At 36.9% G+C, this 63631-nt stretch overlaps 1 protein-coding gene and 1 long non-coding RNA gene across 2 annotated transcripts; one reads left to right on the forward strand and one right to left on the reverse strand.

Moving 5' to 3' along the window:
* Positions 1-19865: 19865 nt before the first annotated feature.
* LOC116735189 (uncharacterized) lies at positions 19866-43766 on the reverse strand. Its single transcript, XR_004342341.1, has 3 exons — positions 43482-43766; positions 41546-41784; positions 19866-21060 (listed from the first exon to the last, which is right to left on the reverse strand). It is a non-coding gene; the product is annotated as an uncharacterized LOC116735189 (long non-coding RNA).
* A 572-nt stretch (positions 43767-44338) lies between these two features.
* On the forward strand, positions 44339-47984 carry LOC116735759 (transcription factor Sox-9-like). Its single transcript, XM_032587837.1, has 3 exons — positions 44339-45078; positions 45397-45644; positions 45892-47984. The coding sequence occupies exons 1-3, from the start codon at positions 44651-44653 to the stop codon at positions 46650-46652; spliced, it is 1437 nt and encodes a 478-aa protein (XP_032443728.1). The 5' UTR covers positions 44339-44650; the 3' UTR covers positions 46653-47984.
* Positions 47985-63631: the final 15647 nt, after the last annotated feature.

Here is a 63631-nt window from a genome sequence, read left to right on the forward strand (position 1 = left end):
TTGGAGGAAACACTCGGAGGGGGCTTATCAGATCCAAACAGTCGCACGTCTTTGTTATTTTACATACAGGCCTCCTCTCAACTTGGCCTCATTTTCAGTAATTGTTTTCTTTCTTGCTTGATAGAATAACACGGTGGGCTACATTTAACACAAGTGGTAAGGGAATCCCTGAGTGTAAACAAGAGGATACAATGCACACTGGGATTTTATCTGAGCCTTTTCTGTTATTTTCTGTTTTCTGAAGGCAGGGCCACTGCAAACATTGGAGTGTACATCCACTGGAGTAAAATTGTTGAAATGGAATACGGGGAGACTACCAATATAGACCTGTGTTACCCCCCCCCAAAAAAATTACTGCTTCCTTACTCCTTCACTACACATCAGCTAAAATCAGAATTAGTCTTAGACCTCTTGTCATGTCGAGATGATTCATTTTTCAATTTTACTTCTTTTCTTCCTCATAATTTAAATACAAAAAAATAATAATAATAAAAATTTAAAACTCCTGTGGTTTTAACAAGCTTCTGAAAATGTGGTGTGAATAAATGTAATACAGCTGGTCAACATGGTGGCAGTGTTGCACTGTCTTTGGACACCTACAGGCCTCTGTGCCAGTCAATACCAACCAGCTGCAATTCAGTAAAGCTTATGCAGTACAAATATGACTCGACAAGCTGTTTTACTCGACTATGATGGGTCATTGTAAATTATAACTGCAAATTGTAATATAGATGCACATTTAAATATTATCATGCCCTATTATCACCAGTGACAGCTGTGATAATGAAACCATTTAGTTCTCTGCAGCAGGAAATGTGTGCAGTCATGCACATCCGACGCAAACTCTTTTCCCTCACACAGCCTCAAGAAAGGCCAACATTACAGTCAAGACTAACATCATCTAAATCCCTTGGTCCCGCTGCACCTCTCGCCTGCAGCGGGAACACTCATAGATGGGCCAAGCTCCACTCTGCCAGTCGTGCCATAAAATAAACACACAGTAAATCCAGCGTGATTAGCATTAATCACAACCACGTAACCGCTAATGCACTGACTGAGGGCCATACACTGAAATCACATGAGCCTAGATGCTCAGCTCTTAAAGCAGGACAGGGTCATTGCATACAGACGGACCTTCCAGGGCTCTGTTATTATAAGGTTTAAGAAATAATTACATGTAAAATTAAACAGAGGTGAAGTGAAGGAGTTTTTCTGGTTGTGAATGACGTGACACAAAATTCACAAGTCTGCATAGGTGTTGGACACGGTACACTTCAATTTATTCCCCTCTCTACTGTATGTGGAGTAAGGGAGTGCTTTGAAAATGTCCAACTTTTTGGAAGAGACAATTATTTAAAAAAAAAGGCTTTTTTCAATCTGGCTGTGCCAGAGACATTTAGCCTGATTTAAAAGACCCCAGAAGGCTTGTAACTTATTGACAGGGATGGATTTTGGCAAAAATTAGCCATGAAAGCCAACTTATTATTCTGACTGAAATGTCAACAGGGCAGCTGTTATGTAAGCTGTGCATGGCTGACCATATTAGGTTCCAGTTTTTTTCAACTTGCCAGTGAATGTGTGAAAAATGATAGTAATATTTGCTTAACTATTACTAAAGTATTAAACTGGACTTTAGGCCTGGAAAAAAACAGCACAATCTCTGACCAGCTGTATGGAGATAGCAAAAGAGGGTTGATGTTTTACATCAAATGTGGGTCACAAAAAAAAATTGCACCTAGTAAATCCAATTTGAGTTCATTGTTCAGTTGTGAGGGGAAAAAAATTATGTCGAAAAATAACCTATTCACACTTGCTCATTTGCTGGTACACCTAAATATTCCAAAGATTTTTTTACATTTATATTCTGCATTTCAAGTTGATCAATGCTTCTTCAGACATCTAAATAGTAAGTAACACTGTTTGAGTTTCTTTTCTGATGCTTCAAGCGCAACACAGTTCCCAAGAAACACACAGCACAGGGTGGAATAACTGTCACTCTGACTTCTATGGTCATGAAGTCCTTTGCGTGACTAATATTAAAATATCTGAGGGAGATCACATAAATGTATGTTTATGATACCAAACATCAGTTTGCCACCATAAATCATTTGAATATCTGTTAAACAGAGTGCACAGCTCGACATGCTGTAAACACAGCCTCCTTTACATAGGTAATTTATACCGTTTAAATACAAATGATCCATCATTGCATGAACAGTGACAGCTATATTTTGTTCAGAGTTTTGGACAAAAGGTTACTTGAATCCCTGGATGTCTGTATTGAATCACTTCTTCCAAAAACTGCTTCAGCTACCTTTGTTGCTTTAACACGAATTTGCCCAAATTAAGTGACTATGCTAAAGAATTATGAGAAGAAATTTTGCCATATTTAATCACTTTCAAACCAAATGCTAACATACATGCTTAGATTCTTTATTTTTAAATTCTGCTGCAAACAGCATTATCACCAAGAAAGGGCTATTTGTATTATATATCAGGATTGAAAACCTGAAATATAATGCTTTGTGGAACTTTATAAAATATCCCAATCAATAAGACTAATCAAACCCTTTTCTGTTCTGCTTTAATTTCACAATTCTCTAAAGTGGGGTGTGTCTTAACTTACCAGTGATGCTACATTTTCAAGACAGAAACTCACTCACTTCCTGAATCCTTCCAATAAGTGAAGACAATGATGAGGAAGAAGGTAACTATTTTTAACTTAAAAAAGATAATGTCCTTTCCATTTATAGTATGTGAATAAGAAATCCTACTGACCCTGTGAGGCTGAAGTATTACCCTGTACACACCGTGCATTAACAAGATGATCAAAATATTTCAAGACAGCAGAGATGTTCAGAAAGTCCAAAAATTAATTTATGTTATGTTACAAAAATACACTAATGTAAAAATAAAGAACAACAGCACTGTAAAAAAAATGTGGTTTATATTTATTTCAATGTCCTTTTTATGTTCCTTTTAAAATGCCAGCTTTTCTAACAACTGCTTAAAACAATTGCATAAAAATAAGATAATTTTCTATTCAGAGAGATCAACAAACATTATTTAAACTCAGTTTGCATTATCACTTAAAATAATCTTATACTGCTAGGGGTACTGAATGCCTTTAAAATGCAAACCAGACAAAGCAGTATTGTTTATGGCACCTGACTAAGAAATGACGATGATGCAACTTCAGAAAATAGGTCTGTCTGACTATTCCTGTTAGCTGACTCATTTGGCCCTAAGTTGTCCTTAGTAATTGCAAGCTCCAACTTAATTATTTTATGTTGGACCTCAGTGTTTTAGTTTGGGCCATTTGCACTAATTCTTAAATTAAGCATGAAACATTCAATATTTCACTCCTGTATGTGCCTTTCCAAGTACAAAAGACTGATGTTAGAACTGAGGGTATCGATGACGGCATAGTTGTGACTCAAAGACAACTCGTAAGGATTAAGGTTCACTGTTTCGCATTCACATACCTTAGGGGGATTTTCCAGGTTGCATGCACTTTCTTACCAATTTTAATTGAGCAAGCTCTGCTCAACATTTGATTAGCAGGAAAAGCAGCCTGATGAGAGGATTGACTTTATTTAAAGGCTGGTGCCAAACAATAAACACTGAACACAAGTAAATGTCTTCCAATTTATCAAGTATGAAAAATAAAATTGTTAATATCCAAATTGAATAGTAAAAAAAGAAGCTATGATTGTTTGCTTTTGTTAAAGTAATATTTTTATAATTTAGTGCGTGACTGGTACTTCCATGCTTGGGTGAAAGACAGAAAATAGTTTTCAAGTTACAAAACTCATGACAGTGAGTTATCACAGTGTCATTTACCAGATTTTTTTCCCATCTATTTTCAGGTGTCTTTTTTCTCTGAATGTGTTAGATACTCCAGCTTTTTAAGGTGTAAGAAAAAGTTAATTTTTCTAAAATCACAAAACTGATGAAAACTAAAAATCTAACTGGACTTTTCATGCTCTACAATGGGATTCCTAGAATATTGCATATGATATGAAACTGCCAAGATAATAAATCAACAAGACTACAAGAAAAACTGCATATCATCTACAAAGAAAGTAAACCATTTGGTGTAAAATAATGTATTTAACAGTTAAGAGTAAGAGTCAACTTTTTTATTGGAAGCTGGCTCTTTGCTCTGTTAGACCTATTAACATGTATTCTGTACAAAAAAGTCAATGCAGTTGGTGGGTAAAATGTAATTTTAAAAGCCTGGCACAGCGATATACGGTGCATAGAAGAGTACATCAACATGTAAGGAGCAGATATTATTTTTCCAATATTTTCTGGTGTACAGTGTGAACACAGGTGCATGATTTGTTTGGCACCTATATTGTATTATGTAAATCTGTGTTGTCAGTGTACTGTGTGTTTTCCCCCTCTTTTTTACACTATGACATTGAGAGATGTAAATCCTGTTAATGTTTAAACCAATGGGCAAAATCATTTACCCATCTGTAAGAAATCTCATTTTTATTAAAGACACAAAATTGCTTGTCTGGTGTTATTTAAAAATATGGCATGCCACAAAATTAAATGTTAAAAAATTATTTGATTAATATTAGATGTTCAGTTGTATCCTTAAAATGAAGAAATTCAAGGTACGGTTAAAAACCATAAACACACACCCAACATCATTATTTAAATTACAGGTGAGCAAATATATTGCAATGGTTAACTTCTAGCTTCACTGTAGGCTGAATATGCTAATATGGTGCTTATTGTTTAACTATCCTCCAACAGAAACAGTTGTCAATCAATAGGCTGGTCTTTGCACCTGTGGTTTTATAACCATGAAGCTATAAAACCGCAGTTATGTTTTTGACTGCAGTTACATCTGTGTTTATGTCCACATCTATCTATCTATCTATCTATCTATCTATCTATCTATCTATCTATCTATCTATCTATCTATCTATCTATCTATCTATCTATCTATCTATCTATCTATCTATCTATCTATCTATCTATCTATCTATCTACAATAAAGTAAGGTAATATATGGAAGTAATACTTGGTTTAGGATTTGAAAGAGAGAACTATCTTTTTTGTTTACAGACATAATAAAATAAATACAAAAAAGTGTTTTTTCTGTGCTATGGTTTGCAGCTTTTGTTTTCACTAGTCTTTCTTGACTGTTGGGTTGGAAAAGCTTTTGATGTTGGACAAGCAGGTGAATGAGCTACTTTATCAAGCAGGTGGACGGTCTGAGAGCATGTCTGTAGACAAGTCCAGCTGTCCAAGAATGTGCTTCTTTGATCTCTGGATTATGGTCTCATCTTCGGGACTGAGCTGATCTGCTTTTCTCTCATTCAGGGGGCCTCCCAGATCTTACTGATATAGAAAACTAACTTGTCTGTCAGGATGATCAAATCAAACTTTCCTGTAAGCATCTTGATGAGGAGTTAAATTATCCAAAAACATGCAGACCTATGTTGTGATTTCTCTAAGTTCAGCAAGCATTCCACTGAAAAGCCACCAACTCTGGTGCAAAATCCTAAACCACAAATATCGCAGCTCTTAGACAATAATTATAGTCCTTTTATGTTTAATGTGTTTCACATTTGCTCTTTTGGAGGACAATGCAAGTGAAATATTTTGTAACTGATTTGAAGACCATCGGTAGGGGCATGTTGATGAGGCGAGAGATGAAAACAAATGTCCTTACTGTCAAAAGCAAACCTTGCTTCGGTTTTGGGTGACATTTAATATTTGGTAAAGTCTGTCGGATATGCAGGACAGAGCACAGCAATGTCAGTGGGAACCGTCTCTGATGTTACCACTGCTGCAGACAGTCTGGTGTTTAGTTACAGTGTGGGTGTGCAGAGGATATACTGCGCCTGTCTTTGTGGCAGAAGTCTGTTTAAGACCTGTTTTTAAGAAGGAAATCAAATTTACTCTGACTTTTTTGTCGGCACAAGTTGAAAGCACTACAGTTTTCTGACTAAAATCCTTTCTGTCCCAAGTCACACCCATGTCAAGGAAATTAGTCGGTGCATTTTATACAAGATATGTCTGAATGGTGACATTATTATACAGACACTATTATTAACAGTGTGTTTGAATGTACAGACACCTGCACACACCTTCTTTGGTTAAATGTTAACCGCATGGAATTGTGGGGGAAAACCTGTTATGGAGTTTTATTTTTTCTCAAATGTCTGACGTTTGATTATAGCCTTTTGTTGGACTAGAGTAAAGATTTTTCTGTCACCTGTTTGGGATATCTAATTATTCTTGCATAAGTTTAGGATTATTTATTTTGCAGTAATGAAGTTAATGTACATTTATATAGAGAGAGAGGATGAGACCCCTTTTTCTATTATTTCTACTGTAAATGACCATGAAGAAATAAAAGTTAAAAGATTATTACATTAAATCAGGTGTGACTGTGTGTGGATGCAGCATCCACGTATTTGCTAAAACACCAGTACAATTAGTGGAATTTTGTTAAGAAATTCCTTTCATCTGATGTCAAATTACTTCTTTGAACATTTTAAAGATGCAACTTTGAAGCTGAAAATGTAACAGTGCTGCACTGCTTCTTGAGTGACATTTCTTTTAGTTCATCCATGAAATGTTCCTCAGAACTCTGGACTGTTTCACTCATTTTTTAAGGAGACAAAGAGTAAGATTTCTCTCTGTCTGACCTTACAACAAATTCTCCTTCCATTTCCTCTTCTCACACCCAATGCACCCTCCTACTCATTTGACCTCTGACAGTTGGGGCCCCTATGCCATTTCCTATTGATTCCTTGGTATTGAACTTGAATCTGGGGGCTCCAATCAAAGCGACATTGTCTTGCGTTGACAGATTGCAGACCAAACAATACTTGTTCACTTTCCCTCACTTCTCTATTCACAGAAAGAAACACTTATCCTCCATCGTCCTGGACTTTTTGAGCATTCAGTTCATTTGGAATGCATGCATTTCCTGTGCATAGAAGATGTCGCTTTAACTCTGACAGATCACCGGATGATAACAATCTTCATACGCCCCTTGGTGTAACCCTACCAGTGTTGCTGGCAGGAAGTCTGAAAGGTCCCTCAAATTGGCTCAGAAAGAATAGAAAATGTCATCTGAATAATTAACGTCTTTATTAAAGTGTAACATCAGAAACATATTAAAAACAACATGTTCATATGTGTTTTTTAAATAATATACTCCTTACTATACTCATTTACTTTATGGTTCTCAGTTTCATAAGATGCTTTACAATAACCAGATTGAAGCTACTAAAGATCTTGTGGTGTAATTGTTCTATTTATAAAAATAGTAAAATATATTTTGATTAGCATCACATAAGCACTTGATAATGTAGGAAACAGGAGAGAATTGTACATTACCATGTGTATGGATGTAACAAAGCGTTTGCGACTTGTTAAAAAAAAGAGAATGAACAAATAGCTTTGAGAATTTCAAATCCGAAATGAGAAAAGGACCAAAGCAACTGAGAAAAACTTTAAGCAGGGAAAGCTTTCTCCAGTATGCTGAATAAAACTAGCCTAATCGTTTGCACATCATGTCATTTTCACTTTTGGCTGTTCTAACAAATTCCATGTAATAAATTATATAAATTTACTAAATTTTACAGACGATTTTAAAGGATGTTTTCCACATTTATTCTAAAAGACACTGATGCTTTGTTCAAAGATAGTACCAGACCTTTAGTCATCATCGTTATTAGTTGGATAACTGGTATTGCCACTTGCATATACTGTTAAGTGCAGCATCTTGTAACTTTTTACGACGCTTTGATTGTGACTGGCCCATGGCTGAGTTTTCAACTTCTGGGGAACTTGATTTGTATAGCTGTAATGCAATGACATTTGAAAATACATACAACTGGTAGATACATAACAATAGGTATGTAGCCTTGCCACATGTGTATGTACGAACATTTACATTATTGGAATGTAATTACCCCGAAAATATGCCATAAAAGTAACATCCTTTTGGTGATACTTAAGAAGTTTATTCCAATAAATCTTTTGTTTTAGAAAAAAATATGAATGATTTGAAATATGGATACATTTTAGCATGAGTATCATGTAAACATGCACTTATGATGTCAGTGACATAAATCCTTTCGAAGCCTGTAAAATGTACCTTGCTCACAAACCTGTATTTCCAGAATGCTTTCCTCATAATGGGAAGTACCAGTCACTCAGATGAAAGATTTTCTCTTTCTCTTGTCTGCCACCACTTATGTCAACATGAATAGACACACCCCTAAAAAACGAATGTTTTAACGGCAGGAAGGAATGCAGCAAGATAATATTTTCTACATTAAGCATTTTGTTACGTGTCTATTTTTGGAACCAGAGAGGATGGAAAATATTGTCACATCACAACGCGTCTTGCACAAGCGCTTCAGGTGTGGACATGTTTTCTTTTGTTACTTTAGGGTTAGTTGTGTTGTTTTGTACCTAAGAAGACATCACGTTATTCTCTGCTGTGATGATGGGCTTTTAAAACCAATAAACTGGTTTAATAGTGTTTTAATTGGAAGAATGTGCAAATGCAGAATGGAGTCTTTAAATGGAGCATTTATACTTCTCTTTTACTCTGACTGGAAAGATAATACCACATTTATTTACAGTTATTTTCAAACATAAGAATTCCACAACTTTAATTTTGTTTCCATTTTTATATAAAAGTTACAAAATATTGACATCCTTACTAATATTTGGATAAATTTCTGTTAGCACATTGTTCTAGTACTAGCAATCTTTAATCTTGAAGCCTTCAGCCAGTCATTGTTTTACATCACAAGATGTTACAGAGCAATTGGTGCCATTCTAAAGAAAAATAGCCCAAAAATGTGTGTGGTTTGTGACTGAACTGTTCATATGTGGCCCAAATTCTGGGAATATCGAAATGAAATCATCATGTCAAAACTCATCAATCATTCAGCGGACCTAACAGGAAAAACATTTCAAACAAGCTGATAAACGGGCCTTCAGTAGCACAGATTGTATCAAAATGTCATAATATTTCAGGCAAAAAATAAAAATTATTACCCTCATGAGTGTTGATTTAAAATGAAGGAAAAGGTCACCCAAGGTATATTGGATTTCCTGTAACTTACATGTATTTACTTTCTACAGTGTGAATAATAAAGGCTCCACAGAGATTCAGCCTCTCACATGTCAACCTTTTGCACACTTCCCTGTCCAAATAGCCAATCAGGATCCATTTAGGCAGCAATGGCCTGGAACTGGATCTGACAGGCCTGGCAGAGACGTTCTGAAACACATATGAGCCATGGAAGTCTTCAGCCGTCCAGGTCTGAAATCCATACTGGGGCTTGCACAGACACTGCTGATTACCACACTGTTGGTGCAGACGTGCTGGACAAGGTTGTCGGCCCTAATTGTCAAATGGATAGAGAGCAAAATCACACCAGGGATTAAAAATTGTTGGAAGTTTTACTCCAGTAGCCATTATTCTGTTTTTTATGATCGGTGAGAACCATCTTACTTACGGTATTTTCTATTTGAAGCATTCAATTTTAATTTACTCTTTGCAAATGTCAACACATTGCTGTTTAAGCTAAACTTCTTATTTACATTTAAAATGGCAAACAGTACAAATAATTGCCATGAAAAACTCACCCTATTTACACAAGATGAAAGAAAAGGCAATGCTGTTTTCCTCATAAAATATTTTTTTTATTTATTTTGTGGTGCCAGCTAGCAGTCCCAGCATTTTCTGTGCCACACTTGAATTCATTTACTTAAAAAAAAAATGGTCTAGGACCCTGCGAGGCCAGTCAGGGCACTATGATTGTTGAGGGCCCAATCAGACACTTTCAGTGCACAAAGCTTCTCCTTTCATTATGGTCTATGTGAGTTAGGAGCCTATTTTGAGTGTTGTAATTTTAAGGTGTATGCTTAGGAACAAAAAATGCATGAGAGAACTGATGTTTGTATTTCAGAATTAGTTTTAACTTTAGAATATCACATTTATCTTTTGGTATATCTAAAATATATTAAATGTAGATAAAACAAATTAATTAATTGATGCTAATAATTCAGTATAATTGTGGATTTTCTGATAAAAAGTTCCTTTTCACAGCATAACCCTAACTAGACATTTATCAAACATATTTAAATGTGAAGCATCCCCCACCCCCCAAAAATGACCAAGTAAACCTGTGGTTACTTTGTGGGTTTTGTTTATGTGATCTTAATGTCTGAGCCAAGTCACTAAGAGTTTGAGAGTCTTGTTACAAATAACAAAATATGACAAATTACCAAAGTTTAATGCATGAAGGTCATATGGACGTTGTGTTCTTTTTCTCTGGCGCCACACTAAGAGCCCTAACTGTAATTATTTCTATGTATCTATGTTTATCTTCAGACAAAAAAGTAAACTTTTGTCAAATTTTAAATTTATATCAAATAACAATTAGGTTAATATTTAAGCCATGGAAATGAAAACAAAAAATTATATATATACAGTACAGACCAAAAGTTTGGACACACCTTCTAATTAAAATGGGTTTTCTTTATTTTCATGACTATTTATAAGGCAATAAATCCCACTTATTAACCTGACAGGGCACACCTATGAAGGGAAAACCATTTCAGGTGACTACCTCTTGAAGCTCATCAAGAAAATGCAGAGTGTGTGCAAAGCAGTAATCACAGCAAAAGGTTGCTACTTTGAAGAAACTAGAATATAAGGGGTATTTTCAGTTGTTTTACACTTTTTTGTTTAGTGCATATTTCCACATGTGTTATTCATAGTTTTGATGCCTTCAGTGTGATTCTACAATGTCCGTAGTCATGAAAATAAAGGAAACTCATTGAATTAAAAGGTGTGTCCAAACTTTTGGTCTGTACTGTATATATATAGTCTCCTTCAACAGACACATTTTTGCTTTAATCAAACTTATTTGTACTGTAGGATTTTAAAAAAGGTCCTCTGTGCAATCATTAGTTTTGTGGAAATGTTCTGTGGAATATCACTGAGGACGTTTTGTAATATAACTGAAAGTCTGAATGTTTGTGGAAACTAATCGTGCACCATTCATCAGCTAACTGCATATAGCCATATTATTTTCTGCAAGATAAAGTGGACTGGATTTTCTTGCTCATATATGGAATAAAGATGTTTAAACAACCTTCTTTTTTGATGCTGCACAGATTCAAAAAAGAAAAACTGTGATTGTTGTGTACAATGGCTGTAGATATCTGTAATTACAGCTACCATAAAATATAATACTTTGATGAGTAAACATGCATAAGTTAGTTTCTAACTCAAATTTATTGTTTCCAGTAAATATTTAAAATGTCTGATGCGAAACAATAATTATTTTGATGGAGTAACATTCTGTTATGGCTGAATTAAAAAAGGCCCACAGGCCATATAAATGCTTACTCTACATTCTCTAATTGTGTACAATACATTGTAATATTGAAGTTTATCTGAAAAGAATGTGACAAAAATGCTCCACAAATTCAACAAAACACACAGAGTTGTATCATTTCTTTAAGTTTGCCAGAGCATTCTTCATTCTTTCTAAATCAAATGATGCATGGGAGAGCAGGTTGATGACGTCATTCACGGTCAATTTCCAGCTGCTGGCAGGACTTTGATTACAGCAGTAAATCTCCTCCTGTTTGTCTATCCTCCTGAGTGAAAGGGCAGGTTAATAGTCAGGGCTGGATAAGTTGCTGGGTATTAGCTGTTTCAATCTTGGCTGGTATATTTCAAACACTGCAAATGCTATTCCACATTGCCAATTTTTTTACAAAATCAAATGAATGAACACTGTCCGTAAGGAGCAGTCACAAGTTTTTGAAATGTTTCCTTACTTCCTTAAAATGTAATACATGTCCCTAAATATTAACTTGAAAATACAGTATAAACTTCCTTTTTAATATACATTTTGTCATTTGGCCCTTCCCAATGAACTTGCGAAAAGTTTTTAATAGACATCAATCACATTTATCTCCATGTTCAGGAAGAAAGAAAATGTAAAGAAATAACTGGAAGGTTGGTCATTAAAATTCTTTTTTTTTTTACGAAAATTTACCTATTCAAAGATTTTTTAATACAGCATATGCAAAATATTTGAAAGAAAATAGAGTTTGGGATGCTGAAATATCTAGACATAATGCTACTTGACACACTATTGGCTGGTCTTTGCAAAGCAGGCAATCCAGATTCATTTTACTTCACAAAATTGACTGTACACCCAAGAACGGAGTTAAGGAACACTGATAAAATTAGCTTCTACGGTGTCATGGCTGTTTTGAATTTGTGTTTTGATGCATATTGAGGTATATATGTTGTCTAAGCTACTAAAATAGGTGGTTAAAAGAGTTTAAAGAGCAAAAAATGTACAATCAACAAAATAAATACAAAAAATAATATGTTTCAATCACAGAAAATATGCTGCAATAACAGACAAAATGCTGCAACCACAGGAAATAGAAGCAAAAGAGAAAATGCCAACAACAACAACAGCAAATGTTGAAATGCCACAAACATGCTTCACAAAACAAAAGTACTCCAGACCACTAGGGGGAGTTTGGAGTTGGTTCTGTGATTGCAGCATTTTTCGTGAGTCAAAAATGAAAAAAAGCTCACTTGTTTATGTGCAATATGTCCGGTGTACCTAAATTTAACATTTCGTCATACATTTAATTCTTTAAGTTGTCTGTCTTGGACAGTTATAGTGGGACACTTGCATTGACTGTTCTATAATCCATACTCTATAATGCCAGGATTAAGGGCATGATAGAGTATAGTAGAGTGTCATGACTTGGACACTCTGTCTAAAGACAAGCACAGTCCAAGTCATGAATACATCAAAATCCACAGTGAACATGATACACTAAACCACATACTAACCCTAAGAGTTAAGATACTTCAAGCATTTGTACCTGATTGATGAGGTACCACAGAGGTCCAAATGACCGTGTGTCAAAACCTGCATGAATTAAGCTGTAGGTGCAGAACTGTCTTATAACACTTTATGTACACAAGGAGAAAGAGCACCACTGCATCCCAAAAGGAGTTTGAGTGTTGTCCAAGCTGTCGCTGCTCTGCGACTCTATGGTCTTAAGTGCTCAGCTGGTAAACAAATCAGGGTTTATTAAATACACACCTGTCACTCTCCACTAGCCAGGCATGGAAAAATTTATTTTGACAAATGCTGGCCCACAAGTCTTAAGTGTCTCTAGCTGACGCCAGCAGATAAATACATCTGAATTAGAAAATGGATTGAATTTAGCAAAGGTATGCTTTTAAAGCATGAATTTTGTGCTAACCTAGCTGCCTATTTAAGATAAATAAACAGTCAGTGAGTGACACATGTACTTGCTTAATCTAATTATGTTGCTTAAGTGTAACGTCTAGCTACTGTACATTAAGATCAAGTGTAGGGGCACAGAACACATTTATTTACAAAAGATTTGATTACTTTTTTCAAAACATATTAAAGTATGATATTACTGAGTGATAGATCTGTTTTGTACATGTTATCCTTTTAGAGCATGTGCTGATGGCATGTAGAAAATGTCAAGTTCAGGTAACTCCTTGCAGAAACTTACCCATTGTGATCAGAAAAGTCAGGTCAAATGACAAAGCTTCTTCCTAATATTTTGGCCAGCTTTGGTGTAAAGTAAATCACATGGTGAGGCACTGAATCCATTTACTGTAAACAACTGTAGGAAACTGAAAACAGATCGATCACCATTGTTGCATCTCGATGTCTGCATGTGCCAATATTTTTTTTGGGGTGCTCCTACAGTAAGGCCCATTCATGCAGGCATCTGCCTGATCCCTGGAATACAGCAAGGAAACAGAAGCACAAGTGAGAGGTCCAAACTGTTAATTAGTAGTATACTGGCAGCAAAAAAGACACATATGTAGATATCTTGTTGACGCAACAAAAAAACTGTTACAGTAAAAATCTGACTGAATCTTCAAAACAATCATCTTGTTCAAACCAAAAAGTTGTGCAATCCTTTATAAAGGGACAAACCAAACCTACCTGTTCTTTATTTCCTGATCAACTGAGCAGAACTCCAGGGAAAAAGGCAAAGTGGAATTAGACCTGTTACACTAGAATTTGTGACTACTTTTTTTGTTGAGGTGTGCCTCTGATAAATATTTTGCTAATGTTGACATGCTTGCATGTCGAAAAGATTGAAACTATACTAATTTAAGTGCAGAGGACTTTTTCAATTGCAAAATTTTAGATGTAAAATCAAACAAGTTCAGTAAATACTTCAACAATTTGCACATTTTGGAAACATAATTCAACATGGGTCCAACAACCGACAGGTTCCAAATCGAGCTTTACTACACACAAATTACATTTAGTTGATTCAGATCTTTCAAACAGCAATGAAAACTGAAGTTAGAGGAAGAAACTTTTCAAAAGAAAACTGTAGGACATTCCTGTCTTGGTGACATTCAAGTGAATTGGCAAAATGTCTCATGGTTGCATTTAGCAGAAACCTGAATGGTTAGACTTTTTACAACAAACATTCTCAGCTTTATCACATAAGGAATACCCTGGTGTTTCCAATAAGTAATTCAAACTGTACTAATTATGTTAATTGTTAAAAATCTAAACACAGTTTAAAAAGGTCAACTCTGTAATTATTTTTTCTTTATTCTAAAATAAAAAACCTCCCTGGTGTACAACAATTTATCTCTGCTTTTGATCTAAATAACATTATAATTATTAGCCACTAAAGACATGCAGGATAGGAAAATGTTTTGAATCCTGTCAGTTATATCTCTTGAACACAAATCAAAATCTAACCCCTAGTAGACTATCTTATTCCCATAAAACCTGTTGATGCATTGATCATTGCATAATCATTTCACACAGACAGAATTGGAAGCATTTTGTAGCACATCTTGGAGTTTTGTCCAATTATTCCTTATTTCTCTAACCTGCATACTATATACCTAAAGTCATAGCTGATGCTTGTGCTATGTTCAAATAAACAACCTCATCATAATTTAGAAATAGTTTGACAGCAAAAAAACAAATATTGCACATATTTCTGTTCCAAGTCTGGGGTGTTTATGCTTGCCTGAGGTTAGGTTCTTCGATAGTCATGATTTTTATGGCCGGATAATATTTTATTGAAATAAGGTTGGAATAATAATAATAATATGTCATTTAATTTATTTAGTGCTTCTTTGGCAGTTTTGCTAAGCTGGAAAACAACTTGGTGTCTGCAACATATGCTGTGGTTTGAGAGTACAAACTGGACTCTGTCATTGTTGATTTTGCAATAAAAAAATAAAAAAACATGTTATTAATTTGTGAGCTCTAAAGTTGTTGCTTTTTTAACTGTTGCCATATGGTGAGTGTCACATGTAATCTTTGCTGCTAGCCCACAGATCATAGCCAGGTAGGTGGATGGAAGTCTGCATAGACACAAAAGATCAAGCAACCCTGCATGACCGCATAATGTATTCACATGGTCGTGTTGGCGTTTAAGACAGCCTTGTTTGCATTTTATGCATGGCTATGTATGTGTCTTTGTTTAGTGACACAGACTTGACTTTCTGAGTGGAACTCAATAATTAATTACGAATTCTTTTATATTTTTTTCTCTCTTTGTTTCCTATAGGTTTTCTTCCTTTTAGTTTTGCCCCGCAATCAACTTTTAACATCTCCTCTTTTTCTTTTCTCTCATGGGCTGAGTCATTAACATAACAACAGAGGCAGGCACAAAAGTCCTGTGGGCATGTGACAGGCTTGTGGGACGAGAGCACATGGACAGGGGGAGACAGAGGGTGAGGAATAGAGGGAGTGGAGGAGTGAGAGAGAGAGGCTGCCCATGCTAATATCTGCAGCTGGGCCTTTGGTTTTGTTCTCTATGCAGCTGGGCTGGATGATGGAAACTGGATTCCAACACACCCCCATCAGCATAAATCTTGCCATGCTTGAGACTGAACACACTACAACAATGCCACTGGGTCAGTCTATGCCAAGTCGGCTGGCTCTGCACATACACACATGCATGCTTACAAATAATTTGTTGTTTTGTGGAGTTGTTTGTAACAACCATGGCACTTTTTTTTTCTGTTGCATATATTCATCGTTTATCATCGCTTTAGACGAACCCAGACTATGCTAATTATTCCTTTCAGTTTCATTGTCATTGTCTATCTAGTACAAGGTCAGGCAAGATTACTTCATGTGCTAGAGTCAAGTCCAAGATGATATTCAACACTTGCTTTTCGATGTAAAATGCAACTTAGTTTTACTCTTGTAATTTCATAGCTGTGAAAATGTGGGTTCATCTAGGGAGGATGTTTGAATATACAGATGTGAGACTGTGACAATCACATGATGTCGTAAAGTCATTGTGGTGCACTACACCCTGATTAAAATTATATGGGTTAAAACAAAACAAAACTCAGACACAGTCACAAACTTGTCCCCCAAACATTTGTGCACAGCTTTCAGCCTATCATTAATAACACCATAAAGAGCTCTTTATGTCCGGGAGGACAATGTCACTTTTGGGAGTCAACTTTGACGAGATGAATGTGAGTGGTGAGTCTGAATGCTTTGCAGCTGGCTGCGAGCTGGGCGCTGGTGACAGCGGGTACCAGGGCACAAATCCCATGGCAGAAAGGGCATCTTTGTTTGGCCCAGGTGCTCCCTGGATGCACTGCCCTCACATCCTGTCCGGGCTCATTCATTATGCATGAATCGTACATTTAAAATCATGAGCTTCCTGTCAAAAGCCAGAAAGGACCTGCACCCAGCCAAGTGGGCTTTATGTGGCTTTGGAGGAAGAATAGAGGCGCGACATTTTCTGGGCGTTGAAAAGGCGGAAAAGCAAGAAGACCATTGTAGCATAGAGAAACATAAAACAACATTATAGCTGTATCTGTTGTAAATACAGGAAAGTCCAATAACACAGTAAAATGTTTGTTTTGTAATTTCATAATTTATAACTTCTTGAGCATAATCAGTTGACAAAATTTTATTTGCTTGGTATATTTTACGTTTTCGCCAGATTTTTGCAGCTTTCATCCGGAGTAGTTGTATTAATAAATAAAAAATCCCTTCCTCTCATGTGCCTTGCTGATCACATGAGAAGAAGATGTGTCCCAGTAATTAGTGCAGGATTATAATAATCTGCAGTGGGAAGCGTGACCTCCCCCCTTGTCTTTGTGTTCAAGCTCAGGATGATTTGTGCACAATTAAGCCATTTTGTTTCACTGCGTGACTGTTAATTAGCATTATCTTCACCAGTGGCGTCAGCTCTTAGACTAGGTTCTCACTGAGATTCTTCTTCTTGCATCAGTTACCGTAGTAACAGCACAGTCTCCCAGGGTCTGGGGTCAAAGTAGAGGTCAACGCCTGATGTGATCAGACTACCAGAGTTCCTGTTGCAAGAACTGAGACTAAGTTAATAAATGCTTTTCTTATATACCACATCATACTCTCTTGTCCTTAATTTTTTATGTCATCATAGGAAGTGTTATGAATACAGATTGAGTTTGATTGCTATGACATCCATATTCAGTCAGTGATTTCTAGTTTAGAGCTTCAAAGCAGAGACAGGGACATGCTTAAATATAGTATACATCTCAATAGCCTGGGACATCTCAACTCACTATGTGGCACAGCCTTATAGCCATATGACCAGCTGCTGGTTCAGGCAGCAACCAACAGCAGGTCACTCTGAAAAGAAAACCTGTGAAATACCACAAAATTGTTGAGACAGAGAAGGAGCTTTACTAACAGCAGCGCAACATTTAATATACAGCTGATGCTATAATTGGAAGGGCTCAGACCAAAGCACATTTGACAGCTGAAATCACCAAATCACCATGAGCAGCAGCAAAGTAAAATAACACTCTTAGTTTTCACAATAAATTAAATGTTGCATTTTCTTTCTCAATGGCACTAATTTGGGGAATCAAATATGTGCAAAGACAATATTTCTTCTCAGACCAGGGTGGGTCCATATTTACAGTCACCTTCCTAATTTACTGTCCTTACAAGCTGTCATAATATATGTGTCATTGAAATCAGGGCATCTCCCTGCTAATGAAATAAAAAAAATGGAAGTAAAGTGAATTCCTTGATGAGGTCAGTCTGAAGGCCATAATCCTGGATTGCTAGCTGCCTGCTGTGGGTCTGTCTGTCCCACATTAAAAGTTCACTGGTCTCCATGCTGCCGTAGGCAATATATCCACTCATAAGACCCAAAAAGAATGGCATCAGTCACAGTTTAATGGATCCAGGATTATTGGTGCCTTCATCTCTCAACTCCCACGGGACTGAAGGGTGGGTGGTTGACACCGCCATGGTCTCCAGAAACTGCCAGCATCTTTTCCTGTGACCTTACTGCTGCTGCCTACAGGCAAACTCAACATGATGTCTTCTAACCACTTGGTCTGAGCTGTGTCATGCTCCTTACCGGCCCCAATTTCGTCAAATTAGTAACCAATCTTCACCCTCGCTCTTTGAAAGTGCTTATAATCACATTGAGAGCTCTGAGGAAGCAGTTTGACCCACGGCAGGTGGACTGAGAGAAACAAAAGCCGCACCTCCACCCTGCTGATAACATTCTTTCACTTTGAGTCTGGGAGAAAATGACTGGGGATGCATGTTACAATTAAATCAACAATAGCAAAACAATTAGGAATGATTTTTAAAATAATTCTAGTCAAGAGATCAATGAGTATTATGTTTTAGTGAATGCCCATCTGTTATCTTTAAAACACAATTTAACTCCTTCAATTATCACAGGTAATACATTGAATCATGTATTAGCAGCTCAATTTAAGTTGAGAGGAGATGTATATTTTTGTGACTTATTCAGCCTCAAATGTGTTACCAGCTGACCTCAATGTACTGGTCAGCAAAATAAGAGTGAAGTTCAGTGTTATCAGAGTTGGTCAATAAAGTAAGACCAATTAAGTTTTGTAAAAGTGGCCCTTCAAACTGAAAGTCTCCTATCTGATCACTCATTGCACTTAGTGGGGACCTGCTGCGACTTCTGTTTATGCATTAGTTAGGCAGCAATAATGAGCTCTGCTCTCTCACTGTGCAGGAGTAAAGTCAAATTCCCTTGCCAATTACAAGGAGATTTACACAAGGCCCTGTAGTTCGGAGACTAATCTTCTTGTGCGATCTACGATGTCCCTGGACTAAAACAGCCTCTTGTATTCTCATGGACCACTGATGCTGGACCTCGTGGTGGGATTTGTTTCTGTTTTCATATGTTTCTGCAGAACTGGGAGGGCCGGAGCCTGTCTGCATGTCAGCATCCTGCTTATGGAACGGACCTGGCAAACGGCCCATTCAGGACATTTGACCCTGCAGATTTTTCCTTTTTCTGTGTGCGTGTGTGTGTGAGTTTTAAGGGGAGCAAACACTTTTCCTTAACCAAGGGCTAAATGGCTCAAAAAAGGGTGGAAAGCTAAATATTATTGTAAGTCTCCTGGACGCCAGGTTGCATAAAAGGTTCCACAAGGCGTTTGCATCAAACTTGGACTGTTGAGACTACAAATTTTGTTTTTATTGCCATAAAACTGCTCCCAAGTACCCCACCCAACAAGGGAGTCATATATAGTCATATTCAATAAATTAGAATATTATTGAATGGCATTATCTGGTGAAGAAATTTTATTTAAAAATTAAGATTTAATTTGAGTGTACTGATTCATTGGGGTAAAATTAAATTTCATGAAATGAATATTTTTTTTAACAAAATTACTGGTTGCACAATTACTTTGCACAGTCCAGTTTTATCAATCAGATTTCACAGGGTTGAAGTGTGCATGACCATTTATCGTTCTGTGAGTTCTCTCAATTATAGCCAGAGCCTTGGAATACTGTATGCTGTGGTATTGATCTAGTAGCAGGTAAACACAGGAGCACTTCTACCAATATTATTATTATTTAAGTTTAAAATATCACTAAACTTCTGACCTTCATCCTTTTCTATACTTAAAAGGGAGCTTGACATGTTTTCCTTTACATTTGCCTGTTGTTAAACTGATGTCAAAAAGCTTAATTTAATCTGTTCACTTTAGCTTGTGGCATACAGTTCAAGTGAAAGTTTCAGTAGTGTTTAGCAACTAGTGCAAGTCTATGTCTCCAATTGCGGGACAGCACTCCAAAACACCTACCTGATACTTGCATAGTGTCTAATAAAGGGTTGGACAATATCAGAAGAAAAAGACATCTAATAATGTGGTGTGGCTTTCAATAATTAAACAACTTAAATAATAATAATGTTTTTCTGCTTGGGCTGATTGGACATTTATAACTATAGTAAGCAGTCTAGACAACTCCTGGGATGGGAAATTTACTATTTTTGTCTCAACAACATTGTTTTTTTAAACAGAAGTGCAACTGGCATCTACTGTTTTTTATTTTTTAATTTTTGGCAATTTACCAACTCAGTTTTAGTTTCTTCATGACTTTCCTAAAACATCTTAATTACCATCTAAAACAGTTGATGTTGCTTCAAACAAACATCACCATATTGCCTGCAGTTTTCCAACACAGGTGTTCTCAATTAGTATGAATAAAAAGATAAAACTGGGTCCTCATCCAGTTGTTTGTTTTTTTTTCTTGTCACAGGCCTAGAAGTTGAAATAGCTTAATTATTGCTCTTACAGTTACAGTAAATATGGACACATTTAGACACATTTCCTTTACCCTTGTTATACCTTATTATTGTTTCCTGACCCAAAAGGATCAACATACATGTATAGAACTTCAATTACATGTTCTCTTGTCTTCTCATTTTGAACAGCATGGAAGAGAAAAGAGCCTATGCATCATATCATATTTCTACTATATTTCATATTAACCTAACCTAGAAGCTAAGAGAACATAATATAGCATCATTGTTTGTGTTTTAGAGCAGGATCTGGCGAGCATACATCTTTGACTCATTCAGATGATCACAGGCCACTCAGATGGGGGTTGTCTTGTCAAACTAATTGCAGGTTAGTCGTCAATCAGTTTATGCTCCGATGATGATAAAGAGGACGGTGAAAACGGAAACCTGAAATTAAAAGATTCAAAACACAAACGGTGACTAAAACCTTTTGGAGGACTTTCAATCAACTTGAAAAAGCCCGTAAATGCCCTGTGCTCATAGGCAGTAAAATGAATTACTGTTTTGACGGTATTCAGCTCTGTCACATCACTTTTTACACAACAATATTACATCTTATTATATAGAAACAATGCAAAGTATTTGAAAAAAAGAACTCAAATAGCTGCATTTTTCAGATCAATAGAATATTTAGGAGTAAAAAATGAGAATCGAAAGTTGTGTTTGATAACTAAAATCTTAAATTTGACTAAGATTTAAGGGATATGCATTCAGTAGGAGCTGCTCTGCCACCTGGGAGCTACATAGGTAGGAGAAGTTCTTAATAATTATCCACCACATTTATAAAAACGTTCCAACAATATACAGCTATAGTCCGAAGGTAAACATATGCAGACATAGGTCTTTTGCAGAACAAAAGTGCATGGCGGTATGAATACCAAAGGCAATTTTTTAAAATCTAACGTTTACTGAATTGATTTAATCTCAAAGACATTATTTTTCTGGTGTGATTTGTGACTTTGTCGTTTCCCAGGATTCAGTCTATTTGCTTATGAAAAAGAATGCAATTAGTCAGGTCAGCCTCACTGATCAATGCTAGTATATCACTTGCATCACCCAAGAGCAAACTTCTTTTTAAAAGATAACAAAAGAATGTCAAACAATGTCTAACCAGGTAGGTGAAAATATCCACCTAATATTATGTAAGAAGATTTATTTTTTCTTTCTTTATGTATTCTGGAAACAATGATGAAAACCTTTGGGAAATTCAGAAATCTAAATGTGTGCAGAAACCCACTACAGATCTCATCCCTCTGTCTCAGGTGAACAATAGGCACGACACCCCCTGCTGCTTTGCCAGGTGACCTCATCAGAGCATCACCAATCAAACCCCACTCACGCAAACAAAGGTCAGCCAAGTGAAAATGCCAGTGCCGGTTCTCACAGTAACCCCGATAATATCTCCGACCCCCTCAGCCCCACACTCATTGACGTGGAGCAGCCACACAGATAGAGTTGCAAATGGGCACTTCTATGAGTCAAAGCAGGGGCGGGTGGGACACTGGACATCCCCCCTGCGAATGCCTTGTTCTCCCATTAATTGATCGCTACTTGATCTTGGATAGTGATTCAGGGGTACTCTCTAGGGCAGGCAACAAGTTTCTGTGATATGTGTGGGAACTGTGTGGAAGCCGCTAAGGTGCACCTGTTAAATGGCCATTTTGCCCTATTCCCTCAGCACCCTGCCTATTGTTGGGGATTTATATTCAGTTTCCTTCTCAGGTGGCCACACAGTAGAGGACTACTGAAGTGGTCAGCTTGCTATTAAGAAAAAAAGAGTCCTCAAAACACACAACTATTAAAGACTGACATTGGATAAAAGTGGAATATGTGAAGGCCCTGAAGGATCTATGTACTTAGACATTACGGATGAAATTTTGTATGTTCTATTTAAAATTATAGGAAGCATAAACATCATGGGAATGAATGGTATATTCTTTGTGGGCTGTTAACAGTATATATATATGGCTTTATTATTTTTAGAGTGAAATATTGATTCAATATTCAACTTCAAGAAGCTTTAAAAACCGTAATTGTGTGAACAAGTTTTAATTTACAGGTTAAAAAGTAGAGATACATATATATTTTTGCATACAATCTGGAAAAATATTTGGGCTGGTGCACATCTCCAGTGATCATTTGACTAAAGTGGGGTACACGGGTTGCCACACAGGACAATCAACCATGCTCTCACATACTCAGACCTAAACGGAGTCTAGAGGTGACAAATAACAGTCATGTTTTAGACTGTGGGAGGAAACTGTAGTACATGGAGAGAATCCATGCCTACAGGGGGAAAACATGCGAACTCTGCATAGAAAAAAAAAAGTCAAGATTTGAATAAAGCTTCTCAAACATAGCCCATCCATTTTCAATAGGCCTGAGTTCTTATAACTCTTACAGGTAGCTCAGTCTTTATCTTGATAGTATCAAAATTAGAGGAGGTGCAGCTTTCTTGGCAAGCACCCTATCAGTGACTTTCAAATCCAACTGGATTTGAAGATCCCTGATATAGATTATCTGTGTTTGTGTGTATAATTTTTAACTCTTCATTCAACTCAAACTTGCACATGCATTTTCTTTGGAGAAAACCTTGAAAGTCTTAAATGAAACTTCTGCCCCTCAATTACCCCCCCAAAAAGAACACAGTTCTCATTAAAAAAAATAAGTCCGTGACATTTCTGTTGATGAGAAGAATCTAATCAACAGTGTATAATTAAAAAAATGCAAAAAAGCTATAAACCACTTGCTTTTTCAAGGAACGTATGGAGATCACAAGCTAACAATTAACTTTAATGACTGCCTGACGTCCTGTGGCCTGCTGTATGACCCATGACCCTTGTTTTAATGAGGGCTCTAATAGGGGACATTACTCTGTCAGTGTGGCGTCTTATGGAGGAGGATAGAAAGATAGATGAAAGGTATCCACTGAAGTGAGGACTGCAGGTGGGCTCTTGTCAGGTGACATAGTAAACCAGGTGCAGTAGTGATGAGTGCCTGTTAATATCAAATGCAGCCTTATGTGTTTTCATACTTCATCTGATGAAGTTTTAAAATATTTTTCTAACAATCCTGATTTTTTTCTTCTTTTTTCCAATCCCTTTAAAATGATTTCTACATTAAATAAGGCACTTTTTTTTGTTACTGTCTCTGTGAGCCAAATCCCTCACAAGCATGTCCTCACTGTGTCATGCTAAGATTTTTTTTAAATGAGTGTGCTTCTGTCTTGCATGCTACTGTAGCCTGGCCATTGCCTTGCTGTGCCATTCTGCTAAAAAAAAAATTCTCGCTGTCAGCACAGTCTGGGCTTTCTTGACTTGGATTGTCTCCGGTAAATTTTTCACTAAGTCAATCAGAGAACAGAAGGAGAAACAGTGAGCAATGACATAAATTTCCTGTACTGTTATAGAAATGTAGTCTGCCTGTAGTTTTATCAATGTCACCAAAAAAAGTCAACAAAGCCATTCAGTCTGTGTTGGCCACCTCAAAAATATTGAATTAACATTAACATGAGCCTCGTTTGGATTGGCATTTCTTTCTTTGCAGTGGAAGATGGTTATTTACAGCACATGCAACTTAGGCATTTTAACATCAAATTGATGCATTACATACAGTACATCACAGGCAAACCTTAGCAACTGGGTAAAACTTAAAACTTCAGCATGGTCTATGTCTCCAGGAAGCAATTGTTTCTCAACAGCCAAGAGCCCAGAGCTTCTGTGAACAAAACAAATAGTGTAGGACAAATGGCTGGTTTTTATCAGAAAAACACTGCTGCAGTTATCTTCAGAAAGAAGGTAGCATGAAAAGGGAGGGAGCAGATCATTGCAAGGTGCATGGCTTAAAAGAGCAGAATTTTCCAGATTTAAATAAAGTCAACTTTATGGCCATCTGGCTAATGCTTTTGGATTGAGTGGGGAGCACTGAAAGGCTAAGGAGTAGTGATGCTTCACTGCATGCCACATGATGCTTAGCAACAATAAAGTGACTTCACTGGGCCCACTGGGCCCAAAAGCATCTTCCTCAAGGTAATGAATGTCTCCCAGACCTTCTATATATAAACCATTTTATATTGTTTTGATCAAGTGAAATGTACCATTATTGTAACTAAGATCAGAACTGAATTCTGTCCCTCAGATTTATTGCATAATACATTATTCATTATGTAATAACAATGTTGTTATATATTCTGATGTATAGTAATCTATATGTTTTATATTAGTAATATTTTTCAACCTTGGTACAGTTACACCACAGACCAGTCCTGATTGAACTTTGACTCCTGAGAAGCTGTGATGTGTTCAAGAGTCACAGGCCATACTAGAAACCCTAGTTCATCAGAGAAGCTTTACCTGACCAACACAGAACCAGTACTGATCACTCTGTTTGGACAGCAGCTGCGACAAATGATTGTTTGCATTAGCAGGTGACGCTAAATTGTCTGATTCGGAGTAAAGTTTATGTATTCTCACTGTGCTACCTTAAATTGTTATTTTTCACATCTCAGACCTCAATAATTGAAAATAATCAGTGGGTTACAATTTATAATGAAGAGCCTCCATGCTAAAAGATGATTATCTGGTGAAAGAGATTTGTCTGCTGATGGCAGATAGAAAACAACTGACAATTTCTGAAAAGAGAGGTTAACAACAGAGCATGTTGGACCAGATGTAAGGTCTTTCAACACCTTTCCACTATCTGGTGGTCTAAAAAGTAGAAATAAATTATTGTGGTAGCTCTGGAACCTCCCTTCTTTTCTACATTAGCAATATTAAATGCCATAACAGTTTCTTTTTCAAATTTCAACTCTCGAACTGAGCCAGATTATGCTCAAAGATTCTTCTTGCAAAAGGGGAGTTCTATTTTTCACTGTGGCCACATGCAAGCTCAGAATGAGAGATTGCTGCAGTCAGTGCCTCAGTGGGCTGGGTTTCCTAAAGTACTACATGTTTTACTGACTAAAATAATAAAATGAACTTTACAGCATCATTTTACACCCAGATTCATTTCTGTCTGTAGGCTTGAAGTGAATATATATTTTTGTGTAAAAATTTGCTGACTGAATTTTGCCACATTACTGATTGATTATAATGTAGACTATAACACTTCTTAATTACTCATCTTGATAAAAAAAATATTTATATATTTACCAGGATTTTTTTCCACCAGCAGCACTAACTTATGTAGTTGTATTTACCAAAACTGATCAGTCACAAACAGCTTTACCTCTAATCCTATGGTATATCCATTGCTCTAGATTGCAACAATTTGCAATCTAGAGTGCAAGTTATTGCAAGATTGATGAGAAAGTAACCTCTTCCCCAGACTCAGTGTAAGTTGATCTTTAGATAGTCACTCTGCTCCAAGAAAAGTAGGGAATCATAAGATCTGGAATACGATTCAAATGACCAAGGGGACACATCCCTGCACTGAGCACTCTAAAATTAAGGACAAAACAATGTGGCAGGCAATGATTGATCAGTCTGGATTGTTTTGTCAAAATTCAGTCATCTTCACAGCCCCACCCCCAGGCACTTCCTATAATCAAAGGCCATGCCCACCCATGGCTAATTAGACATTAAGCAAATGTCAAGGCAGGCTGATTTAAAGCAGGCATCCAGGACCTGAGCAAAACAAAGGCAGTTGGAGAGGGGAAACGGAAAAGATCCAGATCAATACCAAGCAGTACTTTTGTTTGCTAAAATGCCACAGAGACTGAAATAAATCAGATAGACGAGGAAGAGAGCGACCAGCCATTGCGTTCTCACGGCTCCCTGGGCACGGCACTAAGAGCGAGCACACCTGGCCTAACAAAGCCTGAAGAGGAGGGGAGGGATGAGCAAGCAGACATGCTTTCTCACAGCCACAGACATGTACACAAACTATCTGACATTGATTAGATAATTTAAACTGGTGAAGATTAGAAAATAGGTGATTTTCTCAGTTTTCTCCAAAACTTTAAGTAGATGGGAATTTTAGCTGGACAGCACGTTGAATTTGCCCTTCCTTTAAAACTGTCAACTCATCATTTATTTAGGGATACCAAATGTATTATACATCTCTCTTTATGAAGTTCATCACAATTTTGTGTAAATAGACAGAACTTTATGAGAGCAAGCGTTTAGGCACCCCTGAATAACTGATTCAAGGATTCCTTTAACATGGATGAAAGAATCAAGTCAACACTCCAGGTATGTTTTTGAATAACATTGTAGCATGCCATAAAGCTCAAAAAAGTTTATTTATATAAGCCCTTTTACAGATTACTGTGGAAAAAACAGTTTAAAAAGTTTTAAAAAATTCAATAGATTAAAGATTATCAGAACAAGAGTACATCAGTAATATGATTAGTCTTTGTATTATTATTATGAAAAGCTTCTTCTCAACACAAATTATTTGTATAGCTATACAAAGTCATTTGCCTCAATCAACTTATTCTTGCTAGGGTAAATCATGTACCAATCTCCTTCTCTGCAGCTTGCCTCCTTCCCTAAATTCACAAAAATGTCCAAAATGACAGGACTTTCTTTTACATAAAAAAGCTTCGCTTCACCCCTTCCACTCTCCTTTTCTTCTCCATACTCAGTTGCCATGTTGGAGCATCTGCAGGGCACAGTCCCCCCTATTAAATCACACCCTGTCACTTCTCACACTCAGCACCTATGGAGCGCAATCGCCTGAGCTGGTTTCAATTTGTGCCTGGAGCAAAGTTAATAAGTTTGAGATAAATTCAGCTGGCCTGGCTGGAGCTGATTTGGAGTGGTATACGCTTTCACCCAACTGATTATCCCGGGTCCAAAACGTCGCTGGTAAAGCACAAAGAGAGAGTCTGTTTTACACTAATGCCGTGTGACCCCATGCAGAGGAGCCTGTTATCATTGCTATTTAGTGAGTTCAGGTTACAGGTGAGTTGGTACCAAAAAGATAATACTGGCATTACATTGGCTGACTGCTTACCCTATGGAATAGAAATAATTTCAGCCTAATATATGTGCTTAAGCTGTGATACAGACCTATAGATAATTTTGTTTTCATCAGGATTATTGTGGGTTTTGGGTTGTCTAATTTTCTATCATATTTAAAAAAATAGTTGTGTGTTTGAAAAAAAAGGAAAAAAAGGCTTGTTGTGTTTATTTAAGTGTCCTTCTTTGATCACATGTTTGACCATCATTACACTGATCTAAAAAGCACTCACCACATCCTGTCATTATATTTGTAAAATTTCAACCTTAAGGTAAACTTTAAAAGAGAAACACAATTAATGTAAAAAGCAGAAAAGAATCTCCCTTTATGTAGAAAAAACTGCTGCTATAGAAAAACTTGCTGGTAAAACAAGTCCATTTTATGCCTTCAGTTATTCTATGCAATTATTCTATGTTATTGAAGGCAGTTTACCACACAAGTGCCAGTGTCATTTACAAAAATTAACCTTACATGGAGTTGATACTCATCCGTGGTAACCTCTGGCAAACAGGCATAGTGCTGGTAAGCACCCATTTGGGTATCATTAACAAGCTAGAAGTGACTGGAGCCCTTTTTACTTCCAGTCTCATGATTGGGGAGGCTATCCCCACCCCCCAGTAACCCAACGCAGGGACCAATTATGCATAATTTAAGACTTAAGCAATTTTGACAGATTTCTGGAAATTACTGTAGAGGTTTTGTTGCTGTTGCACAGGATAAATGAGAGTGGGATATTTTGACAGGTTTCTGCCACAAAGCAGTCCTCAGATACACAAAGGTAAAGGTTACATGGTGCCTAATATCCATGTGTTGATTGGGGCTAAAGTCAGGAGGTTAAGTAAGGTCTAGTTAGCCGGGCTCTGAATTACGACAGAAAGGGTTAAGGAAAACACAAGGCCTCCATCCCACCTGTCCACAAATTACTGCTACATAAACATGAAGGCTGAATGTCTGCATGCACATGCATAAGGTAGATTTACGTAGGTGGTCAAACTTCCTCAATTAATAAACCCGAAGCAGACAGAAGAATTGTGAGTGTAAGCCAAAATTATCTGACAGCAATGACCATTCTATTCAAACAAAATCGCTGGATTATTTCTTTAAGCCAAATCCTGAGTTTATGCTGTATGCATAGAAATTGTGACACAGTTTAGTGATTTTGTTAAGTTTGTGTTGAGACTGAAAGAGTAAGCGCCTCATCATAATTCAAAGACCACCATTTTGAACTATAACAACAGTTTCAAGTTAGACTTGAAAAATTCTCTTCCATAGGATAAAATGAAAGGTGTTAATATTGTTTTTCATTATTTTTAATAATGCAGTCAGTGGGTTATTTTAATGGATTTAGTTAAAGGAGCAAGATGAATTTATTGTAGTAAATATAGAAATTTTACCTCATAGGGTTAAGATGAACTCATATTTATCTGTTAGCCAAAGAGGATCGTAACACCAGTGCACACAAGCAATATTTTGGTGTTATATTGTTTACATTTTATTATCCAAATTTAATCCAAAAATAAACATTCAAAGCCAGACGTTGATAAGCACTGTTGCCTCACAAAAAACGTCCTGCTTTCAATGCCTACCTCTTCTGATTTAGCATATCAAAGCCTGTAAAATATTAGATGACATTTTTTTTACTACAACATGAAAATTTTAGAAAGTAAACCGGTGGTAAGTTGGTGAAGTTATTGAGTTACTAAAACTAAGTGTGTTGCTGCTTATGTTGTCCATAAGCAGTCTTTTTCATAAAATCATGGTGTTAAGATGAAAAAAAAAATCAATTTCATGCTTTTCCAGAAGCTGGATTAATGACTGATGAATATCTGAAGAATTAATTGGAAACACAGATGTTTATTTTTCTGTAATCTACTATTACTAAGCCCAGGCTGGGTCCAGCTTCTTAGCTTCTGACAGCTTGATATAAGTAACTGACTTAGCAATATAAGTCAGTTACTTCTACTGCTTGATATAACTGCTTGAGTTAACCCTAACTGCATATATATCTAGTAGTCAATTAGGTATAAAACCATTGTCAGGTAATTTTTCACTTGACAAAAATTACTTTTCTAGTAATGCAGGTTACAGATTAATCTTTTTTGTCTGCCATTTGGCAGCCTCAACACATATATCTATCACTTTAACCCATTTTCTGGGTTGAAAACCTAACCCCACATTCTAAATCAAGTTGGTGAGAATCAGCTGAAAGCTATATCTTTAAATTAAAATAACTTGTCAGGATAATGGTCCATTTATAAAAAATGCCTAACAAAACAGAAATAATAATAATAATAAAGTAAAGAAAATCAAATCTTTGTGAAAGAATGCTCTTTGCATTTCAATTTGCTGTAAAATGAAATGCAAAGAACATTTGCATTTTATGACCAGTACACCTCCTTATCATTTCCATTCTCACTCCGATCCCTAGGATTCCTCTGTGTTAAGATGTGGTTGCACCCGTGTTTACTCCCTGTCTTCACCATGTTTGGATACGATGGTCAGACAGGAAGGCGGCCAGCCTGCGGTCAGCATGAGCCAGTTCTGAACCATCACAACTACGTGTGAAGAAGACTTGGTGACATCACTTCCATGGGATAACCTTCTGATTAGCTGAGAAGGAGAAACTACTACGGTGGATTTATATGTGGCACTACTTATAAAACATTATTCTCAATTTGAGACACATAAGTATACACTAAAGTCTTATGGCTGCTAGGCTCATGATTTTTTATGCTTTTTGGAACAGAAATATCCAAAAATAATAAAGTCTAATTAAAGTTTTGATTGGCATTTATTTAAGCTTTGGGTTTAAGTATTTATGCGAGTGTGTTTGAATGCATGGATTTGTGGTGTGTGGTCTTATTCACATCACACATAATGTGCCCCCTCTTAGCTGCTGGGCCAATACTACTTCACCCAGAGACACAATTAAGAGCCGTAGCCCAAAATCAGGACTGAGCGGGTGGGTGGTGAGATGTGGCAGGCTTACTGAGCAGTTCCTTTCCCCTCCACGTCTCCATTGGCCCCCTTGGCAAGATGCAGAAGGCCCCAAGATGTCAGCTTGCAGCAAAAGTCCAATCTGTTTCAACACAGTTGGCTGACTGCAAAACCTAAAGAAATCACAACATGTAACATCTCTGCTTGCTTTGCACTGAGCCATGCATGCTCACACAGTGGGAAACAGGAAGGCCTGATCAGCTCAGCAATTCATGGGAGTTCAGGTGGTCTGTGTGTGTAGAGGTGCTGGACTCATGGGGTGTGACCAGTCATTTTCTCTGGTGTGGGCTTTTCTTGGAAAATACAGAGAAAATATGTTGTTCCTTTCAAAGACAGAGCTGGGCAGGATATTTAATAGCCTTAAATTGACAACACATGCTTGTTCATATTGAACATTTGTTGAAAAAAATTCATATGTATAAGAAAAGCTTATAATGCTTCATAGCAGTGACTTTTAAACTTTTTATAACAGGCTCTATAAAGGTAAATACTAGGTTTACTGCCATATTTAGACAACAAATGACAAATTGTGGACTTAACAATTTCATTTGGAGGTTTCTAAAAATATCTAAAGTAGATGCCTTATGATAGCCACTATAAAAATCAACAAAACAAATCTTTATTCATACACATTTAGCATGTTATTAAATCTTTTAAATACATTACTATACTAGGTAATTAAATATTTTCTGTGTTTGTCGTAGTGACAACCAGACCTGCCGGTGGACAACAGTGGTGATAGAAGCCATTAGGCTGAGCAAGGAGGCCTTTAGGGTTTGGTTGTCCTTAGGCGACATGTGAAACAGCTGAAAAGTACCGGGTGTCCAGAAGGACTCTTGCTTCTATGGTTGTGAAAGATGAGTTAGCAGATGTGAAAAATGATTACTGTACTTATTTGAGTGGAGAAAATTGTTTCTACAATCTTGTACAAGTCAACAAGGAAAAGTCTATTTCAGATTTCCTGGTGTCAAATGAGATCAAATAGTTAGTGTATTGTATTTTCTTCAGTCAAGCATTAACCCCTGACCTTTTCACACTTATTTTGTTGGAGATGGTCTGTTCTCACACATAATGCACACTGGACAATACCAGAAATATCTGTAGGGCTGATGAGTGCATTTCTACAACTCTTTTAGGATGACTCTATGAGAGCCAGTCGGTTTCCAAGTCAGGGACGTGTACTGAATAAAAAAACAGATTTACAAACAAGATGTGTTTATGACATCTCTTTTCAAGTGTGTAATCTATAGTTTTTCTGATTGTAGCTGTGAAATGTATGTTTTATCTCAAACCTTTGGTTATGTACAATGTTTCCTTATAGAGAAAACTCTCTTAAAATCTTTCTAAAAATACCTGACATCATCAGTTTTATGATACAATGGAGAGGAACGAAGAACGAAAAATCCTTGTGCAAATGGGGGAATTTTTGTTTAGACTTCCTAAGTAAATTTCCTTATTTCTACATGTATCTAATTGGCTGTTGGTGTTTGACACCCACATGTCAGGTGTTTGTGTTTCCCAATGTAGGTTTATTTAGGTTTTCACATATAGACTTCATCCACCCGCCAATTCCAACTTCGTCACATATACTGGGAGGGAAGCATCATTCAAGTGACTCACTATCTGTGCAGTTCAGGAAGTCTGCAACACAAATTGGCCATCTCACAAAGACCCAGCTGTGAAATGACACAACTTCTCAAGTAGCTCCTCAGCTGCCATGACGTCTCAAGTTGCTGTTAATTCTTCCCCCTCCGCCCTCAGTCTCCACTGTCCCAAACCGGTCTTATAAAGTCAGGAATCATAAATCCGCCACTGTGATCATTTCAAGTGTCCTCAGTGTGTCCATCATACAATGACAAGTCATAACAGTATTTCAAACATTTTACATATTACTAATACAGTAACTTTTGAGATGAAGCTGAATGTTAATGTGCTCTACTGCTACAAACTTGCAGCAAATAAAATGCAATATTAGATACTGTATTTATATTGTGTTAATCATACAATCCAATAGAAAAACAGTACTAAGTCCTGCATTCAAGTGGATATAAAAAATAACATAATGCAGTGTTCAACTGTTCAGGTAGATGCTAAATTAAATGCCCCCTTCAGTTTCTACACAATCTCTAGTTAATTCACCACATTGAAATTTACATGAAATCCAGATAATTCTGAACCTTTCCCTTTCCACCTGTGAAAAAGGTGAAGTTTTTGTTAACTGGTATCTTCTTATTTCATAAGTAGAAGTTAAATAATGATGGACAAAATTTCAGTTTACCAGGTGACAATGATGAAATTAATTTTGTTTCATTCTAAAGAAAATAGGTTTCAGGATTCCAATTTGTGAGTATTTTTATCCATTCATCTATTCGTGTCAGTCCTCAAAAATATAAAATAAAGGCCGTGACTACTACTGGTGTTTAGTGTATTTGTCAAACAGTATTCATACTTGAGTAAAAAATAAATTAACCATCAAATAAACTAATGGCATGGTTTAGAATTTATTGATAAATAAGAGTAAAGCTGTGTAGTAGGTGAGTTGCTGACTTCATAAAAAGCTGCTAACAAGCTCTAATTAGGTGGGACACCGCAAACATAATGTTATGTGACATTGGAGAAATAGGGCGAGTTTGTGGGAAAAACTTAGCAAATACAAATAAGAACACACTGAAAACTAAAGCATCTGGAAAGTGCCCCTCAAAGGAAGCATAAATATCCTCATAAAGCCAAATTCCCTAGAGCAGAAAGATGTCATAAATATAAATTTCACTGACACTTTCATTCACAAGTGGCTCATTCGACCATCTTAATGCACTGTTCATGTGGTAACCATATACAGTTGTGGTAGAAATAATAAGAATTGAACAAGAACGAACAGTGCATTTTAGGCATGGCGACATTATTCCATTTTTGAATGAGAGAAAAATATGTGTTTGTTAGAGACCTTGAAAAAGTTGACAGAACCAAAAGCCTTATTTGTGGTCATACTAGAATGAAGAAAACAGTGAGACATGATTGAATAAAGAAGTTGTTCTTCCTTTGTAAAATGAATTAGCAAAAGCTGTTTCTAACTCCACCATAGTTCACTTAAATTCATGCTATCATGGGCAGATGCTCTATATGCAACAAATAATATTCACTCATATCAGCATGTTGAGCATTTCAGTGCTACTATTATTATAAGCTTGCATAAAAGCATTCTGCAGTCAAGTAATAATGTCCTGAAATGCTGAAGTTTCTTTTTATCTTAGCATTTCTGTTTCTTTCCAGGTATTACTCTACTACAACTACAACTATGCTTAACCAGACTGTCCTATATACACACATCTGTTCTTAGTTTGACAGTATCTGACTCTTTCATATGGAATTCCACACACTTTGACAAGGAAAGGTTACACAAGTGTAAAATGGTGATAAGTCGCACAGTGTTGTAGGATCATTTGGAAGTATTATAGCAAGAGAAGATCTAGTCTGGCTGAGAGAATGTTATCGTTTTTGTATTTCTTTGCTCTTCAGATTAACAGAAGTTGAGCCTTTTAATTCATAATTATACATATTGAAAAAGGTATGGATTGTTTTTTATATATATATTTTATATCTATAAAATTATGTCTATTTTTTAAATAAACATATTTTGTGCTATTGACGGTAAAAGAATTGAAGACTTATAACGTTAATGAAAATGGCATAGATTGGTTTTATGTATTTTTAATTTGAGAATGAAATTTCTTAAATATATACTCAGAGTGATGGCATTGCAGGTCAGATCTGAAGCAGCTTGTTTTTGTTGATGAATATTTGAAAATATAAATATTTTGATATAATGATATATATTTGTTAAATAGAATTTAAACATCTGAATTTATGTTGCCCTTGTGTCAAAGTAGATGCAAATGTATTAGAGCAGATGATAGATTAAGATTGAATTTCCTGTTTTCATACTTGTCAATGAGGAATTTATGCAAATCCCCAAAGAGGGAGAAGGTTGGGTAAGTGAGACGGTTTTGAAAAGAGATAAAAATCAGCTGGCGCCTGTCGAGGACGTGCCTCTGTATAATATGTCCTGTCACTGCGTTGGACAAAGACTCTCCCCTTTCACACCTCAATAAAATATTTCTGTCTTTATACTCCATTTTTTGCTGTTGACAACACCATCTTAAAAGTGATCAAAGGTGTGCCATAAAAGATTAGCAGGAAAAATCCTCGCATTATGTTACATAAGCAGCTACTTTGAGGCTTCAGTTCTAGATGTCAGGTTTTTCCTCATCATTTGCCTATAACCCCTGCTGTCAGTTTTACTAATCTGTGGGACTGCAGGCTTCTTCTGTTACCACCTCTCCCGTCTTTTGAATGTGATCTTTACAGTGGTGAAAAATATTTGGAGGCATTTTTTTATTCTGTGCTCAGGACTTTATGTTGTACCTCAAGAGTGCTGATAAAAATCCTACCTAAAAATGCTCTCCATCGCCTGGCTTGTGTCCTGCTTAGGCTCTGCCACCTGCATGTGGCTGTGCATAGACACCCATTGTTAAAGGGTTAAGCACCAATAAGCAGCTTCAACCAAACTAAGGTGAAGCCATGGTTTTCATACACAGCTCATAGGAGTGCGCTGAGGTATAAGTGCTTGGTAACTCTAGATCTTTAATTACAGACTGTTGGCTTGATAAGAGGTCACACCTTTCTAGTAGTCTGTTTGGTGAGTCATAAGCTTTGTCGCCAAGATTAAATAGATTTCTGAGAATTGCTAATAATTCAACATACCTGTCATCTTGTCTTTTGTCCTGAAGGTCAGAGCCATGCAACTGAATCAGATTTCACAGTCTACTTTATAAGATCATGTACATGCCTTTGGGTTTAATTCATCCATGTAATTTAATATGCTTACTTTGTCTTTACTTCTGAATGTTCTTGCATTTCCGGATTTTGCCGTTTGACTGTTCCATGCTTTCTTAACTTACAAGAAGCAGTTAAAAACATTCTAAGCCCTAACAAAGCAGCAAACTATTGTTTTCTAAATAAAACATGGTGGAGTCTTACCCAAAAGTATCCTGAACTGAATTTCTTTCTAATGTTGTAGAGTTGGAAAGATGAACATGAAGTGTATTTTTGCAGGTTGGCACATGTTAATCTCTTTTGTACTCAGTCATCAAAGGTGTAGGTTTTTCTCACACAGTGAAATGAATTCTTCAGATAAGAAGAATACTGCTGTAGTTTGTTGTAGATTTCTGAGTTAAAGGTATCAAGAGTTCAAATAAAAGTTTTTTCTCAAAATTTACCTCAAATAAACAAAGTACAACAGTCAACCAATTTTTCGTTGTTATTATTTAACTCAACAAGCCATATTTCTGTAAATACGGTCAAATTCAGGTGTAGTTTGTAACATGCAGAATAATATAGCATGCAAGATTTTTCTGGGTTTTAAAAATAAAATATATCTGCCCAAACACAAGCTTGCATTTTTCCTGGTGGAGGATGTTGGGGTAAATATAAACTACTGCAATGTGTTTTTTATAATACATTGTAAAATCTCTAGAGAAAAAAATCTAACTTAAATTGTAGCGTTTATACAGGCATTATTTATTCATGGCAATATGTTACTGAGCAAACCACCGTCAAAACAGTGTAATGAGCTATTTTAATCCCTCTTACTTTTAGGTTGAACAATTTTAAAGTTTGTTGTTAAAATTTATTTTAAGTAACTTTTGAATTTAAAATGTTTTATTGTTTAATATAAATCACAAACAGCAGTTTAAGATAAAAAAAAACTATAGAAATGTATTCTTCTGCTAACTTATAAAAATGTTGTGTTGTCAATGCTACATTATCAGAAAAAAAACCCACATTAAATAAAAAATGGAATTCAATCTTGAATCTCATCCAGAATTTTTCCATCATGCTTTATAAACTGGGATGCTTATCTATGGCAAACCCAACAATTTTGTAGAAGGAAACAGCAAGCTCAGGCAGATAAGAAGTCACTTTTGCAGTCTACAACAATCTGCAGAAAATCAAACCAGTCTGTTACAGTTTTCCTTCTCACACCAAGAAAAGTCACCAAGCAGCTCAAATATTATATCTCAGGAAATGTTGAAGAACAATTTCCTTGAAGAGTAACACTAGAATGCACGACTCTGACTCCCGGAGGTTTGGGGCCACCACCGCTGGGCCGTCCCAGTTAGATGGAACTTCCCTGCTGAGCCTGACCCAGCCTGAAAAGCAGAGCACCCAAAGGGAGCTGGAGGAAAACGTGGTGGAAAGAGAGAGGAGAGCTGCACGCAGCCCTGAGTGTTTTGTTATGCTTGGCATGTATGTGTTTCACCTCCAGTCTCTACTAGTTTGCTCACAAGTGATTTGTGAGCAAAAGGGAAAATAGAAAAGGGAAAATAAAAGGACGGATATTTGAAAGACTATGATGTCTGTGCAAAAAGCCACTGATGCAGAAAATGCAATGTATTTTATGAGTTTGCGTAAAATCATTTTAGGAGACTAGTTGCACAGTTTGTTGGTTTATACTTGAGAAAGACAAAAATTCTTACTGCAGAAAGGTTAACATCACCAAGTTATTTGCTATGTTTGGTTACTTTTTATATATTTAGCTACCCTGATGCCTGAACAGATTATTTTCACCAAATGCATCGAAATATATGAAAACATCGGTTTTGTCATGACAAAGGTTCTCAAAAGTAAAATCACTAAAATTCATTTTTTATCTACTTATGATACTCAATCATTTTAAAATGAAATGTTAGTATTATCTTTCCTTCAAAAGTATCTATTTAATACATTTTCACTCATACAGTCAATGAGAGTCAGAGAATTAAAAAAATATACTTCTAAATTCAGGCCTCGGCATGAGAAGTGAGACTGATCTTGACACATAGGAAAAACAAAAGAAAAATGTAATGGGGCAAACTTTATTTTTTTTCAAAGCATTGTTAAACTAAGAAGACACTTTAAACAGGTAGACTTTAAAAAACATGTTTGACAACATTTGTGGAAATCTACATGTTTACGTTACAATGGGAAACAAATGCACAAAACTGCTAAGAAACACTAAAATAATAAAACACTTATGGTAAGCAATATTATCTAATTTAGTGTATCAAATATTTGCTTGTATAAAAATACTTGTTTCTGAGAAATATGCGGATTGTGACTTTTACCTTTGTGACTAAAAGTGAAGACCAATTACTGCAGCACACTTTCTAGAATGCCCTTCCCTTGTTGGCTTCCAAGTAGATAGCACTGCTATAATCTCTGCCTTATCTGCTTGGAGCTTCTAACAAGCTGAAATACCTCAACCATTTGTTTGATAGCTTATCTAGAGGGAAGGAAATGGGTATGCAGAAGGGTCAATACTATTTGTAGAAAACAAGCTGTATTAAACAAATGCCCCCACTGTACATCACCATTATAAAACCAAAAAGTACTTTTAAACCCCAACCAACCTCCTGATTTTTTTTCTTTTAAAAGTATTTCTAAGCATCAATTTTTTTTTTTTATTATTATTATTATTATGTATTTTTTGCCTTTTTATTATTTCTTACAGAACACCTAAAAAGCAGAGCTAAGACTGAACTCTGCTTAGTTACTTTAAGGTACTTTTCATAATGTCTTCAGGCAAAAGGGCCTCAGTCAGTTTAAATGACAATGAATCAGTATGGAAGCAGAGTGTGATCTCTGTAGGTCAGTGCCCTCTATTTCCAATACCAGAGCATGACCTGTAATTAGGTTTGAATGACAATGGCTCATTTTGAAAGTGCTGACAAAATGTTACATCCTCACCTGAGTCTTTGCAGAGGCTATTAATGTGCTTAGACACTTGAGAGGGCAGGTGACCGTTACAAAGCATGAATTAAATGGCATCCATCACATGCGTACTCCATCCTTACCAAAGCAAAGTCTCTATGCAACACTTAAAAAAGCAAAAATAAAAAAAAATTAAAAAATAATAATAATATAACAGCAGCTATTCAAACTATAATCAAATTAAAGTTATGTTGTCAGTAACATGACTGGTTTGAGAAGTCAATCAAGATGCAAGATGTGGGCGTCAAGAACCTGAATCCTGCATTATTGTATAGTAAGCCTTCAAATGTCCATGGCAACTAGGAAGGTGTTAATGTATCCACATAATAAAATAGTGAATCATTGGCTTTGTTTTTATATAGAAACTCTTGGCTAACATGCTACTTCCTAACATATTGACGATATCTGCATATGTCCTACCTGATTTTCTATTTCTGTTGTTCAAATCATAAAATCAGACAATACCAGTATATAATCCATATAAGGTGATAGAAACTCCTAAAAGATACATTTTAATGTACAAATTGATGTACTTTCCTTCCATGATATTTTTTGTGTATGAGTCACTCATCAGATAAATACACTTTATTCCTTTTAGTCAAAAGATGACAACCACCATAAATGTGAAAAATTTCCCTGATTTGAATTTTTATGTTCTATAGCTACAACTCATTTGCAAAGCTTACAATGGTTAACACATTTAAAAACAAATACAAAAAAATTATATGCATAGGTAAAAAGAAATTTTTTAGACAAATCTACTATTTAGTTGAAGAAATATTACATTTGGAAAGTAGAAATATTTATAATTTATTTACAATCCATATAACTATATTCCAGCTTTTATTTGGTCAAGACATTTCTGGTAAAATGCTTGAAGTGTTGTGATTTAAATGAATAAAATGAATATGTGTTGTTAGTTGTAAATCTTTAGTCTGTGATGGATTTTTGCACATTAGAGTCTAAACCACACCTCGGAGACAGTTTAGCTGTAAGTGTGAACTGCTCCCTGGCACCACAACACACAAAATGTCCCATCCGCTGGCTCCAGATGATGTCAGTGTAGCATCTCAGACCACGGACAGAGACACCTTTCATAAAGAAGCTATGTGCGCTCAGGTCTGGTCTACGTAATGGAATATCCGGCCCTCTTTCCCTCCAACCTGTTTCGATGATCAGGTGAAAATGAGACTCTTGTTGTCGCCTGCAGTTGGTCTAAAAATAAACTCAGTCTGATTAGTTGTCTAACTTCCCCTTCTTGTTACCGTCACCTGCTGCTGCTGTTTACTTCCTTATTGCTTTATTTCCCACCACAGCAGTAATAACCACATTCGCACATATTTGATTATCAGCCGTTATACTGGGCACCCACTTTGCACTATTTGACTTTCTTTTTAGCAGATATCTGGCTCCTTTTCTCTTGTTCCATTATCCTCACAACTTAACCTGGCTCTTTTCAGCAAGTTCCATTTGTTGGAGGACTGATGAAAAGGACCATTCTTCCTACACAGCCATGGAGACACAAGAAATACCAAGTTAATGAAAGAGTGATGATATCTAATCGCCTTTCAGAGTTTAGCACCTGCATTAGAGCAACTTGCTAAGTCTTTGCAATGGATGCACCACAGATGTAGACTACTTCCTGTTAGCCTTGTGCCACTCTCTGTGGTTAAAAGTTTGATACCAGGTTGTTTCAGAAGAAACAGGAATATCTTGTGCGGTCAAGCAGATCCAGTCCTCTTAGCTCTTCAGGATTTCAGCATTAGACTGCGGCAATAGGATTAATGTACTAAGAAAGGGTAAAATGAACAATGGCATATTTCATGGGCTTTAAATAAGTGTCTTATTACAATGGGGATAGCCAGGTCTATTCTTGGTAAAGCTTATTCCAGAGCAAAATAATTTGAGAAGGTCAACAACCTATCTTTAGAAACTTTATACTACATTAAGAAATCCAAAATTAACATTTCAGTCTTGACAATTACCATTGCAGTTCTATTATTAGCCAATGGATTCAATAATCTCCACTGGCCACTTTGGGTAAAATAAACTTCCCCTTATTTTTGCTTAAACAATAATTTATATCAATTACCTTTTCATATATCGCCAAGTTGTCTTGGTTAACTTTTTTCACTTGATAGGCAAAGTAAATTTGTAAACCACCTTTTAATTGATTCAGGTTAACTTTGTGTGATATTAAAATTAGTTTTATGCTCTTAAACATTTAGGTGTGACAGTATTTTTTTTATTATTTCTTTTCACATGATTGTTGTCCTTACTCTTTCAGGTGAGTCGCTGTGATTCTGTGTGGGATGTCAAGGAGGTGTGAGATAGTCAGAGTTGGGGAATGTGAAGCAAAATCTTCTGAGGGTGACAGGGCCTTGATAAGTCTTATTTAAACTTTACCCTTCACAAAATGCCATGTGTAAACAGTTGCCCGTGGCCAGAGTACTCTGATCTGGTAAAGCAAACAGTAACAGGCCATCCATCCATCTTTATGATACCATCATTTACAGTTCAACCAATGCGGTTTATGTTTCAGACATCATTCTACAGAATTAGAGGTGTGGAAACACCCGGAAGGAAGAATTAGACAGATTTGCTGAAGAATTTTGACAGTTCTGCTTTTTGCAGTCCTCCGCCATGTCTAGGGCAGTTGGTTCAAGTTGTGGAAAGTCTCAGAGAGGTGCTATGTGAGTGGTCAAAACCTTTATACTGGCTTCCCTCCACTATTAATAACCAAGTAACGGTACTAATATATATACTGTGAAATAGCTAGATAATTTCAACACTGAAGTTATGAATGAAATGCTGTAATTAGGATTCACTCTTTGAAACAATACCTCAAAAAGAAAAGAAATCTTTACACAAGAGATCTAGAATATGATGTTTAAATATTGTTACAGATATAGTTTATGCTGTATTTATGACAGAGTTTTGGTTTTGCTTCTGATTTTCTGTACACACTTCAAAAACAAACAAAACTACAGTATGCTGACATCTCTGAAATTAACATGTAAAAAGAATCACGGTCTTTTCAAACTTTTGCAGTGGAATCTGCGAGGTGAAAGACATGATTCGGCAGTTTACCCCCAGTGTTTACCTCAAAATTTTGACGCCAAGGCTCGAACTCAAGCTGAGAAGTTTCCCAAGACCTTCGCCCACAGCCGGGTGCTCCGTGTAAGCTGTGAGATTCACGTCCACCCCTCCTCCCCTGGCCATATTTAACTGGAATACAGTCCGTGGGCCTACTCAAACCTTCCGCAGTCACGATGTGGAGGCGAGAACATGCCCAACCACACCTCTGATGTCTCAGTGCTGGCCGTCACAGGGTTTCCTCTACTGCAAGTTAAGACCAGAAATCAAAGAAGCAATTCTTGAACCTCCCAAAACACATGTCATTCTAAAACTTCAACAAACACCTTTTAACTTTTTCAGATTTCATCAGATTACAACCACAAATTTTCAAGTATTTTTACTACTGATAATTTAGACATAGATCAACAAAAAGAACCACACCATTTGATAGAATATAGATATATAGAATATATATACAGTATATACTGTATATATATAAAGAAAACAGTAATGTACATCTGTATGCATGTTCTCTGAGAAAATATTTTGAAAAAACAGCCTTTTACTGCAATTATATCCAATTATATCTGCAAATATTGTGAGACATGTCTCCGATTTTGCAATCAGGAGTGTGAAATCTTGGCCCATACGTTTTTGCCATATGGCTCAAACTAAGATGGATGCCTCGCTACAGTATGATGCTGCTACCACCATGTTTTCACAGTAAGGGTAGCTTTTCAACCTCCCATGTGCTGTTTTGCATGAAGACCAAAACATTTATATCTAATCTGACCAAAGCACCTTATTTTACAAGGTTGTTTTGACTCCAGCATTAAATATCACTTAGCTGACCGTATGTCCGCTGTAGTCTCAATTCGTGCCAGCAGGACTGTATTGGTCAAAAATGTAAATCAAGATTTAGTAATAAAAATAGTGAAACATTTATAGAAACTTTTATCAACTTCCTTGTCTAAAGGCATTTTAAACATTTTATTTTGTGAAATCTAAGTTTTCCAAATTTACACTTTTTCAATTTAAAACAGTTTTATCTCAGAGAGCCTAAATCTGAGATACTTTTTATTGTTTATTATTCATCTTTAGCAAACCGGACATGATCCTACATAACAAACCTGAGCAAATATTTTGTTTGAGTAATGTTCTATGTCATTATCTGCTGATATACCCCCAAACTTGTTTTGCCAACTTATAAATTTGACGGTGTTCACCATCTTTTTCATTTTCTTGGCTTTATTCGAAGGCATAACTCAGGGTTGGATCCGGTTTCTAAAATTGAATACGTGGATTAGAAGGCCTAAACTCTTACAACAAAGTCTCTTTTGTATGTAGAAAACAATTGTTGGAGCAAATCCAGAGGAGCTGATTTTAGTATCACAACAGTTTTTATTTTTATTATTTTTTTTAAATATATACATTTATTTTTAGGGGTTGTTGCTCTTTCTAAGATAGTCATCCCTCCCAAAGTAAGTATAATTTAGTCTTAAATAATTGTAGAATAATAATAGGCTGAAAATAAATGTCTTAAAGTTATTTTATATTTTAACTTGTTTGGGAACATTTTGAAAAAAGAGATTTTTAATCTTAGACATTTTAATCGTCAATGAACAACTGTTTTTACATAAAAGTAAAGTCTAGTATTTTTAACCTGTTTGTACCCGTTATGATCTTTTCAGCAATATAGAAAAATATAAGTAAATGAATTAAATTCCTTTTCTTTATCATTTACTACATACTCTTACCATTAAATGTATTCTTCTTCACTTTTTGTGTAATTCTGACTTCAGTTTAAAACTAGACAGTTTACCAAAGGGTCTTTTTTGTCTAATAAAATTAGAATAAACGACTGATGCATGAAAATATCCGTTTCTTTCATTGTATTTATACTTGGAAAAACAACAGCAATAAAAGAAAAACATTTTGAGGCTTTTAAATGTAAAACTCACTGTAGTGGCTTGATAACGAAGCAGTGCTTACTGATAAGTTTCTGGACTGCTGTCTCCCCCTATTGGTCAATTTTGAAACATGTCACTTTTCCCCGTTGTTGCTCCCTCGTAGCTCTATAGAGTCTGACAGATTGTTCTGTGGAACACAAGGTTTACACAATATCACTCAGTATATAATCAAAGACAAGTATGTAATATAAATCATATTAGTCCACCAATTTCAGAGAGGCAGAAAGTTGATATTTTAAGGATATATGTGTTTGATATTGTTGATATCTTCTCTAAGAAAGATGCTTCAGAAATAGGCATGCAGATATTTGCTAAATAAACTACTTGCAGGTTTGTAATTTATTCTAACAGGCTATGTTAAATTTAAGTTTTTACAATATGAATTGTTTGCTGCTTCAGTTAATTCATTTTTTAAAATTAAACCTGAAATTATTATAAATGACAGACTATCATAAATTAGTTTAAGAAACACATTTTCATTCCAAATTGCCTATTTGGTAAAGCTGAGGCTGCTTTAGTTATTGTATTTTATTTTCTTTTTTGTCGTAAAGTTGAACTGAAGTATAGGATCTTCATTTTAAAAGTTTTCTATTCTTGTTCCACGTTATTCGTTTATATAAATTTTTCAAAGTTGACCTTTGATTATGTATTAAAATGAGACTAAAGCTCACACAGATCCCAAAAAAAACCCAACAAAAAATAACAAAAAAAACCCGCCTAGTTACGGTTGGTTTTCACTGTTTTTTGCTCCAAGATTTTCTCTGAGTAGGATTATGTCCCCGCCCCTTGAACGCCCCACCACCACCCCTGCCCAATCATTCTTTACCCTCAAACATAAATTGCGGCATCGCCGCCTTGGTTTGCAGACGCGTCGAGTATCCATCGTGGGAGATGAGTTAGTTTCATTCCGTTTTAAAGTCACTGTTTCTCAATTGCGTTATCATTCACAAAATTGTAAGAAGGCTAAGGAGCTTGAAGACTTATTTTTTGCTTTTTTTATTTTAAAGGATTCAAGTTTGCAGGTCAAGCTGTGCGCCCTTACAGACTGTCGCTGCAGTCTTTGGGCACATATCACTTGGATTTAAAAAAAATAAAAGTAAAAACGAAGGCCTTTCTACTACTTTTTTTCAGTGCGAGCAGATAGTCTTTAATTTTTTCGCATGAATCTCCTCGACCCTTACCTGAAGATGACAGAAGAACAGGAGAAATGTCATTCAGACGCTCCGAGCCCCAGCATGTCTGAAGACTCAGCGGGCTCGCCGTGCCCGTCCGGCTCCGGTTCGGACACCGAGAACACCCGGCCGTCCGACAACCACCTCCTCAGGGGACCGGACTACAAGAAGGAGGGCGAGGAAGAGAAGTTCCCGGTGTGCATCAGAGATGCGGTGTCCCAGGTGCTGAAGGGCTATGACTGGACTCTCGTACCCATGCCGGTGCGCGTCAACGGCTCCAGCAAGAGCAAACCACACGTTAAGAGACCCATGAACGCCTTCATGGTTTGGGCTCAGGCGGCGCGGAGGAAGCTGGCCGATCAGTATCCGCACTTGCACAACGCAGAACTCAGCAAAACCCTGGGAAAACTTTGGAGGTGAGTTGGTCTTAAAACTCGACGTCCGTTTGTGTAGCGCTTTTACGCACTGAAAGCGTGTAGCCGATTGCTCCGTAAAAAAAACTCTGCAGCTCTTTCTTGATGCAAGTTTCACATGTTGCTAGTTTTCCTGGGTTTTTGATATATGTTTTTATTCGTATGTTTTTATTTTTTATTTTATTCGAGACTACTTATGTGTATATCTAAGTTAAGACCATATTTTTAATCGCTTGCTGGTGGCTATTTCGCATGCATTCATAAACAATTTAGAATATACACACATGCATAATTCACATTTTTGAATTGTGCCATGTTCAGGCTTCTCAATGAGGTGGAGAAGCGCCCGTTTGTGGAGGAAGCTGAACGCCTGAGAGTGCAGCACAAGAAGGACCACCCCGACTATAAATATCAACCGAGGCGGAGGAAATCTGTTAAGAATGGGCAAAATGAATCCGAGGATGGCGAACAGACGCACATCTCTCCGAACGCAATTTTCAAGGCGCTGCAGCAAGCCGACTCTCCTGCGTCCAGCATGGGCGAGGTGCACTCTCCGGGAGAACATTCGGGTAAGATTTGAAAGAAATGCTTTTAAATATCATTTTGTTGCATTTTGCTAGGATAGATGGACAATTCAGCTGTTGTGAATTTTATTGTCCAACAAGCAAACACATCTCTTAGAATTGTCCCAGTAGTTTGAGGGATAAAGTTACCCTAACTTCCCCCATCTGGATACATTTAGATTAAATCGTCAGGACTGGGAGTGATAATTTGTTTTTAAAAGCCATGAGTCTAACTTTGCTTCTCTCCAACCAGGTCAGTCACAGGGACCACCAACACCCCCGACAACCCCAAAGACAGATATTCCCTCCAGCAAAGCTGACCTGAAGCGTGAGGGCCGCCCCATTCAAGAGGGCAGCAGTCGGCAGCTCAACATCGACTTTGGAGCTGTGGACATTGGTGAGCTTAGCAGCGACGTCATCTCCAACATCGGGAGCTTTGATGTCGATGAGTTCGACCAGTACCTGCCACCTCACAGCCACGCTGGGGTTGCTGGTGCAGCCCAGGCTGGCTACACAGGCAGCTACGGTATTAGCACCTCCTCAGTCGGTCAGGGAGCCGGTGTGGGAGCTCATGGTTGGATGTCCAAGCAGCAGCAGCAGCATACTCTGACCACCCTTGGTGGAGCAGGAGAGCAAGGTCAACAGGGCCAGCAGAGAACCACCCAGATCAAGACGGAGCAGCTCAGCCCGAGCCACTACAGTGACCAACAGGGATCCCCGCAGCACATCACCTATGGCTCATTCAACCTACAGCACTACAGCCCCTCTTCTTATCCGTCTATCACAAGAGCACAGTATGACTATTCAGAACACCAGAGCAGTGCCAACTCTTACTACAGCCATGCAGCTGGCCAAGGTTCCAGCCTGTACTCCACCTTCAGCTACATGAGCCCCAGCCAGAGGCCGATGTACACCCCAATAGCCGACAGCACTGGGGTGCCCTCTGTGCCGCAGACCCACAGTCCACAGCACTGGGAGCAGCAGCCGATTTACACACAACTGTCCAGGCCCTGAGGAGCGCCAACACATCCACCCAAGACTGCTCCCCCTACCCCCACCCCCACCCCCAGTTGCCTTAATTTCATTGTCCTCGCCACATTGCCAATAGAAAAACACGACATGGACTTTTTTATAGTTCTGAAATTTAGTCTTTAAATTGGTTCACAGCAGTGCCTTTTGTATTGGTTGGAATTGTGATTATATTTTTTTAGAAATGTTTAAAAAGTTAAATCCTCTGTGAGGACATAATGGTTATGAATATAATAGTATGTACTGTGTATGTGTTCTGCTCTTGTTATTCCCAACATATTCTGTGTCATGATCATCACTGCTTGCTTAAAGGAACAGGGATGCTGGGTGAAAACACCCTCAGTGGCCTTCTTTATTCTCTCTATAATGTATTTTTTTACTGGAAGTTTACCGACACCGCCATCTCACCTTAGCCTTCATTCCGCTGTACATACGCTAACTTCAGTGAGATTCAGATCATGAGAAATGCAGGGTTGGAGTAGATTAGAATTGTTGGCCGTGATGTTACTGTGTCATCAGCAAAGAGTCCAATGTTCTACTTCTCGTTTGGTTCAGCTAAAACTGTTGGAAACGCTAATAGCAGGTGCCATGTAACTCTTCTGCAGGCCTTACTGAGCTGCTAGATGTGATAGTCATGCTTGCTTTTTAACTGCCTTCAATACCATTAGTGCCTCTGAAGCCACAGCGGGGAGGCTTCACGATTCGAAAAGACAGCAGCGCAGGTCAGATTTCCTGCTTGATGAGATTCAGGAAGTGACCTTTGACCTGGCTCTTGCCAGTGTAAATCAGGTCTGAGCATGGTGTGCTTCTACCAGATATTTTCTCCCTTCTTTTGTTTTCTTAATTTATTCTTTAGCATTAATTTTATTGGAGAATTATCATTTAAATTCAGCACAGAGGTGAATTTAGGTTGCTATCATATGTGATGCAACGTTGCTTATTTATCATTTGTAAATGTTTTCACATAATTCTCGATCTACTTCTGTACAGAATGCTTAAAAAATGACATGATGGGTCTTTCTATTCAAGAAAAACTGGATGTTTTCTTCTTTCTCCTTTTTTTTGACTGGATGAGAGACGCAGCTGTAAAGAATTTTGCTGGATTCAAGAGAATACTATGGTTTCTTTTTTTCTTTTTGAAAAGAGAAAGTTTTGTTTCTTTGTTTTATATTCTGTATAATTAGTTCTCATTTTTGTCATCTTCTTAATGCAGTTTCCCTAGGTAAACATGGCTTTGACTTAAAAGCTTATCTTTTGTATTATTATTATTTTTTGTTTGAAATAAAAGTAAAAGTCAGAAATAAGTTCTCATCTTAAGCTGTCTGTTTCTTTTGACATTGCTTTCTGTAGGGTGTTCTCATTAATAATATCAATAACTTAGTCACAGTAATTAAATGTCAAAAACTAAAATTCCCTAATACATTACCCACACACTGATGCAGTTCAAGCATTTTTCTTCTATTTATTTTGACTATTGTGGCCAACAGCTATAAATACATAACTTTTTTTAAAAATTTATTTTAATTTCATACAAGACCAATAAAGACAATAATTTTAACACAGAATTAACTGTTATTGGATAATATGACTATAAACAGCACAGTATGCATTTTAATTGTGGGGTTGCCTTTTTCATAAATTATTGCATCAGTGCTGCTTGGCATAGCGAGGTGAGGAGCCTGTTCTGCTAAGATGTTTAAGAGCAACTTTCAACTTACATGTATAGTTTGGTGTCTCATCATTCTCCTCATAATTGTATACAAATTATCTATAAAGTTTATAGCAGATGAAGTTTTGGGCCAATAGCAATTATATAATTGTAATAAAGAAATGTCTTAGTGTATTCACGACTGTGTGCACATGTGCAACATGATATTGGAAAATGAAAAATTTTTTATAAAGCTTGTCAGCAGACGGAAGCACGACGGGTTCTTACATTCCTTGTAACACTATGGTCATTCCTGTTGCACATGCACATTTTTCATCCCATTAATATATTGCATATATTACATATATATTTGTAGCTTGAGCTTGTGCAAATGTCTGCCAGTTGTAATATTGTTAGATCACCAGTCTTAATGATGTCAAAGTTAAAACATAAAATCCTTTTTATTGGTATTGTCCTATATTCTATTTTTTCTGAGAGACTCAATTTTGAGCTTTCATTGGCTCTAAGCCATAATTCTCAAAATTAACAGAATCAAATGCTTAAGCATGTCACTATGTTAACAATCTGTACTTTAACAGAGTACAAATATATGCTGTGATAGTGCAATGTGTTGAAATCGCACCTGCAAAATCATAGTGTGGAGGAAGTATTTTTCAGCTTCTAATGTCTGCTTACCAATGCAATAAAGATTCTCCACTGAATTAAGAATTTTAATACACACAAAAAAATGTTGTCTATGCAATTTTTTGCAAAAGCAGCGCAAGTAAAGAAATCGATCATTATATATTTTTTCTGACTTGTTGACAGTTAGCTGCAGACATTTTAGTTTAGGTTTCTGGCTTTGCAGACCATGAGGTCACAGGTCCTTTAGGGACCCAGTCCCATCGACAAGACGTATGTCCACACCCCTCCCTTCGCCTGTATACACAGCGGCTTAAAGAAACAAACTAGACGCTGCATATTGTTTATTCCTCGCTGGCTAAGCAATATAGCAACAGAGCTGAACTTAATAAATCAGCCACAATGTAAACACAATCAGGTACTATAGGTTTGTGTTGAAATTTGAAATACATTTGCAGAGGATGCCTATTTCCTCATGTTTAATCTGTTCTTTTATTCTGGCTTCCCCTCATGTCGCTTTGATGATTAGACAGGATCGTCAGAAAAACGTCAGAAAATCAGGATAGGATAAGCTGCCATTTTTAACTGAAACATTGTCTTCATTTTTCCAAATATCAGAAATTATTTACATTAATTAATATCCATATTTAATGTTTTAGTGTAATTGTAGAGAAAAAAATTGTTTAGCTTTTAAATGTTATTTTAGGATAGATTTCAGTTCCCTGTCATCTGTTCATGTCCTCCAACTAAACATGAAAAAGAAAACTAAACATAATTGAAAATGGAAATCAGGTCATTTAAAAGCAATTCTTACTGGATTTGAACTAAATTTGGGCAAACGTAATATTAGTTTTGTCTATGTATTGTAATTTGGTAATGCATAAACAAATACCTGACTTTAACTTTTGTTAACACTACTTAATGCAGTAGAAGTATGACAACACAATTCATGATAGTTGTACAATACATTTAGGAAACATCGCTGGTGGTATGAGAAACTTCCCTGCCTGTTTTCAGTGTCATCGGGCCTCACTCTGCTGTCTCTGGTTACAAAGGAGGACAACTTCCTCCTCTGACAGTGAGGAGCAGACGGGGTGTGCGCAGCCCACCTCCCACGGAGACCCCCAGGGGCACATCCATCACTGAATCTCATGTGGCTCAAACCTGGAGCCTCGGGTCTTGTATGGCAAAAAGGAACTCAGCAAGAGGCTGCCTAGGGCAAAAACACAGAAGGAGAAAACTGAAAAATTCCAAGCAGTCTTTTTTCTAAATCCTGCAAAGACAGGAATTTTACTCATGATTGACATGATGCTGAAGAATTCAGAACAGGATTTACTCTTCAAACCTGAAACGCAGTCAGAGTGACACCATAAGGAGAAATTAGGAGGTCACCTATAACTTGAACAGTGACATTTGAGTTTGATGAGTTCTTGTTGCAATATATTTGTATATAACAGACCATTATGCTGTCTGACCTGTCTCCATGAGGCATTTATGGTAAGAGAGCACCAACTGGTCCCTGACAAAACATATCGCATGCAAGTTAAAATGTACCCAACAATTATTTGTAAAAGTCAAGGAAAAGTTTTTGTTTACTGAAAAATTGGGCATTTGTGGTTACAGTTATGCAGAAAAATTAAAACAAGCTAAGTTAGGATATGCTTTATTTGCAGTGCTGAAATGTTTGAAAGGCTTTCTACTTGCACAGACTGTTTTAAGTCAACACCGCAGCATTTCAGAGCAATCAAGACCTGGCATTTGACTTGGCACAGGACTTTTCATTCCTTAATTCCCAGCTAGTCGTTAGTGGGTTTCCTTCACAGATTAGTTCAGATGTTCCTCAATTATATTGAATTTCTGAGGTTCTACTGAAACAAAGTCTCCCCAAACCACGGCACATCCACCTCTATGCTTTACTATTAATCTGAGTCACTTGCCCCAGACTGGTTTATTCCAAACTTTTTTCTCTATTTTACTTTCAAAATAGTTTAAACTCATTTGTCCAAAAAACATAATTCCAGAAGTTGTGTTCTTTGTTTGCGTTCACTCTGGAAAACTTTGTGTGGTCTTCATATTTTCTTATTGACAGCAATATTTTTTTCTTTGTACTCCTTAAAGTGAAAATGAAACTTCCACAGTCTCTTTTGAATTTTACAGGCAAGCACTTTCACATGCATAATGGCAAGAGCATGCTGTTGGTCCTATGGTGACATTTTAAGGATTTTGAAGACTTCCTTTAACATCTTGCAGGCTTCTCTCCAGAGATGGAATACGTTGCCTTTAATATTTCTCTCTTCCCTGCTGTTACAGACTTGTTTTGGAGGAAATTTTTATTTTTTTTCAAACTGTTAGTGTTGTTTTTTATATATTTTTTAATCTACACAAAATCTGAACTGATAGGTTTTTCCGTTGAGTTTCATCATAAGCAAAAGTCTCGTCAAAGAGTCGAAGATGACATCATCGAGGCTTTCTCTGCATGAGGTTATGCTGATTCACCGCTTTTCTGCAGAAACAGAAACTCATAATGAGAATCAGTCAGAAACATTATGTTGCATTTGTTTTATCCATATATCAGATTACTGTAGGAAATTCGATGTGATGAATTTTCAGATTTTTAAAAATATGAGGTTGAATGCGTAAAACGCATATCTATATAATCTTTTCATATTTTCCATGCAAAACCAAAATAGAAGTATATTGCAAAAGAAAATGTTCCGGCCCTCTAACTTCAGCTCAGAAAGTCTTGGCAGCAACAGACTGACCGGAGTGGTGTACAGATCGAGCCGGGCTGTGATGGGGTTAGCTCCTCACCGAACAGCAGGAGTGCCCTGATGAATGTTTCCAAGAAGGATCGGAAACAGGACCAATTTTTTCTTTCTTTTCTACTTTTTTTTTTTAAGCAAGCCATTCTATGGGCAATTTTCCCAGGACGACCCCATTATTATTCTGCAGAGATGTCTGCCCCCTCCAAACCCTATGGGTGGTCTATTTGAAGGCAAAAAGAAGAGGAAAAGAAAAGAAAAAGCTAAAAAAAATCTGGTGTTACATCCATGGTGACTGAACCATTGCAAAGTACACAAGAACGTCAAGAACTAAGCCAAATAAGTCAGCACAATAAATTTAATGTAAATAACGTAACAACTGCAAAACAAATGATAAGAACATACATTTTAATAAAAAAAAAAAAAGAAGTTTCAGACATCATTTTTAGTTTATGAGTTCTTACTGATTTTGTGAACACTTTTTTTCTCTTGCATTCAGGAACAGTGGCAATCGACAAACACACACACACACACTTGCTTTCAACTCATGCAGTCCATAAAGTTCTTTCCTAAACCAACAAGACACATCCAGAGGAAACCCATGCTAAATCATTTGGAAAGACAAGCTTACTACAATCCTATCACCATGGAAGCTTTACCCTCTTCTCAAGAACTACTGTTTGAACAAATGGGGTGTAGATGGTGGACACATTTTATACTTCTTGAGTTGTATTAATTATCGTCTACACTCGCAATCATAAAAATAGACACCTATCTTAGTTTAGATGCACTCTTATGTATGTTTGTCTTGCTACTTTTTCATATTTTGCTTACCAATTGACCATATTTAGCAGGGAAAACTTTGCCTCACAGCCATCAATCTTGCAACAGCCCTGATAGGGACACTGTCCTGTGCCAGGAGGCCAAGCTGGGCCAGCCTGCTGGAAACCTTGGTGAGCTCTGTGCCTTTTGTCTAAGAAAGTGGAAGAAACCTGGCACCAATCCGAGGTCAGCGTCACAAAATTATATTACCATAATCCCATTAAGTGTGTCTGAGGCCTCATGTGTTCCAGCTTAGCCTGGAAGGAAGGTAAGTGAGGGCTGGCAGTGGAAGGAACACACAGTCAATGAATCACATAGGATAGTTATAGATATTAATACTTTAGCACTGGTGATATTTTTCCAAATTATGTATTATTAAGTAAGATCATTACCTAAACCACAAGCAAAACTTCATCATTTTAGAGGAAAAAAAAAAAATCTTCCACTGAGCATAACTGAACCCAGAAGCAAAAGCAAGATGATGGATCAACTGTTTTCGACTGGAGGCTGTTTATAATCAAGGCTTCTCGTCCTTATCTTTATTATTCCTCCAGCTCTGGGAGAAGGATCCTCTCCAGTAATAATGTGATTTTCCATCCCAGTTTCCTTTTGACTCCAAGAGAAACATTTTGGCTGTCAAACCAACCACAGATGTAGTGGTTTGTCTTTGCTAATTCCCCTTGCTGTACCTGGTAAATCTCCACAGAACATATCCTTTTACAGTGCATACGCCCAATAAGCATTGGTTTTTTGAAACATGTGGACACATTTTTAGAACTTGAACCAGTCCTGCTTGGTTTGAGAACTGAACAAAAGCCAGCCTCTGGTATCATGACTCATGAAACAGTTGTTTATCGATCTCAGTATCATATTGAGTAGTATTTTTAAATATAACCATTGCTATTTGTATTTCAATATGTTAAAAAGACATGGTTATAATTATAAAGTTCTTAAAGAGCCATGTTAACTTCCTGAGTTATAGAAGATTTGTGCTTTTATAGCTTTGTGCTACCTTTGACACAGTGGTTAATATTATTTTATTTTCTAATATTTGAAAATAGCATCTAAAGCAATCTTTATTCAACTGTTTAAATGATATAAAAATTGCTTGATTAAAAATTTCTGAACTAAACTAAAAAAAATACCCAGAAAACATTGTTTTTCTAACCAACAGTTTTTTTAATTGAAATATTTAGTGAAAGAAATTCCTATCACCTGGGACACAGGTGCTCTAAGCAAATGCTTCTGGATGTCCCATGAACCAGTCATGAAAATGCAGGTAACATTGCCTTCATATACAGCAGACAAAGTCGGCTCTGAAATTACATAGCTTAAAACTCCCAGATTATAATTCTACAGCAGTTTACTATTGTGATTTATCTCCACTGAATTTATTCCGAGTTTTTAGCTTGAATTTCTTTATTTATTTTAAGTGTGTGTTATAAATGTTCCATTGTTTTATTTTCACTTTGCTGTGCATCACTTAGTCTGCCTAATTTATTTAATACCTTGTGTGGTTTTAAATAGATAAGTTGGTATTGACATCGAACTAATTACATTAATTTTTTGGAGATCTGTCTGTCTCTATTAATGGCATGAAAACTAAATGCAAGTTGATACATTTGAGTAATAAAGAAACTTCATCTACCTGAACAGGAATATCAAAACAAAAATAAAGTAAGTTATACAGGAGATGCAAATGTTTGTAAGTTTGCCTTTTTCTGATCACATATCCTTGAGTTGCCAGTCCTTGCGATGACTGATTATTAATAGCAGCTCAGTGACCACTTCTTTGCCTAAGGGCCCAGTTTCTCAAACATCTCTCCCCTGTGTTTGTCCATTCCATTGAGGGGACAACCAATAAGGCCTGATCCCTTGTCTAAATAAGTTAATACCTGAACCAACATGTAAAAGTAAAGTTCAGGGCCAAATTCAGATTCCTGAGAAATGTGCAGTGGCTATCCTAGCAGTAAACCAATTAATTTCACCCACACAGTTCACAGAGAACTGAGCAATATCAACTGATATGCAAAAGCAAAGCTTCTATTAAAATGTCTTTTTCTGTAAATTCTATAATAACATTATTTGTTCTGCTGCCTTTTTCTGTTTTTATGACTGGATATGAGCATTCGACTTGTTATTTAATTACATCATCTTGTTTTATATAAGGAAAACAAATGTCTTATTCATGTTATGTTGTTTCTAACTTTAATTATTTGATAAGAAAAGAAAAAATAATAATTTCATTGCTCTGTGCATGAGTCCTTTCTAGTCAAATTCTGGTGTTGACTTTTCACAAATAAAGTTGTGTTCCTTCTGTGGTGCATTTATTAGTAGGCTTCTGGTTTGCTTCTCTTTGTGACTTCTGTTATTTTCTCTACAGGAAGTTTTGTGTATTCCAGGGCTTTCAACCTCATTGTGGTCAGAAGGAAGCCCTATTAAAAAGGTGCAAAGGAGCATCATCTTTTTGGTTTTAGTTGAGTAATACCAGCATTTCACTGTGTCTCCATATGGTTCTTGCTTTTCTCAATACTTGTTGGTTTATTTCTTTTCAGTTCTTAAAAGAAAGTTTGGCTTACTGTTTCTGGAATAGTAAAAATTTTTCCTTTTTTCATATTTATAGAAACTGAAAATTGAGGAGACATCAGCTTGGGTGGGGGGGCGTGTGTGTGTGGGGGTGGGCAGGCGTGTGTGTGTGTGTTGAGCACATACTGGGATCTAAGAGATCTGCAACATGTTAAAAGCACATAATAACCTAACTACTTAACTAGTGCACAAAAAGAGAGAAAAACAAATGCTAACATCCCTGGTTTTTGTGCCTCGTTCAGAATACACAAGCAGAGGAAATTGACTTACTCATCTGGGAAAAGAGAGTGTGGAAAATGCAGAAATTGATGCCAGTTAAGTGTCTTGTTAATGTAGTCTAGATGAAGGAGAAACTTGAATCTCTTTCTTTAAAGTGGGATCACATTAAGGGGAATATCTTTTTCTATATGACTTCCTGTGAAAATCTTTGGCTGAGTTTCCGTTTCCACTGTTTTACCTACAAGAATTTATACTTGCAATTAAACTACAGAAGTCTTGCAATTGTTATCCATAGTTGAGATGACTCAGAAAAACGAGCCCGCTGATGTTCTGGGGCCTCAGAAGGAATTGGAAAATATGCGAGATGTGCTTCCTAACCCTGGGAAAAATCAAGCACTCTCCTGATTTATGATAGCCGTGAAAACTTCAAAATTCTCTACCAGACGTGTCAACAAACATCACAGCGCAGGTCCAGTTATGCGTGTGCTCATGAGCGCAGATCCAACGAGTGGTGTTCGACACCTTGTTAAGGTTTTCCTCTTGTTCCCTGTGTGCTCTCAGCTCCTACACATCTTTTCCCCATGTGGCCTTTTGCACTTTAGGCACTGACCCTAAAACCCTGAAGATCACTTGAAGGAGCCCCCTAACCACCCCAGAAATCTGGTAACATTTGGTCTACAGATTCTGTTTTCAAGCGCTGTTCCCATGAAGCTTACCCTGAAAACTTCTGTTACTTTAAGTTAGTTGGACCAATTTTCAGCAACATCATTAATGTTAACATGAATCTTAAGATGCTGTACAAGCTACTCTTAATGTGAAACACTAAAACAATTATTATTTGCAACATAGTTTTTTTAATAAAACTTTTTTTCAAGATTTTTAAAGTAAGGTTCTATTAAAAGATTATAAGCTTTTAATATTATACGTGCAGCAGATGTCTAGCTTAGCATCCACATTCAGAATAAACTCTGATTATTTGAACTCATAGCCTGAAGCTGACTGCAAGTCAAAGTAAGGAAGAGAGCAAACTGGACTGCTAGAACTCTAAACCTCCCCCCATTTCAAAAAATGTCACAGCAGGTAATGCAGATGTTTGTGATGTCCTTGTGTAATCCCCAGTATCAGTTAAAGCTCTTGATCACTGCATTTCTTTTTCATATAATAATCATTGTGGAGAGTCCATGATAAAACACAGCTTCTGATTCCTAACTTTCCAAAGCAAATAACCTCTTTCTGTAGGTTTTGCTCCCATACTGTGAAATGGAATCACATAGAAATACCTTACAAGCCCAAATATCACAGAGTCTTTACCCCTTATTCAAAGTACTCCATAAAAATGTCACATGAGAGCAACAAGCAGTGAGTTTATTAACTGTCACTGTATGTGTCCAATTTGATTCATACAGCTTGAACAAAATGTATGTGTGCTTCACGTGACAATTGATCAGAACATTACAGCAGATTATATAACTTTGGTCTTGGCCCTTCTTAGACAAGCCACAATCTCAGTTAGCTGATGTAGACCTATGCTAAATCAAGGTATAAATATAGGTATATAGCACTTTGGATATTCTACACTTATAACCAATTAATAAACTATTTTAAAAGTCCTTATCCATCATTCTAATCAATCTTCATTTATGAAATGAAGGATTTTTTTTCCCTGTGCCCAATTGCTAATGTGGTTCCAAAGAGGTGTGTCTTTGGAACCACACACAATAACCATGAGAACAGACTCTCCTGTAAGATCCAAGAATGCACTGTTGCATATCAATGACCCCCATCAACAGAGAGACAGAGAGAAAGACAACAAAAAAGAGGATAAAAGGGCCCCTGCCCAACTAAAGAAACACAACACAAACACACACACAGTCCAGGCAAGTCTGTGAAATATGACAGGCCCTCAGTGAAGAAGGTGGGGGTGAAGGGAAGCCATATTGTAACAATCTGATTCTGTGGTCATTAATCGTATCCTGCTGTTCCAGCCTCCCCGACCGTGTGCTCTGAGCGTATGTCAAACACATTTCCCCTCTCTCGGTGGGCGCACTCCCCGCCAGCTTTAATGCTGCACAAAGACATGGACCCTGGGAGCTCCTGAAGGCAGACAGGCAAGATAATCTCCCCCTTGGACTCTAATGCCAAGCCTAGAGCCAACCATAAAGACACAGAGAGACCCAGGCAAATGGGAAATGTCCTTTACCCTGGCTGGACCTAATGTTAGAACTCATTCTCCTGTATTCTCAGGGACCAAGTCTATTAACTCCAAATTTATCAACTATTAATTAAATACAAATATTTCCACAAACATGATTTGCAGCCTTATTAAATAAACATTATTGCTTTTGTCTTTCCAGAAATGGGTTCTAAACAAAAGTGGTGGAAAATCAGGTCAAATATTCATCATGTGTATATCGGATTTAAATGATGAGTTCAAAGAGGATTTTGATGTGATCCTGAGTTACAAAACCAATACTTGATCCATATTACTGCTGAGTATTCCAAACAACAATTCAAAAATGTATTGACTGATAGGCAGGCAGACGTGGGTATTTAGCAACTATAAAGGAGTTGTCTAATTCTTCCGCTTTACCCATCTTTTCATCAATACTGCTTGCTTTGCTCTCTTGCTTCCCCTCCTACTGTGAGCTGCCTCATTAGGGAAGTGATGATGTAACCCCTCTGCTTCATCAAGCACTGCCATTTGTCATTATGACTGACAAGTGCAGAGCCAAGCCAACTTACAGGAAAATTAATTTTCCATGGGCCCAGTGGCTCTGCAGTCAATTTTAACCATTATCAAACCTCTCTCTTATTATATTTTCAATTATTCTTAAGCACATTTAGAAACAACAAAGATAGGTGCACGCTCCCCTAATACGTTGTCCACTATCAATACACAACATATTAATGTGACAGTCGGTCAAGTACGTCCATTCATTATTTTACTTCGGTCTGTAAATGTCTAAGAAAATAATTTACGAAACCCAGGTCTATTGGCTGAAACTTGAGAGATCTCTTGACTTGAAGAGGAGTCTCCAGAGTAATGGAAAATCAGTCTGAAAACCCATCAATCACAGCACAAGAGAAGCAGTTTGTCCTCAACAAGCTGCTCCAAAATCTTGACAAGATAATAGATTGCAAAGCTGTCATGAAACTTCACTCAAGAGATGTATTGATTATAAATACAACTTTCAAGACAGCTGTTCCTTCATACATTGGTATCATTACAGTTGCCATTAGGAAATATTTTCTTGTGCCAGTACAAGTCTATGTTTCTCTCCGGAACTTTTTTTCACATGGAACAAGAAGATCCGAAATGGAGGTTGTATAGCACAACAGCACTCTTAAAGTACTCAAATTAATTTGTCTGTTGTGAAGGAATAAGTGTATAGAGCCTAAGATGCCTTGACAGAACCCTTGACCTCTAGGTTTGCGTTTGGATGGGTGCCCATCAGTAGAGACAGGAGAGGGGTGATTGATTGGGTCTCTGCTGGTGAGCTCAGCTGGAAATCCTGACGAGATTTCCCCATCCATCAGATCGTCCAAAGCCAAAATGAGCTGCTTCCAGATGGGCAGCATTGTTCATGGGCCACCCTTGCAGACATCTGCAGGACTCCATCAGGCCTAAAACATTACTGACAGCCAGTCATGAACAATTCATGGCCTCAGCATTTGTGTACCTCTGTTAACACCCTTGAGAAGCTTCTGAATAAATCATATTTAATCAATACCATCAACCTGTAAAGCTTTTCAGAACCTATAGCTGTCAGTTTGATTAGAAGCCATAACTCAGCAATCAACAACAAGATAAGAGTTAGCAGTGATGGCATGCTGGCAGTGACCACTGCTGTCTAGTGTCTAGTGAGGCGTAAGATAGAGACTTAATTGTGTTGGAGAGCTTAATTGCATGGTCAGGATAGGGGGTAATGAGTTAATTCCAGGCTAGTCATCCATGATGAGAAAAAGCAGTTCCACAGCACAGTAATTACAGTGCTGCTCATTAAACTCAAAGGTTTAAAACGAGGAAGATTTTTTAGAATTTAGTGATCTATTGGTCAATCTGAGTGAAGGAGTAATATTGACCAATGTTTAGGCATGTACACTTGTTACACTGGTGCAGTTTATCTATAGAACACTATCACAAGTCTGTTCTCCTATATCCTGTTGTGCCCAATGGTGTATTTTGACAAAAAAGAACTCATTAGTGAAAAACCGAAATATTGTGAAACCTTACATAATGAATCAGTAGCACAATTATTTTGGCAGACCAACCTTCTATTGTCAAACATTTTCCAAATATCCACCCACTGCTTTTTAACACAACATAAGTTAGGTGAAACTGTGAATGGACACATTGTTTACACTGTCTATGATGCTAAATCATGTCAACTGTTACTATGTAAACAGTTGACATAGTAACAACTGTAAACAGTTGTTACTATGTCAACTGTTTACAGTTGTTACTATAAACAATATAGTAACAATTGTATCAATATTGGTATCTCCTGGCACAGTGACCAGGTGATGCCAAACAAGAATTAGGAAGCGACAGCAGAGGAATGGACCTTCAGCAGAAGACTGGTTACTTTCACAGGAGGTAAGTAACAAGAAATAGCAACTAGATCTCAAGGATGACTTGGAGTCGAGTGTAGGTTCTGCCTCAGGGAAGCTGCTCATATATATATATATATATATTTATTTATTTATTTTCTTTATTTAACCAGGTAAACCCCATTGAGATCTAGAGCTCATTTTCAAGAGGGATCTGGGCAGAAGTCTGCAATACACAGCAATCTGGTTACAAAATAAAACTAATTAATACTGATCCTTGATTGGTACCAATGAGCACCAACTTGAGGATGCACCTGTTGGTCACAACCTGGGGGATGAAGAAGGTAGGAAAACAAAGACATTCACTTGTCTTTGTAGGGGCTAATATCAGGGGCTAGGATCATTCCCTAGATGTTAGCCCATTTTGAACTACCCAACTGATCTAGATTTGTGCTAAATGGAAATGTAAAGTAATGTACTGAGATGAGAGGTGAGACTTCAAATGTCTCACCAGCTTTCAAAAAAACTTTATTTCTCTAAGCTATCAATTTAACATGGAAAATTAGTAGTAGTCAGCAGAGGCTGAGAAATTATCTGTGCACATTTTTTTTTGGTTGGGGGAGCAGTGACATTTAATGTTTTGTTCCAGCTTACACTACAAAAAATGTGTTGCTGTCAAAAACGGTCTGGACTACATCTCAATTATCTTGCATGCAACCTGTGTGAGAAAAGATTAAACATTTTTAGTGGAGGTCTTGATAGTTTAGCAACTATTCTTGTAGGATCCAGAAACCAAACCAAGGAGGCCAAAGGATTTGGTAAATAAGATTAAGAATTGTTGCCAGGCTGCACATCATGTTGACAGATTTGAATGGATTTTCTCTAACAGGCTTTTCAGGTGAAGAGGTATGTGTTGATATTTGGATGATAGGTGGGGATATATGTGATCCAAGAGCTGCACTATGACAGACTTCACACTGCTCTCTGTGTGATGATGTCTTCCATATGGACTTGGAAAAAGCCAGTTTACATGAGCTGATCCCCAAAATGTGTCCCTAGATTTGTTCTCTGGCACTGCAGCCCAGGAGCAAAGCAAACGAAAGGCGCTTGGCCAATCAGAACCCCCCCCTGCTGAGGATCCATTAAGGCAGGCTACACAGTAACACCAAGCAGAGCAGCAACCTTCCAAAAACATGAGCTTAAACATCCACAAAGCACTGAGCCTATCATATTTTCATAATTGTTGAAGGCTCCAGGAGTCAAGGCCAAGGCAACAGATTTTGCCTGGCAACACATAAAGAGGCCTATTTGTGTGAAATGTATATCAGAAAGCTTTCATCCATGTTTTGCTGTACAAAATCGAAAAAAAAATATTGAGGTGTCATTTTCAGAGGGCATCTTTAGAGAATCTGAGCTTCTTTGTCAACCTTGGAGTGGAAAAGGTGTCAAATATTTTTAATGAGGTGGAGGTATAAAGCCTCCTAAGACTCCCTGCCAAACTAAATCCTGGCTTCAGGATTGAAAAGTAGTACCAATCAGCACAGTGCTTGCAAGGTCCTGCTCTGAGAGATGTGTGAAATACTGCACAAATTGGATATTTTCAGACTGAAAAATGCCTAGAAAGATGCAATTAAACTGTTGCAAAAATTTCATGAGGTATTTTTCTTTGCCAAAAGAATCTGCACACTAAGAATTTTATAAGACACTTAATGTTGAATATTCATCAAGCAGGAAATGGAGACAAAAATTAAATTAGGTTCAATTAAGTTTCAAGATTCATTACTTTGCCTGTATTACAACAAATGTCATCTCAGGGCACCGTATCACACAACAATGAAACTCTGTCCTACCTACACGATAGCCGTAAAGCCTAGAAAGCATACATTTTCCTACAAAACATTGTTTCAACCTCTGAGTATATACCTTCTGTGAGAGTTTAGAGAAATATGCTCTCCACACATTGTCCCTAATAACTACTTCCACCTGGAATGAAAATAGATTCATTATAGAACACTGAAATCTATAATGAATGTGTGTCAATTTTCAGTTGGGGTTTATGTGTCTTGTCACTTTTTTTTAATTATTATTATTGTAATTTTGTATTATTTTTGCATTAAGTAATTTCTGTTGACTATATTGGCTTCAAAGAATCCACAAGGGCTAACAACTGTTTAGCAGATGCTAAATAGTGATATGCTAAGTGTGGAATTGTGGTATAGTTTTCTGTTGGAAAATCAGTTATGTTCAAGTCATAAAAAAAAGAACACTGAAATCTTTGCTACTACAAGGGCGCATCTCTCAGTCTTTTCTGATTGAATAAAAGCTAAACAAAGACCTGTGATGGTAGAAAGCAGTCTCTTCTGTGTTGACTGAGATCTGGAAATTAAAAAATATATATATCGTCACCTCAGTGGGGCTCAGCAGTACTCTCCAAACAACACTCAGCCATTGAAATGATTAAAAAGTCCTCTAATCTAAGGAAAATAAAAAGGCAGTATGTGCAGACAAATATTTGCAGTCTGACATTATTGGGGCTGTTTTGGTGGGATGTGTTTTTCATTCCATTGGAGGGAGCTCTTTCACCCCTTCCACCTGCCCCCTGCTTCCCACAATCCAGAATCTTTTTTTTTCTACTTCCTGCTCTCCCTTCCCATCCCCATCTTGTCACACATCATTGCCTCACTAAACGCTGACAATTGCTGACAAATGGACTGTGCTGCTTGCTGTGCATCAGCTACCCCAGGAGACAGTGGCAGGCTCTGGGCAGTGAGGAGGAGCGCAAAAGGAGGAAGGGACCGAGGATAACTCACAGCCACAAGGCGCCTGGCACAGGTGGCTGAAAATCAATACAGATCCGGCTTTTCATTGGCCCTGACAGCATCAGAGCAGTGAAGTGTGGGAATCACTCACAGCAAAATAAGATGATGGTGGGTAGAAGACAAAAAGAGGGAAAGAAAGGGAAAGAAGAGGAGTTATTCCACAATATCACAATGAAAACTGATAAATGTTCATACAGAGAAAACGTGTAAACAGTTTTGATTTCCCACATTTTTTTGGTTTATTTTATTAAATTAAGAAGCATTGAAAAGTCTTAATTCCTCTTGATTTTCTTCAACTCAAACCAGCCCAAAACAGCAAAGCTACACGATGATATAACAAATTTAAATCTGAATACTATCCCATGTATTTGTATTCAGCCCTCCTGACTTAAACCTTTCAAAACAATTGTTTGCTGCAAGTCTTTTAAGATATGTCTCTACCAGCTTTTCCCACCAGCTTTTCTTCTTTGCATATAGGTGCAGTGCAGTCAAATACATAGACTGACTGTTAACGTCAGTAATTAGGTTTTGCTGCAAATTCTTACTGGTATTGTGTTCTGGGTGTTTGACCAATCCATTTGAAAATGGAACATAAGCTTTTGCATCAATATTGCTACTTATCGTGCCCTCTGTAAATAAGTTGTGTATATTTCAAGTAATTTACAGTCACAAACAGGGTTTGCTTCACAATTGTGACATTTCTATTTTATTTGACCAGTTTCCTAGTCTCTACTGAAAAAAACGTCCTGGAGCCACCATGTGTCACCATCAGGAATGATCTGCTCCCAAACTCTGGAACTAACTCCACCCTGATCTCCGTAACATCGACTCTTTGCCACACTTCAAGTCCAAACTCAAAACCCATTTGTTTCAAATAGCTTACTGTCTTATATTGCAACTGGATTGTCTTTTTAA

The sequence above is a fragment of the Xiphophorus hellerii genome, chromosome 16 (assembly GCF_003331165.1).
Source record: "Xiphophorus hellerii strain 12219 chromosome 16, Xiphophorus_hellerii-4.1, whole genome shotgun sequence".
Classification (NCBI taxonomy): domain Eukaryota; kingdom Metazoa; phylum Chordata; class Actinopteri; order Cyprinodontiformes; family Poeciliidae; genus Xiphophorus; species Xiphophorus hellerii.

Coding starts and splice junctions, on each gene's coding strand:
- LOC116735759 (XM_032587837.1), top strand. CDS start 44,651: ATGAATCTCCTCGACCCTTACCTGAAGATGACAGAAGAACAGGAGAAA. Junction 45,079..45,396: donor ACCCTGGGAAAACTTTGGAG/GTGAGTTGGTCT, acceptor TGCCATGTTCAG/GCTTCTCAATGAGGTGGAGA. Junction 45,645..45,891: donor CTCTCCGGGAGAACATTCGG/GTAAGATTTGAA, acceptor CTCTCCAACCAG/GTCAGTCACAGGGACCACCA.